Source organism: Lemur catta, chromosome 1 (assembly GCF_020740605.2).
Source record: "Lemur catta isolate mLemCat1 chromosome 1, mLemCat1.pri, whole genome shotgun sequence".
Taxonomy (NCBI): domain Eukaryota; kingdom Metazoa; phylum Chordata; class Mammalia; order Primates; family Lemuridae; genus Lemur; species Lemur catta.
In genome coordinates, this window is record NC_059128.1 from 174,623,203 (window position 1) to 174,695,291 (window position 72,089).

The following is a 72,089-nucleotide window of genomic DNA, read 5'->3' on the forward strand; positions in this document are numbered from 1 at the left end:
ACCATGTATCAGATGCTGTCCTAAGTACTTCCCTCACACTCCACCCCCACCAACCAACAGACAAAATTCTGCTTCTTCAGAACTGGCTCAAATGCTTTCTTCTCCGTGAAACCTCCCCCATCTCTTCTCCCCACTCCTACTCTCAGAATTAATTAATTATTTCAGAGTTCTCTCAGCTATTGATTCTTCCTTGCAGCATCAATTAAATTATGCATAATGTTAGCTTGTTTTTTCCTGGTCTCTCCCATTGCTCATTAAGTTTTAAATCATGTGAAGACAGTGCATTTTTATTTGTCTCCGTAAGCCTTATAACACTTTAGGCAGGCTTTTATATACAAAACGGGGCTCAAAAATATTTTGAATAAATAAATTAGAGAGAAAGGGCCATGAATGCCCTCTATCCCCACCTCAGTGCTCAGAGCCATCTTTTAAAACAAAAATATGACCGCTTCAACCCTGTTGAAAGCCAGTCTTCATCGTCAAGATAGAATTCTAACTCCTGAGCACAATGGTTAGCTCAGGGCCCTGTGTTAACTTGCTCCCATCCACCTGTCCAGCCATGACCCTTCCCACACCTGGTCTAATAAACTTCAACTGCTTATGATGTCCTGCACAGCTGGCTGCGTTGCTTCACTCCACAGGTTTTACTTCAACTACTCCCTCTGCCTGGAATGCCCTTTCCACTTTCCTTGCCTGACTCGGTTCAGGCATGACCTTCTCAAGCAAGCTTTCCTAACCCAGATCCTGATTAAGAACTTTTTAAAAAAAAGTACTAAGTACAGAAAAGTTTATGGTGCTTCCCCATTTATGTGACTAAAAAGGAAAACAATACTAAAGCGTAAAATGTAATTTTTAAAATGACACCAACATGTATGCTAGATTTAGAATGCCGTCTGTATTTTACGTCTTTCTCTCATTCACTGTCTCTCCACGTACCCATTTTGCAGACGCCCTAAACAGAGTGTCTATCAGATCACCCTCAGATTGGGTCAAATTCTCCTCTTCTCGGCCACAACCCTACGTCAACATTCACCATCTTAATATGAGCAGACCGCAAGTTTGTCTCTCCCACCGAGATGTGATCGCCTGACCAGCGGTCAGCTCCAAATGTATTTTCTGAGTTGAAATAAAAGCTCTTAATGGGATGGACAGTGCATTTCTTCTTTAAGGAGCGGTTCCCTTCTCGCCCAGGAACTACAACTGGCTCGTATCTATCAAGGGTTGACGCTGGGATAAGAAAGTGATATATCAGGACAGACAAGGAGATTCTCTAAATTCCCAGACCCAATAACGCGACCAGACACCAAGACTCCCACGAACTCTACTGGAACGCACTGGGCTGGAGAAGTTACTGACACCGGAAGTCACGTGGTGCTGTGTCGCCTGAACTCGCTATCTCGGAAGTCGACTCTTCGGCCTTGCAGGCGCCTCTGGCGGGCTTCGCAGAGATCAGCTCTTTCGGTGCTCGACTCGCCCGTGCTGCTGCCGTCGCCGAAGGAGGGGCAAAGCTCAAGATGGCGGACAAAACGCCAGGCGGATCTCAGAAGGCCAGTTCAAAGGTAATTTCTTAGAGGACTTCATAAGTCAGTGGGTCTATCACTGTAGTCTGGGGCCTACAGATGCTTCTGGCCTAGGAGAGGGGACTGGGGTTGGCGTCCGCCTTCTGGTCTCGACGGTAGGCCCGGGCGCCGCCGTACTGTGGTGCGCAGGTTGAGAGGCCTGGTAGCTCCCCTTAGTCCCAGCCTGGATTCGGCTCGAGACTGGCGTGCCCAGGAGGTGGTGGCCTGAGTATTTCTTCCCGCGCTTGACATTGGAGTGATCAGGAATTCGGATTGAGGTCCGAAGCCGTGAAAACGCGCCCCTGTTTCTCAATTTGCTGCGCTCTGAGGCCGCCGGGCAGAGTGCCTGGGAGAGGCGGGAATCGCTTCCTAGCGCTTAAGTGCTGCTTTTTTCTCAATTCTTTGGTTTCCAATCTCACTCATTTCCGCCCTCTCGGTTTCTTTCTTTCCCTCTTGGGACTAAATAACCCGTGGGGTCGCTAGCTGTGAGGCAAGGCCCATTAGTGGAAGGATGTGGGGTGGGCAGTGCAGAGGCGGGAGCAGCTCTCCTTTGCAGTGCTGCGTAGCCAAGGTTAATGCTACACACTTTACACGTGGTCTTTACCTCGTTTTAGGGGAAGTGAAAAACGAAGTGGTTCTCTTTGAGGGTCCAGGACTCCATGTTGAGTGTTCCGCTGAAAAGAGAACTTCCGTAGCTACCTAAGATTAGTAAATACCATCTGCGTTTACAGGGAACCGTATGCACGTATTGTGAAACCAGTGAGTTGTAGTAGTTTAGCGTTAGTAAGGTCGTGCTTATCATCGGGTCTTAGTTGCCATCTTGGGCGAGTTATTTAATCACTTACGACTTTGAGTTTCTCATTTCGAACACGATATTAAAAGTAGTAGGGACTACCAAGAGCTATTTGTTAAGCTTTTTGATGCTGATGCAAGAAGGTGTGTAACACTTACAGGTTCTGGGTACTTTTACATCTTAAAGTGTATGTGTGGGTATAAATCAGTTATTAGGAAGTGAAGTTTACGGTACAAGCGGAGAGCCTTGCGTTTCCAGTTTGTTACTGAGAAACATAACCCATTTTATACTTGCTTTCTAATAATCTGAATTTTTACGGCTTTTTGGTGAATGATGTTCACTAAATAGTTTGTAATTAGTAATGGCCTTACCAGACATAGTTTAGTTACGTAGAAACTGTGGTAGAGGGCCAGTTTTGACTGTTTTACATCATACCTTTACTCCACGTCAGTTTTCTCCCCATCCCAGGACATTTCCCCACTTCCTCTTCCTCTTGCGGAAGAGTGGAATAGGAAGATACCTCATTCTGCTCACTCTTCTTAACAGATTCGTGAGAAAAACAGCCCCTATTACTTTTAGGGAGCTATTACTGAAGCTGGCTACCCAAAATAATTTATATATAAGCCTCAAAGTATTATAGTATTTTAAGTATCCTCTATTTGAGGCCTTGGATACATTGAAAACATTTCAATGTATATGTTCAGGCTTCCTTCTAAAATAGTACTCAGATTGTGAACCTGTGACTGTTCCCTATAAGTAAATTATTGGATTTTCCATTTATATTGCTTTAGATTATCATCTGTTGATGCTACTAACAGATTTATTTACTGATGTCTGTAAAAGGAATCAAAATATCTTGACTAAAGCAGTACTGAAGTGATTTCTCCATTAATATGGAGGCTGCGTAATATAATGGGAAGATTATACATTTCGATAACAAGAGGTTTGTGTTCAAATCCTTGACTTGGTAATTATATTTTTGATAATATTAAGGCAAATTCCTTAAACTCTCAAGCCTCAGTTTTCTCATTTTTAATAAGGATATAATTCCTTTTTATAGGATTGATGTAAAGATTAAACGAGTTAATGTCTGTAAAGTACATAACCTTGGTTCCTTTCCCCTCTCCTTTTTTGTTCTTAGAAGAAATAAAAAGTACTTAGTTTTCAAAATGTCAGAATAAATTTTAATCTTGAGATTTGGAATCTAAGTCATCAGCTGTTGTAATGACTGCCCAGATTGCTGCTTTTTATTTCTAACACTTGTCCAGAATTTATTAGAGAAAGTGTAAGATCATTTTGGCTAATACTGCAGTACTTGGACTTTCTAGCCATTGATCTCTCTGGTTTGATTTCCCTTCCTCTGGAGAGAACAGATTAGTGGTTTATATTCTACAGTACAGATGAGCAGATATTTCTGTTTCATGATTCTTCTTTAGTAGTTAAATTCCCATTGATATGGATAGGGATGTTTATTAATCATACCTCTAGACATTGAGGAAAATGCTAATTTTAAAAGATAAAATATGACAAAATCATTAACATCTCTTAATTGTAAAATAGATTAAATTAGATAACCTCTGCAGTTCCCTTCTAGCTTTAAAATTACATTTTATGTATGTATAGTTAAATGAATTTATGCTTAGTTGTTCCTAGTAAGGAAAACCCCATGCCCTTTTATTTTCTGTGTAATTTTGCTCTACTTTGTATGGTAAAGCCTAGCAAATGTAGATATTCAGTAAATGTTTTAGAAGTGAGCTAAAATTTTCCTACGCATTTATTCCTATTTATCATTAGACTAAAATATTGCTTGGTGGGGGAGGGATGTTGATGCCATGTGGCTTTGATTTTGAGAGGAGAGACAGCCTATAATTGTTTGCTTATAAAGTTGTTAAACATTTTTCATTAGAATTTATAAAAATTTATTATTTTGACTTTAAGAATTGTTTGCTCAGCAAAATGAGGATGAGGAGAAGGTGGTATTTTCTTCTGTGTCTCCTGTGCTGTAATGTTGTTAATATAATAGTATTGTGTGCCCTTTATTTCACTCTCTAACCGTGCGTATACAAAAGTGGCAAAAAAGCAATATTGTCAAAAGTTGATTTAGAGAGGTGAGTGGATAAAATGGAAAATACTACTGGCTTCCCTAGACATCCAGTGCTGAATTGCTTTGGGAACTATTTTGATTGACTGACTTTGCTGAATAACAAAAAGTATCACTTTTAAGAAATAAGTAAAATGAGGATCTCTTCAAGGCTTGTGATGCTTAGGTATTTATTACAGCCAGATTTCATTTTTTGTGGTACCTAAAGATTTAAATTTGATAAACTACGATCAAAGCACAAACCTTGAAACTTAGGCTCTTTTTGGTTGCCAGTTTTACTTTAAACTGAGTCTTTTTTTTTTTTTTTTTTTTTGAGACAGAGTCTCACTCTGTTGCCCAGGCGAGAATGCCCTGGAGTCAGCCTAGCTCACAGTGTAACCTCAAATTCCTGGGCTTACGCGATCCTCCTGCCTCAGCCTCCCCGGTAGCTGGGACTACAGGCATGCACCACCATGCCCGGCTAATTTTTCTATATATATTTTTAGCTGTCCATACAATTTCTTACTATTTTTAGTAGAGATGGGGTCTCGCTCTTGCTCAGGCTGGTCTCAAACTCCTGAGCTCAAACAATCCTCTCACCTCGGCCTCCCAGAGTGCTAGGATTACAGGCGTGAGCCACCGCACCTGGCCCTAAACTGAGTCTTTATTATAATCTGGTTGAAAATTTATCTTAAAATATAAGGTGGTTAGTTTTTTGGGTGGAAGGTGGAAGGAACTATGAACTTGCGTTTTCTTGATTGATTCTTCTTAGAAACTTGAATCTACAGCATTGGTGCTGGAAAATGACTCTTGATGTGGTTAAAAAAATTCCTATCTTACTGGATTGAATAAATTGTTTTCTGTAAGTCTAGTTTTTGTTTTCTTTTGGTTTCTAATTCTGAAGCTTTGTTTTCCCTGGAAAGTAAATCTAAGAAAGATATCCATTTGCCTTATTGGCAAATGAGAGAAAGGCTCATCTGGTGTGTAAGAAGTTGAGGACACCTACCCCTCTACCCTTTTTTTTACAAAGAACATCATTTTTGAAATAAAAACAAAAACCTGCTACAAGATATTTAAATGAAAAATGATAATATTACAAATTACTTGCCTGTTACTCTTAGGAGTTTTAACATTTTATTCCACACCAGCCATAATTTGCAGAAAACAAGATATATTTGCCAATAGCACTTGAGGCTAATGGTACTGTTAGATATGTCTATTCCTGAGGAGTTAAATGTTTCACTAGGCCCTTCCTCACATAAACGCAGGATATTCATAGTGTACTTACAACTTTTCATACGGTATTGATAGTGTTGTGGATGTAATTTGAAAAGTCATTTTATGTTTTTTATTTAACTTACTATACATAGTGCTGTCTTAATCTTACAAAGTTTTTTTGAGAGGTGGAGACCTTTGTGGCTTAAACAGTGGTACTAAGCCAGGTAGCTGCTACTTGTTAATGAGTGGAGAGCATAGTATATTGACAATGTGAACTGTAATTTTGTTTGGTAGGTACTTGTTATGACAAGTTCAGTCAACAAGTATAAATGGAGGCTTTGTCATTTGCCAGGTCTTGTGCTTCATATTGAGGTAGAACATGTTAAATAAGACTTTACTCACGTTTGGGGTACATGCTATCTAGTAGAAGAGAGTAATCACATGTAATAGTGCATACAGGCAGAGCTATTAGAAGTATCTAAAAGTTCAAAGAAAGAAGTAACAACTGTTTGAATGGAGTGGAAGGTCTCAAGAGCATAGGAATTTGATTGAGTCCTTTGAACAATTAGAGATTTGAAAGGCAGAGATAGGAGTATAAAAATAGATGGGTGGATGAGGTGAAGAAAGTAAATTTCTGGGAAATGGATTGATAAATAGTCTGATTTAGCCAGTGCATAGGGCATTTGCATGGGGAGTAAAAGGAACTGAGACTGGAAGGGTAAATTCAAACTAAATTGTGGAAGGCTCTGAAGTTTGGGGAATAAAATTAGAGAGCCATAGAAAATTTGAGGCAAGAAAGTTATTTAGGAAATCTATTCCAGGGGCATAGTTTAAGGAAGAATTTGAGGGTGAGGAGGACCAGAGGTTATTGCAGTGGTGCTGTTAAATATTGAGGATTACTTAAAAAATCTCACCTCAGATCCTCTCCTGGGAAGCTTTCCCTAACAACCCACACGCACCACCTGCCTGATTAAGATTTGTCTGCCTTCTGTGCTCTTGTGACATATTCACATTGTTTTACTTGTCTCTTTATTAGCTCCTAGAGGCAGGAGCTATGTCTTATATTACCTTATATCTTTAATATAAGGCACAGCACCGGCCTAATTAGAGGTGCCCAGTAGAGAGTTGAATAAAGGGAATATCTGAACCACAATGATGTCTTTGGAAAGGAAAAGAAGGGTCCCCATGGAAGAACTGTTAGAGGTGAGATGAATAGGATTTGACTCAGTTGATTATGGGGGATAAGGAAGGAGTTCAAGACAACCCCGTTATAATGCTGCTGCTGGCTAACACTTAATGAGCAGTTACTAAGTACCAAACACTGTTCTAAGTACTTCACCTGTACTTGCCCTTCACAACAGTCCTATGAGGCAGGTGCTATTCAGCTTTACAGCTGAAGAAACTAGGCTCCAGATTACAAAGCTGGTAAGTACTAAAACCAGGAAGTCTCATTCCAGAACTTGTGCACTTAACATTTTACTACTTCCAGATTATGAGTGATTGAGTGTTATGATTCAGTGTCAGAAATAAGAAGGGCAAGAGGAGAAGCTAGTTTGGGAGAAATTTTACTTATGTTGGATTTCAGGAGCTTACATTCAGGTGAAGATGTCCAGGAGGCAGTTGGAGAACAGATTGAAATCCAGGAGATGACCAAGAATGCAGGTTAAGAACTGGAAATCATCGCAGTACAATATAGGTGTTGATATGCTTTCTGTGGGAGAGATTGTTAAACTTACGGAAATGAAAAATAGAGGGTGAGAAGAGAAAAGACATTTAGGAAACAGATATGGGAATGGAGCACTCTCTAGGCAGAATAGAGGTGTTGGACGAATGTTGTTGTGGATAGCTTGCTAATTTGGAAATTCAGATGTGGCGCTTTCACTTTTGAAGTAAAGTAGGAGCAGCCAGAAAAAAAATTAGTTTTGTTCAGAGCCAGGAAGATATAGGGCCATATGGTGTAGCATAGCTGACTTGACTTTATCCCCTTCGCAGCCATCAGAATGAGCCTTTTTCCTTTTGGATTTTCTAGCTGTCCTTTCCCACATCTGTAATACATGCCTTCTCTGCCCTAAGGTAAATTTCTCTTGTGCATGTTTCTTTATTGCCTCAAACTTCCCTTATTCTGCCTTTTCATTTCTTGCTTTTGGGTCTTTCATTTGGATGAGGAATTGTGCTGTAGACATCAGAAGATCTTTAAGCATCATTAGTTTGTGTTCTTCAGTTAAAAAAAAAAAAAAAAAACCCAAACTCAAGACAAATACTATAGTTGCGTTCCAGGTTAAGAGGAAAAGGCTCAGCTTCAGAAGTAAGGTAGTGGTCCCCAAGTTGGTTTTGGCACGAGGGACTGGTTTCATGGAAGATGATTTTTCCATGGGGTGGAGCAGAGCTCAAGTGGTGGAATACAGATGAAGCTTTGCTAGTTCACCCACCACTCACCGCCTGCCGTGCGCTCCCCTCCCCTTTCCTAAGTTTCATGGAAGACAATTTTTCCACGGATGCGGGATGGGGTGGGGAGCAGTGGAGCTCTGCGGCCTAGGGGTTGGGGACCACAGATGTAGTGTTATCTTTACTGTTTACTTTGACTACTAGCTTTAGAAGTTGGTTAGTCGTTTAAAAATCTTGTTAACTACTATTTGCATCTCTCCAATTATTCTTAAGCCTAAAAAAACTCCATTCTGAATGCTGTGTGTCAGTGGAAAATGTCTGGTTTGCAGTAAGTGTTAGGGACATCTTAGTTTAGTTGAAATCAGCTGATACATCTTCCTAAGCCCTGCTGTTACTGCTCGGTTTGCAAGTTCATCATATCGTGTTATTTGGAAAGCTGACAAAGTGCTACTTGTGAACTGATTACTTTTGTTTTAGAGATTATTTACCATTTTGGTGAATAATTATGCAAGTGAGATTGTTGAATATTAGATTACAGAGCTTCATCTTTAAATGACTTAGAGTCACAAGAGGTAACTGTGTGGACATAGGCAGAGTGTCTAGATTCTTGTAGCTTTTTTTTCTTTTTAAATCCTAGAAGTGATGATTTGGATGTGGTGGCATAGAAGATTAAAGAAAGGCTAACACTTTCTTAGCTACTCTTGTATGGTTATTCTTGGTGAACTTCAGAATTATTTTAGCAATTCCCTTGCCACCTTGCAAAGATTTCTCTTTGGCATTTTGAGTTGTTGAGTGGAATTGTATTAAATATTAAATTTGGGTATCACTGACATTATCTTAATATTGTTTTTCCATCCATTAATATGATGAATCTTTTCAAAATGTGACTTGAATAACTGAATTCTTCCCTAAAGTTTGTGTTTTATTCACAAAGTTGGTTTACATTCCTTAAATTGGTTTCCAGGTGTTTTATACTTTTTGTTGCTGTTATGATTAGGATATAATTTCTGTGACCTAGCAAGTTAATACCGGTATATTGGAAGGCAGTTGATTTTTTTTTTTTTTTTTTTTTTTCCACTCAGTTACTTGACCAAACTTTTCTTTTGTAAGAGTTGCTGTTTACTCTCTTGGATTTTCTAATTTCTGGCTATCTATAATTGGGTGCATTTCAGGATGTGTTTCAAAGTGCGTTTCACAAAGTTAAGTTTAAATATAAAAAAAAAATAAACCTTCCTCCATACCATCTTGACTTTTAAAAGAGATTAGCTAGGAGAAGAAAATGAATGAGGGGGACACAATAAAAATTGGGGACCGAAAAAAGAATGAGATGGGAACTCTCTCAGTGCTTAGTTGTCTTACTTATTTTTGCCTAGGTGAGGGCTCAGTACAGTGGAGTTCAGAGGAGTTAATTGATTCAGTGTAAAAAATCTGACCAACTGTTCTTAGCCTTATGTTTGGACAAGGTAAATAAAGCAGAACTGTATGGATCCATATTAATCTTCCTGTATTTGCTGTTTGCTGTGACATACAGATCTTAATTTTCTCTTAATTGATATATCTTGTGTGTATTTGAAATCTGGAACTGGGCGCTAGGGTCAGGTGAGACATTTGTGATCTCAAGAGTCTTGATTTCACTGTTAACCTTAAATATAAGTAAAAATAAGTAAAATCTCACTCCCCAATATTATTATTTAGTTAATAGCCTTGTAGCTTGTCTTCTTTGTCCTTAGATGCATAGTGAAAAAACAAATTATTGTGTATTAATACAAGATGCATAGTGATAAATTATTGTATACCATGTGTAATCTGAACTATAGATCAATTAAGAAAAAATAAGATGAAATTTTAACAGTTGACGTTGTTGGGAAGTACCATTATTTGAAGACTGAACTCGTTTTTGTGCCAACAGCAAGCCTGGGGCATGCTGAAGTAGAAACAGTCCCCTTAAAACAGGTTGTAAATGGTGGCCTATTGGAGATTTGATAATAGTGTTTTTTTCCTTGAACTATTTCTGCAGTAAAATTGTAGCTTTTAACAGACAGCAAGGTTTTATATGTGGATTTCTTTATGCGGCTTTGGGTAGTTGGAGAAAGGGGAGGTTTCTGTGCTGTGTACCAAGAAGTTGCTACTTGGGAAGTATTGTGTCAGTAAACAAGGTATGTATCATTAGGAAGAGCTTTTGCACAAAAATTCTGTTCTAAAAATGGTGGTTAGGTTTCCAGTCTATACTGTAGAAAGGTAACTATGCCTCAGATATATTCTATTAGCATTTATATCATATTTTTAGAAAAATGCATTTTGGATTTTAAACAAATTATTTATACATTTACTTTGAATTATAGTCTTAAGTCAGATTGCCCTTGTTTAGTTTTATTAGCTGAGAAGAAATTGCTAAAAATTAGGAAAGATTAAGTCTTTATAATGTGGGATGTACTGTTTTGTATAAGAATACATTTTTTGATCCTTTAAATATTGACTTTTATGTTTTATGCTTTCAGACGAGATCATCGGATGTTCATTCATCTGGATCTTCAGATGCACATGTGAGTATAAAAGGCAATTTTTATCTTTTTTTCTTTAAAATTTAATTTCTCTTTTTGTGTCCTATACGTATGATTTTACTTGATAAATAAATACAATTATATTGTATGTGTCTTTTCTTTTACCCTTTTTGCTAGGTGCCCTCATTTTTTTGTGTTCTGCTTATATAAGTTAGCCCTGTCAAACCATGTGAGAAACCTAGTGTATATAGTTTCTTATTTTTTTATTGTGCTTATAAAATTCTCTGTGTATTTATACAGTGACTATGGGGTTGCATTATACATACTCTTTTCTCACTGCACAGTATACCTGTTTGAAATCCCTGCAAATCAGCTGGCATTAGCTCTAATCTATTCTTACTAAAGGTATCATAATGTTCCATAGTGGGAAGGTACAATATTTATTAAGCTATTTCTCTGTTCATGGGCATATACTTTTTGTTTAAAGCTTTTGAGTAATGTTATGAATAATACTGCAACCAATATTCCTTTACATATGTTATTGTAGCAGTGTTTAAAGTGTGGTTCGCAGACCCCTGGGGGTCACTGAGAATCTTTCAGCGGGCCTGTGAGTTCAAATCTATTTTGTAATATTAATAATACTGAGGCATGATTTGCCTTTTTCACTGTTTTGACATTTACGCTAATGCAAATGCATTTGGAGGTGCAAAAGCAGTTGGTGGGTAAACCGTTTAGCTCTTACCAAGGCAATAACTCCAAAATGTACTAGTAGTCATTGTATTCTTACCCCTCAGGCACAGTAAAAATATTCTAGTTTCACTTAAGAATGTTCTTCATAAAGCAATAAAATTAATATTGTTAAGTGTTGACCTTTTGTACAGGTCTTTTTAATATTCTATCTGTGTGATGAAGAAGTACATGTAAGGCACTTCAGCTGACCAAACTGTGATGTTTGTCTTCAGGACGAGTACTTGTGTAGTTGTTTGAGTTTAGAACTGAAATTAGCTGGGTTTTTTTTTTTGCGAATACTGTTTTTATTGGGAATGACTGACAGACAAACTACAGTTAGACTTGGGTATTTGGCAGATGTTCTCTTTAAAAGGAAAGACATCTGTTACTTCAAGGAAAACAACTGACACCAATATAAAATTCAAACTTTCAAGTGTAAATTAGAATTATTGAAAACTTTCCTACTCTTAAGGACGTTTCTGATGAATCAGAAGTGATATTAAGGGGTGTGGTTTTTGATAGTGTATAATGAATTCTGTATTTGGCCTCATTATTTGTAGTTTTCAGTACTATATATGTGATTCTTATAAAAACTTGTTTAACTTTTCCTGAAGATGGATGCATCTGGACCCTCAGATAGTGACATGCCAAGTCGGACACGGCCTAAGAGCCCAAGAAAACATAGGAATGAAAGTGCCCGTGAAAGCCTTTGTGATTCTCCCCATCAGAATCTCTCAAAAGTGAGTACTGGTAAAGATAAGAAAAGATAGTTAATGATTTTAACTGTCCTTGATTGTATTTGGTGATTGCATGTCTTGGTTTTATACTTGTTACATTTTATTCTATTTAAAATAACATTCTTTTTGTATTTGGGGTAATGATAAGCTCAAGTTCATGGAGGGAAATATTTTTAGCTCATATGTGAGATTGTTTCATTAAAAGTTTTTACTTTTTTTTTTTTTTTTGAGACAGAGTCTCACTTTGTTGCCCGGGCTAGAGTGAGTGCTGTGGCATCAGCCTAGCTCACAGCAACCTCAAACTCCTGGGCTTAAGCGATCCTCCTGCCTCAACCTCCCGAGTAGCTGGGACTACAGGCATGCGCCACCATGCCCGGCTAATTTTTTCTATATATATATTTTTAGTTGTCCAGATAATTTATTTCTATTTTTTAGTAGAGACGTGGTCTCGCTCTTGCTCAGGCTGGTCTCGAGCTCTTGACCTGGAGCGATCCACCTGTCTCGGCCTCCCAGAGTGCTAGGATTACAGGCGTGAGCCACTGCGCCCGGCCATTTTACTTTTATTTTGAAAAACAAAGCGTTTTTGGATGCAAAATGGTTAACTGTCAGATTTATCTTTCCCCTCTTATATCAAACATTTACTGAATAAAGTGCCAAATACCAGATACTGGAAATATACAGATGATTAAAACATAGTTCTTGCTCTCAGAGTTTCAAGTATCACCCTGGGAAGCAAACAGGAGCAGATGCTATTCACTGTGGTAAGTGCAGTGCCCAGGGCAATACAGGAACAGAAGAGAAAGAGCTTCTTTACTTCTGGATCTACAAAATGCTCTCAGGCTTTTTAAGTCTTTTTTAGTCTTTTTTCTATGTCAAATAATTTTTTCTTACTGTGATTATATTTGGAAAATATAGCACAGTCATCACAACCATTATTAACCACTGATAACACATTCTTTATTTTTCTTGTTTAATATTTCCGAGCAAAAATATATGTAATATATTTTTACTTGGCTGAGATCCCTTTTATAGGAACGTATTTTAAAATATGTTGTTTTCAGTTCTGTGATTTTTTCATTTCAGCAAAAATTCTATAAACAAACTTTTTAATAGATGATTCATTATGTTATTCTGTTGAGTAAACACTCCATAATTTCCTTAATCATTTCTCCCTTAGGTGTCTAAATTTAGCTCTCAGGATATAAATAAAATTTGAGCATACAGATTTTGTCTTTCTTTAATTGAATTTTTATATAATTTTTACCACTAGTTTAAACTTCTGAATTTGAAACTAAAGACACTGAATGATGGCAAAACATTTTTCTTTCTATTTTGAGGGAAAAAAATTTATTTTGAAACTGTTTCTGAAACCCAGTATTGGCTTTTGGGTTATGTTTTTGGTTTTATTTTTCTCAAAGGGATTTTAATATAACCTTAAAATAGTTTGCAGTAGTGCTACTCTTACATTCTGCATCTTCCAAGGGCAAGCCTGTGTAATAACCAGGGAATTAATAAAGTTTAATTTTATAATTGGTTAACTTCTCATTTTAGTAGGAAAGAGAGAAACCTTCAGATCTCAATATTTTAGGCTATATGTAATAAACCTATGTTTTACATTTATGAATCAAATGAGTAACTGATGAAACAACTAATGGTCTACATACAGTTTATTCAGGATATATTTCAGAATGAAATTACTTCTAAGTTACATAAATGAAGACTTCATTAAAACACTATTTTCATATATTTAAAATCAATTGATGTAGTTTTACTTGAGCTGAAACCTAAAATACTGTAGGTGATATATTCCCAGCGAAGAAAATGAAATTATGTTCGTAAATATCAGTATCATTGATGAAGAATGAGGTAATGTACTAAATTATAAAAGGAAATTATGAGAGTTATAGTTACCTGCAGTGGAAGTTATAGATGATAAATTCCTGCCACTGGGCCATGGAAATATATGCCTCCCTCTCCCTGTTTGAGGATGTTTTCTGTCATTGCACCTTATGCATGGAAACATGGAGATGCTGTGTGTGTGTATGTATGTGTGTGTTCGTTCTAAGCCATGGTGTCTCTGTGTTCTAGTTGTACCTTTAAAAAAAAATGGCTTTTGCATGTTTTTTACCATGAGCTAGCAAATAAAGACATTGTTTAACGAATACTTACATCAGAGTAAGTGACCAGGGTAGTCACCTGATGTGTAGAGTAGCCCCAGCTTTTCTTTACAATGAAATTTTAAAAATAGTAATCTGTTCTTGAAGACTTACCAGTTTAGATATATTAAAGCTATAGATAGCATTAAGAATGTGTATGTAAAGGTATGCTTTTTATTTCTTTTCATAGCCTCTTCTAGAAAACAAACTTAAAGCATTCAGTATTGGAAAAATGAGTACAGCTAAGCGAACTTTAAGTAAGAAGGAACAAGAAGAATTAAAGAAAAAGGTAATGTTTAAAATGTATTTTGAATTGTCCTTGGAAATGAATGTCTAAGGAGCAGTAAGTGTATAGGCAGTAGAGAAATGTTTCCCAAAGATTTTTCACGTACAGGATATTCTCAGCTCCACCTCCAAGTCAGATCTATAACACAAGGTATATTCCAAGATGTCTAGCTTCTGTCCTTGTTCTTTCCATCCTGTTTCCATTTTTCTAATAATTTTGGTTATTTTCTTTTCTGTTTTTTTTTTGTACAAGAGTGTATATGTGTCTACACATATACTGTGCCTATGTTGTACTGTATATAGCATGCTATTGTTCATCTAATAATGCTGTCATTAGATGAATGATAGCATGCTATATACCATACACTTTTCTCCCTTGCTTTTTTAATGTAACATTGTATCTTGGAGATTATTTTAAGTATATAGAAATACTCCTTTTTTTTTTAATGGCTGTAGATATGCAATAGTTTATTCAACTAAAATCCTATTGAGGTCATTGGGGTTTTTGCCATTACAAATACTGCTGTTATGGATATAGTTTTATGGATATGTTTTTGAATTTTTTTGCTAGTATATCTTTGGGAGATATATATCTCTCCCAAATGTTTATCTGTGTGGTGGGGGTTTTTTTTTTGGAGACAGAGTCTTACTCTGTTGCCCAGGCTAGAGTACAGTGGCATCATCATAGCTCAGCTCAAACTCATGTGCTCAGGTGATCCTACTGCCTCAACTCCTGAGTAGCTGGGACTACAGGTAAATGAGCACATCCAGCTAATTTTTCTGTTTTTTTGTAGAGATGGGGTCTTGCTCAGGCTGGTCTTGAACTTCTGAGTTCAAGTGATCCTCCTGCCTTGGTCTGCTAGAGTGCTAGGATTACAGGCGGGAGCCACCATGTCCAGCGTGTGATATATTCTTATAAGTGAAATTACTGGGTTGAATGGCAAATGCACAAAGGTAGTTTTTCCATGTTTGTTATATTGTCAAATTGCTCTCTAGCTAAGGACATTTTGCATTCCACACAGCAGTGTATGAGTGATTGTTTCCCCATAGCGCTGCCAATAAAGGATGGTATTGAAGGAGTTTTGCCCATCTGCTAGGTGAAAAACGGTATCTCTGTGGTTTTAAATATGCATTTCTCTTATGAGTAAAGTTGACAGTTTTTCTTAAGTTTGTTTCTGTGAATTGTCTGCTCATATCTAAGCCATTTTTTCCTATGAGTTATATTAACACTTTGTTACACAAGGTACAGTTTTTTCCCCAGTTTGTCAGTTATCTTTTTATTTTGTTTCTGTTTTTTTTTCTCAAGCAAAAACTATTGTTATATAATCATATTCATCAATCTTTCCCTATGATTTCTGGTTTTTCCAACCACCAGCTTGTAAAGGAATTTTCTCATGTTTTCTTCTAGTATTTATATGGTTTCATTTTTAAGATCCAGTTCATTTGCTGTTTATTCTGGTGTATGGTGTAGAGAAGAGATTAATTTTTATCTTTTTTTGAATAATTATCTCAACATCATTTATAGAAAGTTAATCTAGTTCCCACTGATTTAATATACCCCTTTTATTGAATACTGAATTATCACATGCTATTGGGTTTTGTTTTTTTTTCCCTGTTATGTTCCATTAGCCTTTGTTTTCATACATGTTTTGGAAACATATAAAATATCTATAATTGAAAACATTAAGGTTCTTCTGAGCTTTTTTCCTTTAATGCCACCTGTCAGGAGTAGATGTTGCTGCTTCAACTTCTGTAATACTCATGTTTTCAGTGGTTTAAAAAGAAGTCTTTATATTCACTGAATTAAATTCTCATACCTTGAAAACTTCATAAACATTAATAGCATATGTTTTCATATAATGATTTGTCATACAGTTGGCTCTCAAATTGCCCCTAGACAAAATTACTTGGTAACCTATATTTAGTGGGTTCTTTTCTAGTTCTACAAATTGCTGGTAGAGAAGCAAAGCCTCTCTTAGTTTCAGTGTTAATCAGCATCTAATATCTGCTAAGGATTAGATGGTATTACTTATTAGGACTGCTTAACCTGGGAAGGGAAGAGTTTCATCTACATTATTCCTAGATGAATTTAACCCTGTATACATTAAAAAATTTTTATATTATGTGATATATTTTCATGTGTATTTAGGAGGATGAAAAGGCAGCTGCCGAGATTTATGAGGAATTTCTTGCTGCTTTTGAAGGAAGTGATGGTAATAAAGTTAAAACGTTTGTGCGAGGAGGTGTTGTTAATGCAGCTAAAGGTAGGTGTGAATATTATAGTCCTTGAGTAAACCCCATCTTGGTTGAATGACTGCAGGTAGATAATTATGGAAAGAAGTTTGGTTGCTTTTGAATTTCATATTTTCTTTCAATTAGCACCTTCTAGAGGTCATATAAATTAGCAAAATAAGTAAGTGTGAATTAATGATATTGAAGCCAGATAACTTTTAAACATATTTAGTCCCTTTGAAGTTTAAAGACAGCAGAGCACTTTGTAACAATTTTAATATATTTTATAGTTTTACTATAGAATGATTAAATTAGTGTTATTGAGGATAAAGTAGTAATAATTTGAATTTAATCTTCATACTAAAAGCATTTTACTAATTTTGCTTATGTTTAAATAAAAATAAATACAATCAAATAATATGAAGTTAGTTTTAAAACTTACTATTTTAAATTTCAGAAGAGCATGAAACAGATGAAAAAAGAGGTAAAATCTACAAGCCATCTTCAAGATTTGCAGATCAAAAAAATCCTCCAAATCAGTCTTCCAATGAAAGACCACCATCTCTTCTTGTGATAGAAACCAAAAAACCTGTAAGTCATACTTAAAAAATTGATCATTTATGTTCAGAGATGATACTGCTAATGATCCTTTTAGTACTTCCACTGTAAGCAGGACTTTGGTTTTTAATTTTTCATTTTTTAGGGGGTAGATATTGAGTTTTGATAACTTTCTAACCCAGTGATTTGCTTAGGTGAGAGATATTAAATTAGAGTGGGACATGTAGATAATACTCTTGTTATGCTTTTTAAGCAATGAACATTTGCTATTACTATGCTCGTAGTATATTGCAAGTCAAAAATGCACTATATTTTGGGTATAAATGTAAAACAATGGAGTTGTCTCTTTAAACAATTCCAAACTGAGATATTTAAATTATCAGCATGTGTAGTGTATGTTTCCAGAACATTTTTGAATTATGTTGGGACTTTTAGAAGGATTCCAAAAGCAGTTTTAAAAAAGATATTCCAAAGATGTTACTTATTGTTTCAGTAATTCATATTCTCCAAAGGTGATTGCTTTGAAGAGTACATAGTTTTGGTAGTTCTTTGTGACAGTTACTTTACATGGCGGTTCAGTTATTTTATGTTCATTAATTTTCCCCTCAGTATTCAGGCCTAAGTATTATATGCTTTTGAGGGGATAAAGTTACTGGCTCCTTTATTTTAAGACTACTGGTTGTCCTTTTAATTGTTTATTTGTATTAATAGTTTAATTGTTATTTTGGGAGAAGAGGACTGGAAGTCCAACGATAACAAGCATTCTTTTTTTTCAGTTTAAAGAATTAGAACGTATAATTGGCACTGAAATAATGATTTAAAAATGATCTTATTGAATCACTAGTTTTACTTAACCTTCTTTTGTTTGAAGTATAACTTGTTATATCCTTCATAGCCACTGAAGAAAGGGGAGAAAGAAAAGAAAAAAAGCAATTTGGAACTCTTCAAAGAAGAATTAAAACAGTAAGTTTTATAGTGTGGAGAATAACTACCATAGGGATATTGAGCTGATAAATACAGATGCAGGTATGAAGAGTATATTATACCAATTAGTTATTATTAACCAGCTTGCCATGAGGTTGTTTTAGATATTATAATGATATTTTGTGGGGCATGTTTGAAATTGAATTAGCATTTATCCCAGCATCTACGTTGTTTGCATTATGTAGATTCACTTCAATTGATGTATCTAATGTCCAGAGTCCTGTTTGCAGTGGAAACAGTGAGGGGCAGTCAAACTTAGCAAGAAACCACAAATTCACTGGTTTTTGTGTTGAATTTCCTCCTCACCTTAAAAGTGGGCTTTGTATTCTACTAGTATGATATAATTAGAAATTTGCTTGTGGTTCTGTTATAGCTGAGGGACTCTCTAATCTTGGTTATTAGTACTGGTGTTTAATTATAGATATTTCATATTATTTGAAGGTGGTACCTCAGTAAGCTCCAATCTTACTAAATGTGAACAAACAAATTTTGGCTAATTTTTAGCGGTTCTAAATGTTTTCAACAGAATTCAAGAAGAGCGTGATGAGAGACATAAAACAAAAGGCAGGTTAAGTCGATTTGAGCCTCCTCAGTCAGATTCTGATGGTCAGCGTCGTTCTAGTAAGTGGCATTTATTTTAATGTGTTTATTTCTGATTGATTACAGTAATCATCCCATACTGTATCATATCCTTGGGGCATATGTTCCAAGACCCTCAGTGGATGTTTGAAACTGGATAGTACTGAACCCTATGTATACTATGTTTTTCCCTATACATGCGATAAAGTTTAATTTATAATTAGGTAAAGTAAGATTAATAATAATAAGATAGAGCAGCTATAATAATATACTGTAATAAAAGCTGTGTGGATGTGATCTCTTTCTTTCTCTCAAAATATACTGTATGTACCACGGGCAACAGAAACTGTAGAAAGCAAAGCCGCCGATAAAGGGGGACTGCTATATTCTCAAAACTAAAAGTTATTTTCTTTTCTCCCTTTTAAGTGGACGCGCCTTCAAGAAGAAATAGATCATCTGGTGGTAATACAGTTTTTTGCTTTTTTTAATCATTAAGAAATTGTCCAAACTTTATATTTTGGAGATTATAATTTTTTTTGTTCTTTTTGCCCTAGTTCTTGATGATTATGCTCCTGGCTCACATGATGTAGGAGATCCAAGCACTACTAATTTATACCTTGGAAACATTAATCCACAGGTAATATTGGTAAAGTACAATGCATGTTGCCTCATATGCTTTATGCTTTTGGAAGAAAGCTACTTTGTCAGTTAATAAAAAAATCATCAAGATTCTGAAGTTGGCAAACCTGATGGAATTAGATAGTCTCTAAAATTATCTTATAAACTTGAGACTGACTCGTATGGCAAAAATTATCTTGCTACAGATTCTTAAGAGCTTGTCTCCTCTTCAAGTAGCTGGACCGTAATCTGAATTTTAAAAATGTTTTACTAGGTGCCGTTTTTGCTGTTTATCAAATCAGGGTATGGTCAGTGACGGATGATCTTTTGAGACTACCCACTTTTGATGCATAACTTGTTTCCTTATGGAGTCCCTTTTTCTTTTTTCTCCTCAGACTAGTATTTGTGCTTTTGTTTTTTGTATTTTAATTCTTTTCCTGATTGAGTGCAGTTAATTATGTTATGGGGGATGTAGTGATTGTTACACATACCCTTTTTAAAAATCATATATATTTTGGGCCTTATTGCATATTTACTGTTTACTATTTTCTCAGCTCTTAATTACATTGGTAGTTGGAAAGAGAAAAGATTATTATATCTTTTTTTCTTTCATTATCAACAATTATTTCCTCCTTAACTTAAATATGCTAAACACTCTTGCCTGAAAAATGCTGCTAAATGCCCAAACACTATTGCTGTTGAACAGCTTCTTTAGATTCCAGAACCTTAAAACAGGAAGAGGGGAAGTAAAAGTGTGTTTTGATTTCTCCAGCCTCCCCACCCTGGCATCTTATTTAAGTAAAACAGAATGTTTCTGGTATGAAAAGATTTATGAGTGTCCCATGAGGGCAGGATTTTACCTGTGGAGAATTCCTAGTACTTGAATGGAAAATTTAATGTTAATATATTGTTTTTCATTTTGGAAAAACTACTTTGTTTTCTGGTGCATTGAATTATTTTTCTTTTCCTATTTGTGCATACTAAAAACTCCTATGGCTTTTAACAGATGAATGAAGAAATGCTGTGCCAAGAATTTGGAAGATTTGGACCATTAGCCAGTGTGAAAATTATGTGGCCTAGAACTGATGAAGAAAGAGCAAGAGAGAGAAATTGTGGCTTTGTGGCCTTTATGAATAGAAGAGATGCTGAAAGAGCTTTAAAAAATTTAAATGGTAAGGAAGATTTTTTTATTCATTTATAGAATTTAGATATTTCTTTGGTTCAGCAAAGTATTTATAAAAACTTCAGGAAGGAAATGGACCTGAAATGGAGAGGTTAATAATGAAAGTTAATTCGTATCACCAGAGATATTTTCTTTTTAAAGTTACCAAAGTGACCTTTCTTTTCTTTCTTGTAGGAAAAATGATTATGTCTTTTGAAATGAAGTTAGGTTGGGGTAAAGCTGTACCTATTCCTCCACATCCAATATATATTCCGCCTTCTATGATGGAACATACACTTCCCCCGCCTCCATCCGGACTGCCTTTTAATGCGCAGCCTAGAGAGCGGTTAAAAAACCCCAATGCTCCCATGTTACCGCCACCTAAAAACAAGGAGGATTTTGAGAAGGTAATTAAAAAAATGTACATAGGACCGCATCTAATTTGTAAATACTAAATCTGTGGTAGTATTTCTTTTCAACAATTTTATAGAGAATGTGTGTGTAATTCTGTTTGACAACTCTTAAAAGAAATAAGTAGATGTGTTCCCTGCCTTAGCCCATGGAAAACCCTGTATTGTAATACTAGGTCATATTTTTATTTGTGGCTACCATTCCTTTTTTGATCACTTGTTAAGTTTTTTTTTCCTTTGTCCAGTGTTGTATCCAGGTTTGCTTAAGTACAGTATCTAAATTTACTTTGTTCTGAGAAAGTGATAACTTTGTATTTGGTTAAGTGACATTTCAATTAGAAAGAGCTCCTCAGTAGTTAAATTGTTTGGATGGCAGCTAGCTAATTTAGTTCTCAAAGTCTGAGGTATTAGAATATTTGAGAGCACGTGTGGTTTTTAAAAACAGTTAACAAGGCCGGGCGCGGTGGCTCACGCCTGTAATCCTAGCACCCTGGGAGGCCGAGGTGGGAGGATCACTTGAGCTCAGGAGTTTGAGACCAGCCTGAGCAAGAGCGAGACCCCGTCTCTACTAAAAACAGAAAAATTAGCCGGGCGTTGTGGCGTGCGCCTGTAGTCCCAGCTACTCGGGAGGCTGAGGCAGGAGAATCGCTTGAGCCTAGGAGTTTGAGATTGCAGTGAGCTGTGATGTTGCCACTGCACTCTAGCTGGGGTGACAGAGTGAGACTCTGTCTCCAAAAAATATATATATAAAAATGGTTAACTAATCTAGTAAAAGCAAAGGGTGAGTATTTTCTGTTTAATAAACATAAGACCAACTTAATTTCAAGTTATAAGAATTTGTTGGTTCTATTATGAATTAATGACACTTAAAATGACAGGGCTGGTTTTAAAGGCTTGGGAACAAAGTAGCGAACTGTATGGTCAGAGGCAAACAGTTAATTATTTCACAAATTAAAATCTTTATCTGATAATTCTCAGTGTAGTACCTATTTCAGTGCATTGATGTGCATTCTGGCAGGAATGTTCTGATTCTTTGCATTTAGTGAACATTTATTGTTCACTGAACACATCCATTTGCATTTATGTAATTGCTTAGTGTATAATTACTTCAAATGCAGTGATTGCCTGCAAAACTTGTGATTAGATGTGTAGTATTTTCAATGCATATGTATATTTTTGCTTGTTACTTGTTAACAATACTCACATATTCTATGTTTATTATCTGATGTGACTTCATATACAGACTCTGTCGCAAGCCATAGTCAAAGTGGTTATCCCAACAGAAAGGTACATGTTTTTCTTTATTATTACTGATCTAAATATAGACAATATCCCCTTCTGAATTAAAAAAAAAATGGTGTTGAGGAAAAGGTAATATCTTGACTGAGCAATGGTTCCTTCCCAGTACTTTTTGGGGGGGATATGTGAAATTTAACTAACTTTAGTATACTTTGCAATGTTGTGTCATTATCGTTTTCATTTTTATTGTTATCAATGAAGGGAATTTTGATAGCTTGAGTAGTTAGAATGTATTTATTAGCTTTAATTTGGAGTTGTTGGTTTAGACTATTGTCATGGGAAAATAGTTGTCTTAAAACGTATCTTAAATTTTACATAATGCTATAGTTTGACCCAATCTGTTGTTATTTTTTTCTTGTTTTCTGAATTATCTACATTTAATATATAACCTTGGTTTGAGTTTTCCTTACTGAAGGTGTAGCTTGGTTTTTTTTTTCCAATTGATGTTAAGAAGAAATTGCTATTATTTTCATGAACACTGGAGTCCATACTAGACATTTTTTTCATGGATAACAAAGGTATTTGGAATTCTTTTATTTTTCTTTCTTCCTTTTTTTTTCTTTTTCAACATACTGTTAAAACAGAAGAATTCATGCTCTAGGTGTGCTCTTGCTCAGTCAAGCTAAGCCTTTTCCCAAACACAGGAACACAACACTGGTTGAATAATAAATGAACACAAAAGAATACCAAATTCTCTTTGACATTGGCCTTGGTGAGCAACACCAGCTGAACTGTCTGCGGCAGCGGGGGACCAGGAAAACATCATGGGATGGATTGGGAAAGTATACAGTTTTTGACCAGACATTGGTACGATCAACTCCAATAAATGTGGTTTTATTATAACTGAGAGACAATTTTTTGTTTTTTTTTTTTTTTGTTGTTGTTGCCCAGAATAAGATAATTACCATTTTAAAATAAAATAATGCACTTTAAGTATATCATCTTTTTGTACTACACTGCTTTGTTCTGATAGAAAAGTCACCATTTTTTAAAAAATAAGACATTAAACACACTGCCCTTAAGGAAGAAGAGTGTGATTACAATTCTTTAATAATCTTGAAGTCAAGTTAGTAACAACTAATTGTCAGATTTTGATTTTAAATAATCACATGAAACATTTAAAAAATTCTTTTAAAGTTCCAATTTTCTAAAAATAGATTTTATCAGTTACAAGCCTGTTTAAAACTATAGTGTTTTTTTCCTCCACTGATAAAGCATTCACAGGGAAGTATTTCTGTAGCATTCAAAAAGCATATATCTAGTAGTAGCTTTACATGTGGCTCAGCTTATTTCTAAACAAAATTTTGAGTATACATTTTGCCGAAAAGTCTTAACTCACCATCAGAATGAATCCTTTGGCTATAAACTTGTTAAACCATTTTTCATCTATCTTAAATAGTGAAGTCAAGTTGGTTTTGACTTAATTCACACAAGTTTATGATGGATAGCATTTGTCCACCTAGTAATTAGTCTAACATATTATGATACATAAAATTTCCCTTAGCTTTAATTTGGCTTATACTAGTGGGAGTTTTGGAACTGAATCATAACTTTATGTTATCTCCCTTCAAAATAATGTCATTAACTATATAGATGCTGAGAATACATTCTTATTTGGATATCAAGGACTGCATATGTGCAGAGTAATTAATACTTCTGTGAAAGAAAAACAGTTTTTAAAAATTAAGTGATGTTTTTGGTTTTGTTTTAATAATTTGAGGTTGAATTAGTTTTAAATGTATAGTTTCCCCTTTGTAAAGATTTAAACTGTAATTTAATTTTCTGACCTCTTTTAGCCTTAAATTAATTTTTTTCACTATGTAGAAATTTTAGTGTACACTTAAGTAGGTTTGTTTGAAAACTGTGAGAAAGTAATTATAGTCACAATGAGGTAGATTATTTTACTGTTTATGTACTCTGAAATAGGGCGTTATAGAGCCAAAAAAGTCTGTTTTGTTCTATAACTATATATTTATTTATATTCTAGCAGTTATATGAACGTAATTTGAGCTGGGAATGCTAAAGGTGTAATTTGGTGTATGCCTTGTACCAAGAGCCAATATCCTTTTGCTTTTCCCAATTGTTATTTGCCAACTCTGTATGCCAGGGGACCGGTGAAGTGAGAAATCCAAAGCAGCTTGTAAATAAGCTGAACCATTTTGCCTGACACTATAATCAATGTCTAAAATTGTGTTTGGAGTCTAATAAAGGGATCATATGATTTTAGGACCCAGCTTAAGACTAAAAGCTTTCTGTGAGTCCTATCAATGAAATGACTGGACTAAAAAGTTAATGCACATATGCTTATTTTTGGCTAAGATATTGGAAAATAGTCATAGAAAATGGGAAAGGCATCTTACCATGTCCCCCATTGTAGAATATTTTGGAAAGAGTAGGACTCCATTCACTTAAGGCTTTGGCAATATAATTTCTTCATTGATTCATAATATATAGGTAGAATTATCCATGTCATGAATTGTGAACTAGTTTAAAGTGTGGTCCAAAGGGATGTTGCCTCATTAAAGGTCAGATTCAATAAAAACTCCATCTGGTATATGTGTATCAGAAAAGCACAGGAGTTGGATGGATTTTTTATTAAATCAAGCCTTAAACTTGTTAAATAGTTTTGCATTTTTATAAATTATAGTCATGATTATAACATTTTAGTACCACCACAAAAGTGTTTGGTTTAGGAATATTTTATTTTAAAACTGAGATAGTGTGTAAGTTTTTAGATGGCTGTAATAACTTGCAAGCTCTAAGTTACTGATTTTATATATTTACAGCTTTCCAGTTAGTTGTGATTTATAATTAATGTTTTGCTTTTGGAAAATAAAATTAAATGGCATTTAGAAAATTAAGTCTTTATTATTGTGAGGCTGTGTTGTGGTTTCCCACCCTCCCTTCACCTTTCCTTCCCTTCCCACTCCCCTTCCCCCACTGCCCTACTCCCTTGTAATGCACAAGGCATTAACATATGCTCCAGGTTGCTTTTTTGGTATTAAATTCGGTATTAGCAGAATAATCTTTTTCTGCACAATTATAGTAGTTTAGGTCAAGTGTAGTTTTATATAGTGGTAGGTCTGAATCCATTTTCTTTAACTGTGTTGTTGTTGTAGGAATTTGCTCGCCCTGATACATCGAATGATAGAGTTTGTTGTACGTGAAGGGCCAATGTTTGAAGCTATGATTATGAACAGAGAAATCAACAATCCTATGTTCAGGTGTGCATTTTTAAAAATTGTGATGAAATACATGTAACAAAATTTGCCATTTTAACCATTTTTAATTGTACAGTTCAGTAGCATTAAGTACATTTACATTGTTGTGCAGCCATTCCCACCATCCATCTTCAGAACTTTCTTCATCTTCTGAAACTGAAACTCTGTACCCATTAAATAATAACTCTCCATTGCCCTGGTCCCCCAGTTCCTGGCAACTACCATTATACTTTCTGTTGCTATGAATTTGATTATTCTGGATACCTCATACGAATAGAATCTTTGTCCTTTTGTGACTGGCTTATTTCACTTAGCATAATGTCCTAAAGGTTCATCCATGTTGTAGCATGTGTGAGAATTTCCCTCTTTTTAAAGGCTGAGTGGTATTCCATTGTCTGTATTTACCCTGCTTTGTTTATCTTCAGGTGTGCATTTTAAAACACTTTTAATTTTGGGGGGGAATTAAAAATATTTCCAGGGATAAGGTTCTAAAGGATTAGTTTTACAATGGGATGAGAAGACAGTTTTAGTCATGGTAGAGTAGTAGAATGTACTTAGGTCAGTCTTGTATCAGATTTTGATTTAGTTAACTAAATAGCATTGTTTTTAGCATTCTCTAGGAGGAAAATACTTTTCATTATGCTTTTCAATGAAAACTGTAATGAATCTTTCATAAGTGAGATTATAGTCAAACAAACGAATTTTAAAGGAAATTGTTTTACTAATTTAAAACTCTGAAGTGGTGTAAAATCACGCTTTTGTAATTATGCATTGGGAAAACCTCTCCATTGCCAGCCACAGTATCTGATATATGAGTGTTCAATAAAAATGATCCTAAGACTCAGCAAGATGCATGCCCTCTGAGTATTAATGTCAGTCACTAAGGCAGTCTAGGGCAGGGCAAAGAAGGGGATAGGTAGCGAACAGGTGGCCGTGGGTGAGGATTTCTTTTCAGGGGTCTTTGCTTTCATTTTATTAAATAGGCAGATAATATTTCTCATTTATGTTTAATTGAAGATAGCTCTTTACTAAAGAATATGAAATTTAATGTTTTTTGTTTGTTTAGGTTCTTATTTGAAAACCAGACACCAGCCCATGTTTACTATAGGTGGAAGCTTTATTCTATTCTGCAGGCAAGTAGAAGCAATTACTTTGTTAATTTTGACTCTGAGTTAATTAGACCTTTCTAATAACTTTCTCATTGTTTATTAGGGAGATTCTCCAACTAAGTGGCGGACAGAAGATTTTCGTATGTTCAAAAATGGATCTTTTTGGAGGCCACCACCATTAAATCCATACCTGCATGGGATGTCAGAAGAGCAAGAAACAGAAGCTTTTGTAGAGGAGCCTAGTAAAAAGGGAGCACTTAAGGAAGAGTAAGACATTTTTCCTTTCTATTATATATTCAGAAAAGTTGCCTTAATGGTTGCTTTAATTAATGGTCTTAACTAAGATGTTAACCCTAATATAAAGTGTTTTTTATTTTTATTTGTGAGTGTTTAAAATAGTAACATCTTTCATCAGATGCTTTACAGTTGTAAACATTTTGGCAGATGACAAGTGTGTGTCCTATTGACCTTGACCTCTTCCTATTGATAAAATTAGTGATGATCTTTTAAACATGGTTGACTTCTTTCTCTAATGTTGGAATACTTCAGATTCTTACAGAAATTATTTGGGGACTGTTAGCATTCTTGCTTCTCTGAATGCAGCATAAACAGGAAAAATGATTGGATGGCTGGTGGGATCAAACGTTGACTATGCAAAGCCTCTGCGTAGAATTTGCAGTGAGCTGTGAAATGGCCACCATGGAAGCATATGCTGATATTAGTGCTCACTTAGCACTGATACAGTGCAGTTAGCATGGTTTAAGAAACAGAAACTTATTAAATGTTTAGAAAACATTCTGTATACCTCATGGGGAAAAAATTGGCTAAAAGAATTTTTAGAATGTGGAATTACACAGGCATTTTATTGCGCTTATTGCACTTCACTGACATTTCATTTTTTACAAATTGAAGGTTTGTGGCAACCCTATCTTGATTAAGTTGCTTGGTGCCATTTTTCCAACAACATGTAATCACTGTGTCCCATTTCAGTAATTCTCACAGTACTTCTTTTCATTATTATTATATATCTGTTATGATGATCTGTGATCAGTGATCTTTGATATTACTATTGTAATTGTTTTGGGGTACTACGTCCTGTAAGATGGTGAACTTACTAAATGTTTGTGTTCTCACTGCTCCACCAACCTGCTGTTTCCCCATCTCTCTCTCTTTCTTCGGACTTCCCTATTCGCTGACACAATATTGAAATTAGGCCAATTAATATTAACATAACCCTACAATGGCCTCTGTCTGTTCAAGTGAAAGGAAGAGCTGCACGTGTCACCTTAAATCAGAAGCCAGAAATGAATACGCTTAGGAAGGTGTGTCGAAAGCTGAGACAGGCCAAAAGCTACGTCTCTTGAGCCAACCAGTTAGCCAACTTGTTAATGCAAAGGAAAAGTTCTTGAAGGAGATGAAAAGTGCTACTCAGTGAACACGAATAATAAGAAAGTGAAACATGTAATCCTAGCTACTCAAGAGCCTGAGGTGGGAGAATTGCTTGAGGCCAGGAGTTCGAGACCAGCCTGGGCAACAGAGAGAGAGAGAGAGAGAGAGAGAGAGAGAGAGACAGACCACGTCTCTTAAATAAAAACAACAACAAAAAAAACCATGCAAGCGAAACAGCCTTATTGCTGATATAGAGACAGTTTTAGTGGTCTGGATAGAAGATCAAACCAGCCACAACATTCCCTTAAGTCAGCATAATCTAGAGCAAGGCCCTAACTCTATTCAATTTTCTGAAGCTAAGAGAGGTGAGTGAGGAAGCTGCAGAAGAAGTTTGAAGCAGCAAAGGTTTGGTTCATGAGGTTTGAGGAAAGAAGTCATCTCTGTAACATAAAAAGTTCAAGATAAGGCCGGGCGCGGTGGCTCACGCCTGTAATCCTAGCACTCTGGGAGGCCGAGGTGGGTGGATCACTCGAGGTCAGGAGTTCAAGACCAGCCTCAGCAAGAGTGAGACCCCCATCTCTACTAAAAATAGAAAGAAATTATCTGATCAACTAAAATATATATATAGAAAAAATTAGCCGGGCATGGTGGTGCATGCCTGTAGTCCCAGCTACCGGGGAGGCTGAGGCAGTAGGATCGCTTAAGCCCAGGAGTTTGAGGTTGCTGTGAGCTAGGCTAACGCCACCGCACTCACTCTAGCCCAGGGAACACAGCGAGACTCTGTCTCCAGAAAAAAAAAGGTTCAAGATAAAGTAGCAACTGCTGATGCAGAAGCTGTAGCACATTATTCAGAAAATCTTGCTAAGGTCATTGATGGAAGGTGGCTACAGTAAACAACAGGTTTTCAGTGTGGACGAAACAGCCTTCTATTGGAAGAAGATGCAATCTAGGACTTTCAGAGGTGGAGAGGATAAGTCAATGCCTGGCTTCAAAGGACAGGCTGACTGTCTTGATAGGGGTTAATGCAGCTGGTGACTTTTACCATTCTGAAAATCCTAGGGCCTTTAAGAATCATTCTGCATTGACCACCTGTGCTCTTTGTAAATGGAACAATAAAGCCTGCATGACAGCACATGTATGTACAGCATAGGTTACTGAATTTTTTTTTTTTTTTTTTTTTGTGACAAAGTCTTGCTCTGTTGCCCTAGGTAGAGTGCCATGGTGTCATCATAGCTCACTGCAATGTCAAACTCCTGGGCTCAAGCGATCCTCTTGCCTTAGCCTCCTGAGTAGCTGGGACTACAGGTGCATGCCATGACGCCTGGCTAATTTTTCAATTTTTAGTAGAGATGGGGTCTCACTCTTGTTCAGGCTGGTCTCAAACTTCTGAGCTCATGCAGTTCTCCCACCTCAGCCTCCCAAAGTTTATAGGCAAGTTTATAGGCATGAGCCACCACGCTCAGCCATTTACTGACTATTTTAAGCCCACTCTTAAGACCTGCTGCTCAGAAAAAAAGTGCTTTCAAATACTACTGCTCATTGACTATGTAGTCATCCAGATCTCTGATGGAGGTGTACAAGGAGATTAATGTTATTCATGCCTTTAAGAAATTGCTATAGCTACTCTAACCTTCAGCAACTACCACCCTGATGAGTCAGCAACCATCAACATCTGAAACAAGACCCTCCCCAGCAAAAAAGATTAAGACTTGCTGAAGGCTCAAATGATAGTTAGCATTTTTTTAACAATAAAGTATTTTAAAAATAAGATATATATATTGCTCTTGTACGATATATATATTGCTCTTGTACACTTAATAGATTACAATATAGTATAAATATAACTTTTATATGCACTGGGAAACCAAAAAATTTGTGTGGCTCACTGTATTACAATATTTACTTTATTGGGATGGTCTGGAACCAAACTTGGAGTCCAAGATATGTGTGTGTTACTTCACTTCGGGTATGTTACTTCACTGGGTAGTTTTTAAATTGTAATACTTGTTGATGTATTGTTTAGGAGAAAATTTGCTAATGTAACATGATAGTGTTTAGGAGAAAATTTGCTAATGTAACATGATAGTATTTGAGTGTATTTGATTCTGAAGATGTATGTTCATTGTTACTTTAGCCCAGGGACCCAGAAACTTAGCCCACAGGCTAACTGGCTGCCTTCTCCTTTGGTAAAATTTTATTGGAACACAACCAGTCTCATTCTTTCATGTTGTCTGTGGCTGCTTTGGTGCTATAGCAACATAGGAACTGACAGAGATCGTGTGGCCTGCAAATCCTAAAATATTTAGTCTTATCCTTTACAGGAAAAGTTAGCCTGTCCTAATCGCATACAGAAGTGCTAAAGTAGTAGACTTCTTTCAAAGAAGGGGAGTAAAGAACATGAAGCTTGTTCAGGATAATAGGACTGGGGCACTCCTAACAACTCTTGAAAAAATGCCCATAATTTAAAATTTACTTAATTTGTAAGCTGAAAAAAATCACTGAAATTATTAGTTTCAGGAAAAGTATTCTTTCTTAAATAAATTCTTTAAAAAATTTTAACAAATATGGGGAACTTAACACAAATCAGACTTAATACAGTCTTCAGAATTATTTTATCTGAATAGGTTTTAAAGAAATTCATGAGCAAAAACTACAATGGCATTTGAAATTTGTATCTGTAAATATAAGTTTAAAAATTTTATATTCAGACAGAGGGATAAATTAGAAGAAATCTTGCGGGGATTAACTCCAAGGAAAAATGACATTGGAGATGCAATGGTTTTCTGTCTTAATAACGCTGAAGCTGCTGAAGAAATAGTGGACTGCATTACTGAGTCACTGTCCATCTTGAAGACACCCCTTCCTAAAAAGGTATGAGAATGACTTCTCTTTGTGGACATTTAATTAAGAAAACGGGTGGTAATAGTTTTCTTCTTTTTGGACTGCCTTTGGTTTCCTTTTTGCCATAAAGAGCTTGTCTGACAAAATCTTTCCCATGTAGTCTGTTACTTTTGCCTGGAAAACTTATGTTCATTGACACGTTATCAACAAGTTGAAATGTAGATGAGTTTTAACGAATTTTATCTCTGTCAAAGTCATGGTTGTGGTGATGGTGAATTTCATATAACTCTTCTAATTAGTAGTATGGTTATTAAATTATAGCTAAGCATTAGCCTTATACTACTGATTATAAGAAACAACAATGCAGAACTTTTTTAGATGTATTATTGGCTACTAGTTTTTATTTTTAATCCATTTTGTGTTATCTTTTGGTATTATAGATTGCCAGATTATATTTGGTTTCTGATGTTTTATACAACTCTTCAGCCAAAGTTGCCAATGCTTCATATTATAGAAAATTGTAAGTATAATGATGTAAAGTGATATTGCTGAAATAAAATATTTAAGCATAAGGAGTTCAGAGAAGTGGATTGTTTTGTTAACACTTTACAGTAATAAGCAATAAAGTCAGCTCTCTGTGTCTGTGGCTTCTGCATTTGTGGATTCAACCAACCACAGAATGAAAATACTTGAAAAAAAATTGTGTCTGTACCGAACATGTATGGACTTCCCTTGTCATTTTCTAAACAATACAGTATAATTACTTAGCATTTGCATTGTATTAGGTATTGTAAGTATCTAGAGGTGATTTAAAGTATATGGGAGAATGTGCATAGGTTGTATGCAAATATTATGCCATTTTGTATCAGGGACTTGAGCATCTGCAGATTGTGGTATTTGTGGGAGGTCCTGGAACCAATCCCCCATGGGTACTGAGGAAAGAGTATTTGGAAATTTGAATTTCTTCATGATTTGTAGAATGTTTTTAAGAATTGACTTGTGTTCATAGAACAAACCCACTCTAAGCCAAATTATGAATATTTTGGAAAGTTGTCACTCATTTCATATCAGTTTCTTAATTATTGACATTAGAACAAATAGCCAGAGTTAAAAATAACTTTATTGCATATTTAGCTACTTGTGTAATAAATAAACTGAAACAATACATATAATGGCAAACATAATACAAGAGACCAAAGATCCAACATTAACTGTTTATAGAATCTGTATTCTCCTCTGATCATCATTGTATTGATTGTGGTTCAGTGTTTTCTAAGGTGGTAGGAAATTATGTTGCCAGATTGTAATTAATACATAATTCTTCGTCAGTTCCCTGCAGTTCCCTTTCTGTGTTTATTTTATAAATTAGTCTCAGGGAAGCTTTTCCCTAGGAACTGATGTTGAAAGGAAGTTTAGAGATGTGGGGTCTACTATTAGTTTTTTTCCCTTGGACAAGTTGCTTAACTTTTTTAAGTTTCCTATTTTATAAAATAAATTGGACTAGATGGTTCAGAGTATCCTAGATCCTTACCTGTAAAGGGAACTAATACTTAAGACGCTTAGGGAATTTGCAGGAGAAAAATTCAGAATAAGAAGAGTTAAAGTAATTCAGTTATGGTTTTAAGAGTTTAAACATCTAGTTCTTGCTTTTTAAATAATTGATTAATTTGTTTATAAGTATTTTAAGTCTGGGTGTGGGGGACGGGTTTCATTGCTTAGCTGAAGGGGATACGGATTGTAAAACAAATTCTATTTTAAAGAATATATTGTTTGAATTTTAGTTTTGAAACAAAGTTATGTCAGATATCTTCAGACCTCAATGCTACCTATCGTACAATTCAAGGCCATTTACAATCTGAAAACTTTAAGGTACGTATGTTGTTTTACTGTTTTTGCCCTAGTGTTTTAAACAGGTGGAAGGGCATTGGAGGTCTGGAAAAGTACATAAGATATAAATTAAAAACTTGGATGTTATAGAAATTACTGTTTTAAAATTCTGTCATTTTTATTTTCATTATCAAAAAATGGACTTTTAAAATATATTAACTAGTGTTTTTTAAGTGTTAATTATTTAAATATTTTAGTCCAGGTATGGTGGCTCACTCCTGTTATTCTAGCATTTTGGGAGGCCAAGGTGGGAGGATGGCTTGAGGCCAGGAGTTTGAGACCAGCCTGGGCAACATAGCAAGACCTCGTCTCTATCAAAAAAAAAAAAAAAAATAGAAAAATTAGCTGGGTGTGGTGGGGCACTGTAGTCCCAGGTACTCAGGAGGCTGAGACAGGGTGATTACTTGAGCCCACGAGTTTGAGGTTGCAATGAATTATGATAATGCCATTGTACTCTAGCCGGAGTAACAGAACTAGTATTTTTTTTTATAGTCTTTTTTCACAAAACACATTCAGAAAATCACTTGTTTTGTAATGGTATTATTATATTTGGCTGGATTAAGAAACATACATTTTAGTCATTCATGTTTAGAAAGTATATTCAGTTATTAATTTTTTATAACCTCTTAAGCTGTAGACCAATGTTAAGGAAAGCCAAACAGGCCAGGTGTAGTTGCTCATGCCTGTGTGGCAGTACTATGGGAAGTTGAGGCAAGAGGACTGCTTGAGGCCAGGAGTTGGCGACTAGCATGGGCAAGATAGCAAGTCCCTATCTCTACAAAAAGTTAGCTGGGCATGGTGGCATGCTCCTGTAGTCCTGTAGTCCTGATTACTTGGGAGACTGAGGTGGAAGGATTGCTTGAACCCAAGAGTTGCTTGAGCCTGGGAGTTCCAGGCTTCAGTGAGCTATGATTGTGCCACTGTACTCTAGCATGGGTGACAGAGTAATACCCTGTCTCTTACCAAACAAAAAAAGCCAAACAGAATACCTTAGAATTGTTAGAATTGAATGAGTAAATTTACTTTTATGGGAAGAAGATTTTGTTAAGAAAGAAATTGAAAAAAAAAGTAATAGATTTAGGGGGTACAGATTTGAGTTTTGCTACATGTATATATTGTATAGTGGTGGAGTCTGGTGTGTGCCCATCATTCAAATAGTGTACATTGTACCTGATAGGTAATTTTTTATGCCTCACCCCCCATCCCCCACATTCCTTTTGAGTCTCCAGTATCCATTATGCCACTTTGACCATGGATAGCCATAGCTTAGCTCCCACTTGTAAGCAAGAACATAAGAAAACTTTCTAGCTTGGGAAAATGTCCAGTGACCCCACCATTGGGGGATTCAGACAACTCCATTTCTAAAGTTTTGATCTTAAATTTTGACCATAAGTTAGAACTTGTAGAAAAATTTAGGGATGAGTCAGAGAAAATGTTAGCCAGAATTGTGAAGTACTTCATTGGACCATATAAGGGATTCAGTTAAAAACTTGGCTACTTTGATTTTCAGTTTTCGTTAGTTTCTATGTGAGGTTTCCCAGAATGTGGCTCAACTGCAGTACTAACAGTATGGGAGTTGACCTGAGATGGTAAAGAAAAAATAGTTTCTTTTTCACTGTATTTATTTTTAGGGTTATCATTTTTTTCTTTTTAATTGGAAAGTGACATTGATTTTTTAACAAAATATAGTAATGATGTATAGTTATTTTCTTTAAAGTTTTTAAAGAATGTCACTTCAACAGAAAATTTAGCAAATCTTGATGGTCATTCTCATGAATTGAAGTTGGAGATATACAGCCCTAAATAATAATTCATCATCTGTTTCCTATTTATTTAGCAACGGGTAATGACCTGCTTCAGAGCATGGGAAGATTGGGCAATTTATCCAGAACCATTTTTGATCAAACTACAAAATATTTTCTTAGGACTTGTAAATATTATTGAAGAAAAAGAAACAGAGGTAGGCACTCAGTGTATTTGTCTGATTGTTTATGAAATTTGTTTCTGGGGCAGAGGGAGCTGTGGAGGTGTGTGATATGCTACATAAGTGAGTAACATTTCTTTGTGAAAAATACCCACTGTTTACCACTAACTGGTGAATTTTTATTGTTGGAATTGTTGGAGCCCAAGGGGTCAAAATTAGATATAATAGGAGTTCTTTGTCTCGTGTCCTTATGTGAAAATTAGTGGGTTGTTTTTATTTGATAAGAAGACTTATGATATATTAGCAGAAATGAACAAGTAACAGAGCAGTATATGTAGCATGACTTCATTTTGTTAAAGGTAGCTGTATAAGTAAACACGTACGCGAAAAGATGCAGCACTATGGTAGCAGATACTATTCATCACCATTCTGTTACTTTTTACCTCCTAGGTAATTATTGAATCCTTCATCTTCATTTCTGCCATCCTAATCAAGCTATCATGTTTTCACTTACACTGCTGCAATAGCCTACTAATTGGCCTTACTGCTCTAACCGACATGGTCCTTGTTTCCATTTCTTAAACGTATAGTGTTTCTACCTCATGTTGGCGTTTATACATGTTCTTCCCTCTTTCTGGAGCTTCCCTTTACCTGAGATCTCAACATAGGGGTAACTTCAGAGAGTCCTCTCTGACCTCTTTAAGTAAAAGTTACTTATTACACGTTCTAACAGTGTGGTATATCTCTTTGTTGTAGCACTTATCATAGTTGCAGTTATATGTATATTGTTATGATTATCTGATTTCCCGGCTTCCCCCTTATGATGTCTTTACATTGTACCTGGGAATGTGGGTATCCAGCTAAGTTGGCTCGTACTGGATTGCAAATTAATAGCAGTATGACTTTAGCAAGGAAAGGAAAATGTTACAGTAGAAATATTTCCATAGGATGTACCAGATGACCTTGATGGTGCCCCTATCGAGGAAGAGCTCGATGGTGCACCTCTAGAAGATGTAGATGGAATTCCTATTGATGCTACTCCCATTGATGATCTTGATGGAGTCCCTATAAAAAGTCTTGATGATGATCTTGATGGAGTGCCTTGTAAGTTCGTATTTCAAATTTCAAACTGATTAAATCTTTCTAATAAGTTTCATTACCAAAATGCTTTGATTTCCATACATGGAAAAAGGTTGTTGTTTCTCATTAAGGTGTCAAGTTATTAACTTTTTTGTTTTATTTCTGACTTTTAAAAATTTAAATACCCAGTAATACGTTTGACTGGGCCAAGAAAAAGGCTCTTTTTCCTGGTCAAATTTCTTTGTGGGGACAGGCAGCCTCCTATAATACTAGCAAGTTTCTCTTTTTGTCTGGTGAGGAAATTATAGGCAAAAATCTTATGTTCACTTATATTCATAATACTAGGTACCTGGTCTTATCAGTTCTGTTTTTACTGTTAGTTTAACTAACTTAACAGGTTCGATTTTCCTAGCTGCCTAAAATAATTTTGGAAATAGGAAGTATACACAGATCTTCAGTACATTTTAATTATATGTTAAAATATTGAATAGTGTATGAATTTTGTGGTTTAGACAATAATTAGATAATGGTGTTAAAGATTTGTTTTACTTCTCAACATCTTCATTTGCTTAGAATATTACTAACCTGCATTTTCTGAATTGATGCATGTACTGTTTAAAAATCAGACCTCAGATATAGAGAATTGGATTAGATATAATCCTTATTCTTAATACTATCATTATTTGTCAGTGTGTAGCCTTATTTTGCTTTGCTTTTTAATAATACAGTGACTACCCATGAGCCCATTAATTTGGGTTATCTCCTAGTAGTTAGGGTTAATGGCTCGTCTTTCCCCAATAGTGGATGCAACTGAAGACTCAAAGAAGAATGAGCCTATATTTAAAGTTGCCCCGTCAAAATGGGAAGCTGTAGATGAATCTGAATTGGAAGCACAAGGTGAGTAAAAGTTCAATAAATATTGAGCCTCAAAAAATTAAGTGCTTATAAATTAATCATTGGTGTGTTTGTGTGTATGTTGTTATATTTTATGTCTAGTGTAAGTTTTCATTGTGGTTTGTGTTGCTATTATGATTTTCTTAGGTCTTTCAGTTTGGAAGCTTTGAGAGTAATCAGAGAAATCACTGAAAACCTTTTAGGCTGAGGCATTTTAGTAGAAAATGTAGACGGGACCCTGTAGCTATTTAGAAATCTACTTAGAGGTCAGTTTCAGAGAAACGAAGCTTTGACCCTCCCATAATGCTAGACTTATTAGATGCAGTTTAGGCCTGCCTTTCAGACTTACTTGGACCTGTATCCTAGTGCTTATAACATGTAATTGTTAATATTTGTAGGTTCTAATGAAATAAATCTTACCATCCAACACAGAAATAAGGATGACAACATTATTTGTTACTGCATGAATTTGAGTAAAATTATAGTGTAGGTGTGAGGAAAAAGAGATTTAGCACATATAAATGGCTATTTAAAGAATAGATAAGCATAGATAAAAACTTCTGTAATATAAACTTTTCAGTTCTAAAGCTTGGCTTCTACTGTGCTACTGCAAAAATGTTAATTTACCTTATGGAATTACATCCTCTTTTTCCTTCCATTCAGCTGTAACAACTTCTAAATGGGAGTTATTTGACCAGCATGAAGAATCAGAAGAAGAAGAAAATCAAAAGTAAGAATCTAAGTTTCGAATATTCTCAGTTTCTTGTTCATATACACTCCTGTTTTCATTAAGAGGTATGGTTGGAATAATAGTGAAGAGGGAAACTTCACTGTTAAAAAACTTGGGAGAGGATCATTTTTAGTTGTCCATTGGTTTTCCAGTGAATAAAGAGCTTTTGGTTTCTGGTCTTGATGCATCTGGTTTCACTTTCCTTTTGAGTTTATTTGTTATGCTAGGTTATACATTCTCACTGTGTGGTTACTAACTGATCAGATGCATTTGTTTCAAATCTTTGCTATCAAATATTGTTTTGGGCTTCAGCAAAAGTGATTTTTAAAATGTGAGTAGGAAAGATTATGCTCCTTTTCTTTTGGATTGTACATTCCTAAGAAAAGTATTGCATTATGACCATTCTGTTATTTAAATGTAAATACTTCAGAAGAACTAAGAATGAATAAAAGGGGGTGGGGAAAGCCATTTCCTTTGAAGTATAGAGAAATTATTTATAAATTTGATTTTTGCTGTCTGGTAATCACCCCAAAATTGTTTTTGTATTTGACACTGTGTGATTGTAGGAATCTCTGTTCCCAAATTCTCCTGCAGGTTGGTATTGGTAGTTTTTAGGATGTGCTTGACATTTTTTTTAAATCATTGAAAAGGAAGTTGATTTTTTTCAGTTAGGAAGAAATGGCATCAGGAACACAAAGCACAAGTTTCTGTTTTTTTTAAAAATCTCTATGTTCTTTTATTGTTCTCAGATAGAAGGAAGAGAGAACAAAGGGAAAGTCCTTTGTGTCCTAGCTAGCACAATATGGGCATTTGTGTAGATTCAGTAAATGGGCCTTTGGATTGTTAGTGAAATGTGATCCATCAGCAGTTTGTAGAAACAGTTTCATAAGATGATAAAAACTTGTCCACACCAGAAATGTTGGTGTGATCAGAATAAGTCAGCAGTAATTATGACAAAATATTTACAAAGTATAGTGTGGCTTGCTAATGGAAGGAGCTGTCTTAAGCTGTTTAGGTATACAAGAATTGGGAACAGTTTAGTTTTTGCTTTAAAACAATGGTTTTCTCAACCCTTTTTATGTCCACGATCCTATCATTAGTAACATCTTACCATTTTAGATTCACTGTTTTAAGAATATATGTACTCATAAAATAATTTAAGGAGAAGGAAGGGTCAAAAAGCAAAGAAAGAAAGAACTCAAATATATTTCACTGTTGGTTTTATTTCTAAAGGCTTAAGGTTTTTTTGGCATAAAACTTATTTGTGTTAATGTTTGGAATACGAGTACATTTTAGCATTGATGTTGGAATAACCATATGTTAATAGAAACATGGATCACTAGAAGTATAATTTATATTTTTTGGCTTTTCTTAGGAACTCCAGATAAATCGTGATAATGTAAATAATTATGAAAGTACAAAGCAAGAGAAAAAAACTTTCACTACAACTTTCTTATCCTTGAAATTTTCTTGTGCCTCACTACTACTCTCTAGTGGCTGAATCCAAAATGCCATTTTACTTAAGGCTGCTTTTTGTAACTAGTAATTATTGCATTTGTGGCAGAAATGTTATTTAAGAAAAATATAGCACTACTAATGCTTTGGAGAAAAGTTACAAAAAATAATTTCATTTGTAATGAATTCTGTATAGTTTTAGTCTTGAATTTCCACTTCCACAAGAGGAAGCTGTGATGAGATTTGAACCTAGAACTGGTGACTAAGAGCTAATGCCGAAATCCATTAAAACAAACTGCTCAGGCTTGAAAAGTTACAATAACAATTGTAAAGTGTGTATGTATTTTAAGTCATTGAAGTATTATAGCTATTTTAAAAGTCTTAAATAATATGGTTAATGTTTAATGTCTGTTTATCTAGATCTTTTCTATGTATGTATAAACGTGCATGGCTATTTAAATATAATGATATAGTACTGTACAAACCACTCTGTGGCCCATGTTTTTCACTCATGTCATGGGTATTCCATGTCAGTCCATATATTTACGTGTTCTATATTCATCTGTGATTGAATAAAAGCATTCAGGTAAACATACAAGGATGTTTACCAAGAAATGTTTGAAATTGCAAAAAAGGGAAAAATTTTAAATATCAGGCTAGAATTGGTTAAGTAATTTCCATTGCATAGATACCACATATCATAAAAAAGTGAATTCTTGTGTTTTAAAAAATTAACTAAAAACTGCATTTAGGAAGTTTCTGAAAAATTAATGAGAAGTACTAAGTTTAAAGTTTGATTATTTCCAAAAAGAATATGGTTTTTTTAATGGTTGGTTTTGACCCTTACCTGAGTATTGTATTGAGTTATACCTGTGTGTGATATAAATGATTTGGGGGGGCTCTGAGTATGAAGTTTATAAAATATTTTAGTAATGTTCTGGAAGGGACCTTTGGATGAGAAATTAAACAGTAGCAGAGTCATCGTCTCAGTGCCATATCTTTTCTGATTCTGAATTGCCAGCACTTTTCTTTTTATCTGTCTGGCTTAAATTTTTCTCATTCAGTGTGTGAGTCTTATTACATGAGGCTTTAATTAAATTTTGTTTTGAAAGATTTTGTTTATAACTATTTTTACATTATTAGGAATAATTTTAAATGTATACTAAAAGACTCTGCTTGCTATAGAACGAATGCATTTAGTGCCCATGTACCAATGTAGGAGGGCTTACCATGTTCAAATATTAAAGGCAAAATGGCATTTGTTCTAGGCTATGACAGTAATGTTATTATCACAATTTATATTATTTGTAAGGAATTGTCGATATATGCATAAACATTCTGAGCTTGTTAGTATATGGATGTCTTGTTTTGCCTGGATTTATTTGGCAATAACATACAGACACACAAAACCCAGTCTCAGAATACGAAATTTTTTTTTTAAAAAAAGCCATTCTTTCTTTGTGCTTTAAGAACATTTTGTTAATCCTGTTCTAGCACTGATGCTTGTCTGTCTTTTTCCACTAGATTGCTTCTGGAAGGATAGGAGAATTTTTTTTCTTTGTATCCTAAGTGACTTACCCATGGTAGTCACTCAGGTTTTCATTTTCTTCTTGTCTGACCCAGAAGCAGTACAGCTTTCAGAGTTAGCCATAAGTACTGACTTTTGCTAATATTTAAAATTTATACAGTGCTTTATTCTTAGGGTTATGTGCTCATCAGGTAAGGTCTTTACATGCTGTATTGTTTAATAGTAATTCTATGACTCAAACTCATGTATTTTCTGGATTATAGGCTCTGATGAAGGAAGGGTACACATTTGGCTTTTAAAACAAAGCTTCATGAATTCACTCTGAACTAACGTTTGCAGAAACCATTGATTATTCATTTCATTTAACTGCTTCAAGGAAAGTTTGTTGCAGAATGAAAGGCGCATATAACATTAACATAAGCAGAATTTATTTATTTATTTATTTATTTATTTATTTATTTTTCAGTGAGCATTTAGAACCAAAGTAGAATTTATTAAAGTATGATTATGTTGAAGCTCATACCTTTTCTGTGGAGGAAACAAGAGTTTCATATAATTGTCTATAAAATATTATTTGATCAAATATTTTGCAAAAATTATCTTAGGGATGAATTATCCTCTTATGTTTTACTCTTAATAACATTACTTAAGCTCTAACACTGAAAAACAGAAATACCTAGATTGTAAAGTGTAATACTTTTTTTGCTGCCTTTATATGCAATGTATTATGCTTATTTCTTTTTCTTTTTTCTGAACAAATATTTATTTATTTATTTTTTCTTTTTCTTCTTCTTTTTTCTATTATGCTTATTTCTAAAGTCAAGAAGAAGAAAGTGAAGATGAAGAAGATACTCAGAGTTCCAAATCTGAAGAACATCATCTGTACTCTAATCCAATCAAAGAAGAAATGACTGAGTCCAAGTTCTCTAAGTACTCTGAAATGAGTGAGGAAAAACGAGCTAAACTTCGTGAAATTGAGGTTAGTACTGCAATGAGTTTAAACTACACTGGCGTTTCACTTTGTCCACCAAACTAAGCTCCCTCTTGGCATCATAGCTTGGTACATGCTGTTCTCTCTCTGCTTTGAAATCTTCGTACCCAGCGATTCTTTAGGCGTCTTAGTTTAAGCCTCCCTTCTTTCACAGTAGCCTTTTCTTACTCTTCTGGACTTGCTTGTTTCACCCTTTTTGTATCTCTGTGATTTTGTATGTATTGTGGTGTGTGTGTATGTATATATGTTTTATTTGCTTACTTGTTTAATGTCTGTGTTCCCAACTAGGCTGCAGTTTCCATGAGGGGTAAGGACCATGTTTGATTTCTGTTCATCATTGTATCTTTAGTACTTAACACATAGGAGATCCTCTGAAGAAACAGATTCTAATGAATATGAATAGATAATATGTATATAAGAGTGTATATACATATGTAATATGTATATGTAATGTGGGAAATCTATTACATTGTGAGTATACATAGTATGTGACTAGGAAAGTAAAATATTTTCTACTGCAGTCCCAGCACTTTAGGATGCTGAGGCAGAAGAATCATTTGAGGTCAGGAGTTTGAGACCAGCCTGGGCAACATAGTGAGACCCTGTCTCTCCACAAAATAAAATGTAAAAGTTAGCTGTGGTGGTGTGTGCCTGTCATCCCAGTGATTGGGGAGGCTGAGGCAGGAGGATTGCTTAAGCCTAGAAGTTTGAGGCTGCAGTGAGCTATGATTTCACCTCTGTGCTCTAGCCTGGGTGACAGTGAGACCCCATCTCTTAAAAAAAAAAATTCTGGCATGTTCAAGTTATGTTTACATTTTATTATAGTAGTTTCATTTTAAATGTCTATACCTTTAATGATGAGAGGGAGAGTAGACATTGGGTAGGTCTTAACATTAAAAGGGAGGAGTCATGTACAGGAGAGCCCAGACTATCACAGGCAGACTTTTTCCTCTCTTTTTTTCATCCCCTCTCCTTTTTTAATGCCTTATGTTTTATCAAGGGCACTCAGGCATATCAGAGAGAGAAAGGTTTCATAATGCCCCAAAGTGGTGAAACATTCCAGTAAATGCTAGCAATAGTATAGCAGTCAGTCTGGAATCTAAAAAGAATGCATGAGAATGAATTTTAATACTCTGTCTTTTCATTTAAAAGTACTTTTGGGTACCTAATGTGTGTCAGTACTGTTCTTACTAATTTGTGATATCTGCTGCATTAATTACCTCATTTCCATTTCGCTGCGTAGTCACTGTTGAGCAAGTACACGTTCTTGCCTACTTCTTTCTCAGGTATCACCAAATTGAAAAGAAAATAGAGGAAACATTTTGTTTTAACTCTATGCAGAATCACCATGGTGTCAATTATAAGTGGAGATAAGGGATTTTTAGATTTAATAAGTTGCTTCATTTTTCTTGGGGTATATTCATATACATTTTTAGTAGGATTTTTAGGGGAGTAAGATGTGTATCAGTGAACGCATTCACCTGTGGGCCTTTTCAGCCTGCTTGCACATGCCCCCTTTTCACTTCTCCCATCTTACTAAGAAGCTTTTGCTTTCAGAGCTTTGAAACTTTTGGAGTGGAAATAAAGACTGAGTTCAGTAAAAATGTATTTTCTTGTTAATTGAAGCTGCCCCCTTACAAATGCCAAAACAGACTGTTTAATCCTTTTAAAATGTTCTGTCTCCTTATTAACTTAAAGAAATCATATAATTTAGTTTTTTGTTAACTTGGGTGGTTTTTATGAATATTATCATTTCCACACTGTGTATTCATACACGAGTGCCTGTGCACACACACGCACACACACACACACACACACCTTATATGTATACATTTCCATACTTCATGTGATCTTTTATAATCTGGCCTCTCCCTACTTTGTTATATATTCACTGATTGTTTTTCTGGCTCTCATAGTGACTGGCCCTCACAACTTGTCCTTCTGGGATTTGGACCATGAACTAAATCTTAATTTTGAAATGTAGATCTTGGCTTCATCCTAGAATTATCTAAAGATTTAGTGATATGGAAAACTTCCACAACTGGTGGTGAATTTAGACTAGAACTGAGGGCTCATGAGCTTCATTCCGGTACTTTTCCTGTTTTTCTTTTCTGCCCCTAAATTTTAATATTAGTTTCTGGATTGAGAGTCCAGTAAGAATTAATCCTTTTATTGGAGAACCATTGAATAAAGAATAAAGTTCTAAATTAGTTTTATTGTATAGTATATACGTTATAATTTTGCTTTTTGCTATTCCCTTCCCCAAATGTGTCCTAATAAAGGTACCTATAGCTGAACATTTTAGCATGGGATTGAACATTTTAGCATGGGATTAATGAAAACCAAATGATTTATGTTATAAAATATTAACATTTCTCTGTAAAAACACAAAAAGCCTGCAGCCGTATGATATTGTGGTGTTGATCAGAAATACTTAATCTTTCAGATACCACTTAGAGCAGCGCCTAGGCTAGTGTTATCTTTTCCTATTCTACTGTTATCCCCATTTCTACCAGCAGGGATTGGAGGGGTAGAATAGTGGGTGGGGAGTCAAGTGGTGGGTCTTCTGTGTTGTTGGAGGAGAAAGGTCTGCCCTGGTCCCTGAGGAATGAGTGAGCAGTGTGGGAAGCTGATACCTGGTCATTGTCCCAAGGCAACAGGGGGATGGATCGCTGACAAGCCATTGCATAGACCACTTCTTTTTGTGTTGAGATCCTTGGTCATCTTTTTTCTGGATGTCTTCTACTTGTGCTTAAGCCTGAGTTAGACCATATCAGCAGAAACTATATATAGTATTTTATGATGATTTTTAAAAGGATTCTCTAGGAATGCCTCCTTTCCCCTAAGTAACATTCAGGTCTGTTGTTTGACTCTTGGAAACGTAACTCTTAAACTGATCTATTACAAATACATTCTATGGAAGGGTCACTTAGGTCATGGGAGACTTCACACAGTGGTGAACTTGTCTGTTTATGTCTCTGGCCCCCATACTTTCTCAACCTCCATCTTATTATGTTTTAAAATGTAATCATAAAACATGGAAAAAAATGCAGACTTTTTAAGAGACAGTTCGCTGCAGCTTCAAACTCTTGGGCTCAAGCAATCCTCTTGTTTCAGCCTCCTGAGTAGCTGGGATTATGGGCATGTGCCACCATGCCCGGCTAATATATTCAGTTTTTGTAGAGAGGGGGCCTCACTATTTTGCCCAGGCTGATCTCGAACTCCTGGCTTCAAGTGATCGTCCTGCTGTGGCCTCCCAAAGTTACAGGCATGAGCCACATCTCCCAGCCTTAACAGTTTTGAAAAAAGGGGAGGAGGGAGCCTCAAAGCTCTGATTATAAAAGACCCTGAGCACAGAAGTGAAAATAGAAAAAGGACAAAAATCAGAGAACTTAAAAGAAACATTCAGTAAGTCAAAAACAATGGAAATACCATTTTGAATGGGGGAAAATGTTTTTGTAGTTTCTGTTCTGTTGGAAAGCTTCCTTTATAGTGAAGGGGAAAAAAAGCTTTAACAAATGAGGTCTTATTTTTGAAGTAGAAGTAAAATGCTACAGGAACATTTAGTCCACTTAAAGGACATATCAATGTCTGAATAAAATAGGATAAGGTGTTAGCATATGCAATAATTTCATTAGACAATAATGTTTTCCCCCTCTCTTCAAGTGGAACAAGATAGGACAGGCTTGGGAGTGCATCTCAATGATACCATCCAGGATCCATGTGCTTTCCACCTCTGCTTCTAGCATTTTCCAAGACCTCATTCTTTCTACCTTATTTGCCCTCCCCTAGTTCAATAAAAAGGTATTCTTGGCTTTGTAAATTTCTTGGATAAGTTAAGTTCCTTTAAGCTTCCAAATAGTTTTTATTGTAACCATTTTGTGAAATCTTCATTTTTAAGTTCAATATAAATCATGAATTTATTTTTTACCTTTTTTTTTTTTTTTTTTTTGAGATTGAGTCTTGCTTTGTTGCCCTGGCTAGAGTGAGTGCTGTGGCGTCAGCCTAGCTCACAGCAACCTCAAACTCCTGGGCTTCAGCAATCCTACTGCCTCAGCTTCCCGGGTAGCTGGGACTACAGGCATGTGCCACCATGCCCGGCTAATTTTTTCTATATATATTTTAGTTGGCCAGATAATTTCTTTCTATTTTTTTAGTAGAGACGGGGTCTCGCTCTTGCTCAGGCTGGTCTCGAACTCCTGACCTTGAGCAATCCACCCACCTCGGCCTCCCAGAGTGCTAGGATTACAGGCGTGAGCCACTGCACCCCGCCCCATTTTTTTATATAATGGTATATAATATAACTCCCTGTAACTGATTATTTCTATTTTTTGTATATGCTTTCAGATTTTTATCCATTGCATGCGAGCACACAAACACTCGTATGTATGTATGTGTGTGTGTGTGTGTGTGTGTGTGTGTGTGTGTGTATATGTTAGCCACAAATCTCTTGTTAAACATGTAGACGGTCTACTTTTACAAGCAATGCTATAGTGAATATCTTGTAGTCTTGTGTACTTATGGGCATTCTAAAAGATAATTTGTAAAAGTTGGAAGTTTTTCTGGTCTTTTTAAAATCAGTATTCTCATTGTCTTAAAAAAGTACATTTCTAACACAGTTTAACCTTTTCTTTGTGTTTTGATGTCCGGTTATTGCACTATGCTGTAAATAGAAACCTTCATACTATGCAGGTCTGTGTTTGGTTCTACACAGCTGAACCACAGTGCCGTCGCCTTTTTTTTTTTCAGTCTGTTTATCTGTGTTCTGTTGGTTGTCATATCTTGCTGGCAGTATGCTTACCTTTAGCAACTTTGCCTTGCATTTCTAATTTGAGGAGCCAGATAACAAATTCATTATAATTGTATTGTGAGAGAATAAGTAGGTTCTTACAGGCATGAGGCACAGTTTATGGTTTTTGATTTCTCTGGTGGCTGTGCAGAGAGCATGTGGGCTCATGGTCAGTAGTTGAATTTTGCATAGTTGGGCTTGCTTGACAAATGGCCTTCAGATGAGTTGGTATTTTGATTGAGAACTAATCAGTTACCATATTGCTGTAGAAAAAGAGCAAAGTAGTGCTTGGGAAGCTATAGTGACAAAAATACTTATTTTTAAAATGCTTTATTTCGCAGCTCAAAGTTATGAAGTTTCAGGATGAATTGGAATCGGGAAAAAGACCTAAAAAACCAGGCCAAAGTTTTCAGGAACAAGTAGAACACTACAGAGATAAACTTCTTCAACGAGTAAGGAATAAGTATACTCAATAATATATATTTTCCAAAGTTATTTATTTATTTGACTTCTTAGAATATTGGTATACTTAAAGTCTATTTAAAATTATATCCTTTGGTGTGTAAATGTTGAATACTGGGATACAATTAGAAATATTTGAAACTTGATGTTTTAAAACCATTTCAACTTGGAAAAGGAGTCTTAAGGCAACAGCACACTTATTTTATTCTGTATACTACTTGTGGACTAGAAAATTAATCCTGCTAAGAGCATGCTTTCAAAACTAGAAGACCCTTCAGGAGGGAGTCACATTTGTGACCGTGAGACACCAACAACACTTGAGAAGTGGCACAAAGATGGAAACAGGCTTTGGGAAGTTTTGGTATTGAGAAGTTAATTTAGGACTCACTTCCCATGTTTTCAAGGAGGGACAGCAAGTGGTAGAATACCTCACTGGTGAATGCTGAGCATTTGAGGGACTTCATGTTCTCATACATAACAAAATATATAGGAATATACAGAGAATTTGAGAACCAGGAGCTCCACACAGTGATTGTTGAAGGAATCCAGGAATTTTTTTTGGTGGGGGGACTCCTATTAATTTTAACCTGTGTCTTGACTGTCATTGCAAAAAAAAAAAAATTTAGATTTTATAGAAGGAGAAGGAAAAGCTATAGAAGGGAGCTTATAATCACTACAAAACTTAATGAGCGGAACTGGTGATGAGCAGTCTGGTAAAGCAACTGTGGTGCTGCACAGACCTGTGGAATCCTGGTGCTGCTCTCTACTGTGTACCCTAGGCAAGTCACTGCAGTCCGCTTTTTCTCTGAGGAACTGGGTTGATGCTGTGGAACTGGGTTGATGTTTCCAATTTTGTAATATGAGTTAGATAATAGCTACTGTTATTACTGTTACTCTTTATTATCGAATTAGAATGTTTAAAATGTTTTAAGTATTTTAGCTATAGTATATATAGTTCCTGTAAAATAGGCACTTCAATCAGAAAATCATTTTCATTATCAATCAGGAAAATGCAACTACATGTCATCAGAGGAAGTCAGTCTCCTTGGCACCACTTTTTAAATTTATACTCTATCTGTTATATTTGGAAAAATGATAAATGAGAGTTTAAAAAATAAGCTACTTATCTATACCCTATGGGTCGCTTTGGAGATGGTGGCAAGGAGATGATCTGGTCTGTGTGGGAGATTACACCTTGAGATGTTCACTGGTCCTGATGGGTAGCAAGCTCAAAATGGATAATACATGTATTACCACTTTAGTCTCCTTGCATTCTATGATTATAATTGGAGAGAAGGATGTGTTTCCTCAAGGTACATGCCAGGGGTCAGAAGAATATGGTTCTTGCCTGATTTTGTAAATAAAGTTTTATTAGAACACAGTGGTACCTATTCACTTATGTGTTTATGGTGGCTTTCACGCTGCAGTGGCAGAGTTGAGTAGTTGTGACAGAAATTGTATGTAGCCCACAAAGCAGAAAATATCTGCTACCTGGCTCTATACAAAAAACATTTGCCAATATCTGGTATAGGTTTTCTTTAACCTTTTAAAAAATTAGAAGGGTCAACTATCAGATAGCTTTCTTAATAAATGCAAGTCATAGGAAAATTACTAAGTTGGTCTTGTGGGTTCATTGTTTATAGCTACTCCTTTAATTATACTGTTACCAACAGAAATCAGAGTTTCAAGTGAGAAGTGGCAGTTGTAGCATCTGAAAATAAGGGAATGTTACTGTTCTGATATATGTAATTGTATAGTTATGTAGTCAATTTGTATTTTTTATCAATCAGAACTTAAAATATCCAATACAGTTGGTACTTGTTCCTTACTAGTAAAATTTTGATGGGAGATTATTGTCAATAGCCGTTTTCTCTTTCGAGCCTGTTGTTTTGGTAAGAGCTCTTTTGATTAAATCAACTTGCCATACAGTTAGAAGAATCACTTTTTACCAATTATTTTATTGTAATCTGTGATGGAAAGGTCAGTGCATTATTAGCTTTTTCTAATTTAGGGGGAAAGCTAGGACTCTAGAGCTTGGGCTGAGATCCTGACTTTCCTGTGTGACCATGGATGTGGTTCTTAATCTGAGTCTCAATTTTCATCTCCAGAATGAGGATAATAGTACTTTTCCTAGGAGTGTTTTAAAGAATTACATGAAATGCTCTGTGGAAGGTTTAGTACATTGTTTGGCCTGTGGTAAGCACGGAGTAAATGTTTATAGCTTCCATTGCTAGTAGTATTTATTCAGTATAAGAAGAAGAAATGAATAGTTTTCCTGGAAGGGTAGTGTTTTATTTTTATTTTTAAAAAACGATATTGTACCTTAAATAGTGATTTAAAAAATTATTTCTCAGAAGAGAAACTATTGTTACAGAAATGAGATTAACCCAGATTGCTATTTTTAAACAGTCAAATGTTTTCTTTAAAAAAATAACAGGAGAAAGAGAAAGAATTAGAAAGAGAACGAGAAAGAGACAAGAAGGATAAAGAAAAATTGGAATCTCGATCCAAAGACAAGAAGGAAAAAGATGAGTGTACTCCAACAAGGAAAGAAAGGTATAACGTTTCTCATTTTTAATGCATATAACTGATTTTAAGATTTGGAATGGTGTTTCATTTTATATTTTCATCACTGATGCCAACAAACTGGAAGTGTTTTTTCATGATAAACATGTTGGCTCCTACCTGAAGGAGGCAGAATTGGCTGAGAAATGGGGCATTTAGTTGGTACTTGGCTTAGTTAACTGGGACATCATCCTTTTACATGGTTCATATGGTATCCTTAGTCTCAGTTCCATGCAAGAATTCAATTACAGTATTAGGTATCAACCTGAGGCTTAAATAACAAAACAGCTTGCTAGATCTTCATGTTGCCTCCAATATAAGTATTTTTTCCAGTCTCTATGTGCTGAGGGTGCTACTTGTAAACTTGAGTTTCAGTCTTGTCTTGCAAGGAGATTGTATACATAGGCCATATGGACTTGCCCCTCACCTTAAGTCTTCATTCTAATCAAAAGCATTTCTCTTTCAGTTTTTATTTCTTTCACAGTTCCTAAATCTCTGATTTAGTAAAGAAAATTTCTTCGGTTAACAGAACTGAGGATTTCCTAATACAAAAACCAAGTGATTGCAAATACAAAAATTCTGGCTTAGTCACTCTACAGTAGTTACAAATAATGAAGTCATACCAATTGGTTAAATAAAAAGTCTGTCACTTTTTTGTCTTTTATTATTATTTTGACATAATTTCAGATTTGTAGAAAAGTTGCAAAAATGGTATAAAGAGTTCCTAGGTACCCCATCACTCACATTACTCAAATGTTAAAATACAGCATTTCTACTTTTGCCTTACTCTTTCTCTTCCGTCCCACCTCCAGCTGGTTAAGAATAATTTGCCAACACAATACCCCATTCTCTTACCCACATTTATTTAACCATAATAAAAGTATCAGTTCAGGAAGTTAAAATTTTTTTTTAAACCACTTCAGTCTAATTCAGAGACCTTAATTAAATTTTGCCTATTGTTCCAACAATCTCTCTTATAACAAAAGAAAATCTGGTTTATCCAAATTCAGTTGTCTCTTGATCAACTTGTCTTTGACTTGTTTGTTCTTGGTATAAAGAATATTGAATATTATTAGAAAATAACAATACGTCTAGTGAGATTAAGTTAGAGTAAACTGGTAGGAATTATTAGCTAATTTAGTGAAGGAAAATGAATACCTGATCCTTTGCTCACTTATGGAATGTTTTGGGGGCTTTGTTCCATAGGAAAAGGCGACACAGTACATCCCCCAGTCCATCTCGCAGTAGCAGTGGTAGACGAGTGAAATCCCCATCACCAAAATCGGAGCGATCAGAGCGTTCAGAAAGATCTCATAAAGAGAGCTCACGGTCCAGGTCATCTCACAAAGATTCTCCTAGAGATGTTAGCAAAAAAGCCAAAAGGTAAATGCAAGTCATTTTTGGTAATATTTCAAATACCAGTTTCCTTGTCATTTCACCAGCTTTTGAAATAATTTGGTTGGCATACTTTTTAAAAAAGGATTTTAGAAAACCGAAGAGATGCACTTTCATTTTAGATTATTCTTCGTCACCTCCCTATCCCAGTCTCTTTTGTGACTAAAGTACAAGAAGGTGTCCAACAAGTAAAGACCAGCCAATTTTCCTGTGGAAGAGGGGTAGTTGCTTTACTTTTCATTCTTTTCTTTAGTTTCTATAGAATAATTTTTGCCAAAGCTTAAAGAAAAACACATTTTCCCCCCATAGTAATAGTATTTAGCAAGTTCTTGGGTAGAGATTTGTGTAAATACACACCATAAATACTAGTTCTTCAGTATGTAACTTAGTATTTTATATACTTTTTTCCTTTTTGTTACAGAAAAGTGGTTCGGAAGTGTTTTATTTATTTGGTGTTATATAGAGGAATTTTCTTTAGAGCTAAAACTGCTTTATATGCTAGCACTTTATTATTGTAACTATTTTTAGTAAAATCTTTATAAAATACATAGCTCTTCTTTTCTAACTGACACTTGCATATATATATGTGTGTATGTATATGTACATGTATATTTATTTGTTTTGGTAATCTTAGTGAACAGCACTTACAAAATTATGCTGTCTTACATGATGTCCTTGAATGATATTGTAGTAATTGATGCTTTTTCCCTCAAGATGATAGGCTGCAAAGCTGTTTTGTTTTTTAAATTTTGTGAATGATCTTAGATGCAATTTTGAACTTTATCTTGTAGATTAGAGGTTTAAATTTTGGGGATAACAGTCACTTGGGAGCTTGTTAAAAATGCAAATATTCAGTCCCTACCTCTAGCGATTTTGATTCAGTAGCAGTGGTAAGGCTGAGAAATCTGTCATTTTAAACAAGTGCTCTACTGATGATCAGTGATGCAGTGCATAGTAAGTACAGAATAAATCCTTGTATGTTTATGTGTATAATAGGCAGAGAATAAGTTTGAGAAGTTTACAGTTTTGTTTATTTCAGTGACTTTCATTGTGCTCTATTAAAGATCATTTTAGATAATTTAAGGATAATCAGTTTTGATCACATAAGTACTTTGATAAATTGGGGTTTTTTGTTTGTTTTCTCAGATCTCCATCTGGTTCAAGGACACCTAAAAGATCTAGGAGGTCACGGTCTAGATCCCCTAAAAAATCAGGGAAGAAATCGAGATCTCAGTCCCGATCTCCACACAGGTCTCATAAAAAATCAAAGAAAAACAAACACTGACATAAATTTTTAAGATTCTGTCATTTATTGGAAATGCGATTTTGTTTTGTGCCTGAACAGTCTGTTTTTTAAAAAACAAAAACAAAAATCAAATGAAAGGCATTCCTGGGGTTTTTTGTTTGTTTGTTTGTGAATGCATGTGTAAACTCATGAGTAACGGCATCTGTAGATCTGTCATTGTTTTATATTGTGTAAATTACTTTTGTTGTGGCTGTTCCTCAAGGTGAAATTTTTATTGTGCTAATGAATTTCATCAGAAATGTGTATAATGGATCTGCTGGCAGTAGTAGTATTTTGTTTTAGGATGTTGTGACTTAGCAAAAATAATACAGATGTCTTCCCCCCTTTTGTAGCTTTGACAATTTCAATTAGATTTCAAATAAAATCTGAACAGAAAACTATAATGTTGTTTTTTTGCCCCATTGGTGATATCAAGTCCCTTTTGGTCCTACTGAGTTGAGTTTGGCACTGCTGTTGTGTTTCTTACACCTAATGCACTTTATAAGCTCTCATGTTCAAATAGCTAAAGTTTTATATTTACTGAGATGACTATCCAAATTAAGGAACATCAGACTCCTACTTGGTAGGTTTACTAACCAATTTCTTCAGTAACATTCTCTTGGATAATACTAATACCCAGAGATCAAAAAACTAGGTGGATATGGCATGGTGTTTTATTAATGGAATGCCTGGCTAAAACATTTTTTCTTTTTTCAGAGACGTGATATGATTTCAATATGCCCAACCCATGTTCTGAGCAACTACTTATTTTTGGGAGAAAATTAAATCTCCATCTTTTGAGTTCATCTTTTATCATGAAAGAAGTTTATTTATAAAAGAAATTTTCTAATAATGTTTGGCCATAGAATTCCTTTGTATGATAGTTGCCCTTTTATAAAGTCTGCTGTAGGCTATCTTTCAAACACTGGTATCAGAATATTTCTACAAGTTTCTGTTTAAAACAGCTTAGTTTTTTTTTTAATAGATTTGGTTTTAGTTATAGCTTTAAGTAAAATTTAAAAATATTTTTCAAGAAACTTAACATCCAGTGGTTTGTAAATTTAAGATGCAAAAAGTTGATTTAAACCATTTGCAGAGTTGAACTCGAGAATAAAATTCCATAGTATGAGGAGGAAATATGAAAACTTGTATAATGTTGATCGTAATATTGCTATAAATATAATAAAGGGTTATGTAGACTTGAACTGACACTATTGTGAATCTTGTTTTCAGTTTTTTATTTAGGCACTTTATACAGTGGTTTCATGGGGTTTCCCCCCCGAAAGAGAAAGTAGAAAACTATTCTGATAATGGATTGTTTTGATTTAGCTTGCTTTTTAAAAAATATCCTTTCAATTTGTTTTACTTAATCTTGCCTAGTCACAAAATGTGCTGTACTCATGATTTGGGGAGTAGCTATATTAGCTGAGCAGTGAGGCATGCTATTTCCAAACTGGGCAAATCTATAATAACTTTGAAATTGAGCCAATCAGATTATTTTACTTAATGGTTCTAATCAGCATGCAAATATTGCTTGAAAGTTATTCCTTTATCATTCACTGTTCTGTCCATTTTGTTAATTCCTAAAACTTGCTTGGAAGAATTAAAAGTAAACATTTGGTGCTGATAATTAAAAACCTATAAATATAGCCATTTAAAAAGTAACATGTTTTTCTCCCCTGATCATTGCTTGGGAGAATGGAATTTTATATAATCTACCTTTCTTTGCAAAAATAACAGTATTGTTGAGTTGCTGGAGATTTTGGTACTCCGTCATTCACTGGTATCTAGTATAGGCTTCGAAATAATTGGTCAAGTAATGATTTTTCTAGTCAAGTTGCAAGGGATCTCTCTTTTACAAAATATCCTAAAGAAACAGGATTGAGTAGAAAATGTTAGGTCAGTTTCAGGTACTTACAGGTAGTATTTTTCCTATTGCAGTGGAATTTAGCAGTTCTCTGTCTAGATCCAGATACAACTATCATAGTTTATCTTACAGTGGGTAAAACTGGCCTCCTTTTGGGTGGGTAGGGATTGCTAATAAAATGTATACTGTGATGTTTGTTAATGTGTGTATTAGATTGCATTGGATTTCTTTTTCTTGAATTACAAATGGTATTGTTAGCTTATTTCCAGTTGTACTTTATGAGAAAATGTCTAGAGTAAGCCTATTTAATTTCCCATGGATTCTATGAAAGTTTAATGGGATCAGAAATTAGTGACTTATTAAGGGGAAAGACATTCTACCATATTTTTATAATAGCTTATTATTCATCTGTTTCTTATCTAAAGAACATGCTTAAGTTCTTTAAGATACTTAGCAAAATTTCTGTAGGTCGACTAAAATGTTCATGCCCATGGTCTTTGAGTTAACGGAAAGACTGTGTTCCAGCTATGTAATAGTTCTGTCCTTTACCACAGCTACGTGTAAGAGAAAATCCTCTGTTGTCTACTCTTACAAAGGGCATGGTTTAAGCTCTTTACCCTCCACCCTAACATTTATACACAGGGATTCCTTACCAGGTTAATGGCATTTAACTCTCCTCTCTTCTACAGTTGAGAGAAAATAAGAGTTGGTTTCTTTCTTGCCAAAGAGAGACCCGTGATAGAAAAGGATCATGTTGGTAAATCTTGGACGTTGTGGTTTCTTATTACTGATAGGAAGCATATGAGAATTTCTGAGCTATAACATGTTGAAAAGTTACTGAATAAAGAACTAACAACAAAAAAGCCCTGATCCAGAAGAATGCTTTTGTTTGGCTTAGAATGTTTTTTGGCTTTTCTGCTAAAGTTGGCAGAAATTACTATACACTGACCTGATTTTTCTTTATTGCAGACCATTCTATGGGCTTACCCTGAGACTTTTATCCCAATTAAAAAATCTTGGAGGAAATACTTGATTATGACTTACGTATTTTCCACCTAACCTTTAATATTCTTGAGTACTTGAAAATATTTTTAAGAAATTTTAATCATTATCAAATTTAGGTTTATTAGAGATATTCTGTACTCATTTGTCTCCATGGTTGCATAGGTTCTAACAAATTATATGGCCACGATAATAGTTTATTATTATTATTATTCAGAATAAGAGCAAATAAGTCTGTATTGCCAGAGTGATTTAAACTGTTCTGGTGACCACAACAGTGTGATTTCTGAAGGAAAGTTGTTTTTAAAAATACATAGTACCACTGAAAAAAATTTTTTTTTTTTTTTTTTTTTTTTTGGTTTTCCTCTTCTATTACATATCATTGGAAAGCCTAGTTACAGTAAATTCAGTGCAGATACTAGTGAAAATCATAAGTTGAAGGAAATGTGGCTGTAAAAACTCACATTTACAAAGTGGTTGGCCTCTTCATTTTTCACATGCATGTTTTAGAATAGATGTTGGGGAGTGGTTAATTCATTATCCTTTTGGCTTTTTAAGTTTTTGTTGTCAACTTTCTAGGATTTAGATAATATACAAATGCAAATCCCAGGGCAAGTGCTGTGATGATAGACTAAAAGGTGGGAATGTGCTGCTGTTCAGAGTGAGCCTTGTTCCATTGTTGAAAATTCAATGCCTCAGTGTTTTTTCAGTACCACCTCATAGAGCTTCAATGTAAATGGATTATATGTATAATTGGTAATTTGTATAGTTTTGTAGATCTATAGATATAATGCCCTCATTCATTTTCACATGTAATTGTGCTTGGAGTATTTGTTTTATCCTTTTACTTCAACAGGCTCTTGTATATCTCTGGTTTTTGAAATATCAGGAAATACACTTTGTCAGAAATGAGAATAATATAGTTGAAATCAGCTCAGCTGAAATATTCTACAGCAAGACAATTTCTTTTGGGTGAACTGACTCCATAATTTATAGTTAACTCTATGTTAGGATTAGGTTCATTGTGGAGCTGCTTTCCAGATCAGACTGTCACTTTATAGTTTTTCTACATAAAGATTATATAGTTGCAAACAAAGGTTGTGGAATTTCCCTTTTGTTGTTGTTTTTTTGACTTTTAATTACCTTAATAAAAGTACGTTGTTTTCATAGCAAACTTAGACTGTTCATGTAATTTTCTCCATATAGTTTTTCTAATGCAAACCCAGTAAACCATTCTAGTTTTCAGCAGCTTTCTCCAAAGCGGAATAAGTGATGTGCCACATTTATCAGTTGTAGCTAAAATGTTACTATGTTTTACATGTTTAAACTGTAATCAAATATTTTCATGATAGAAGATTCTCTTGATTAGGAAATTTCATTTCCTTACTAGTTCCCTTTTTTAAAAAAGTTATTTTGTTTCTTTCATTGAGGACAATTTCAAACATTTACAAAAGTAGAATAGTATAACAAACATCCATATACCCATCAGCCTGCAAATATCAACTTAGTATGTATCTCTAAATGTTTTTAAAACATAGCCACAGTATCATTATCACATTAATAAATAAATCATCGGGTCCTTTGAAAAAAGATTTAGTTGTAGTAAAATGCTCATAACAAAATTTACCATCTTAATCATTTCAGTGGTGTTAGGTGTATTCACATTGTTGTACAACCAATCTCCAGAATTTTTTGTCTGGCAAAATTGAAATTCTGTACCACTTCTTCCTTCACTCTTCTCTCCCACCTCTCACAAATACCCTTCTATTTTTGTTTCTGTTTGACTACTCTAGATACCTCATATAAGTGAAATCATACAGTATTTGTCTTTTTGTGACTGTCTTATTTCACTTAGCATAATGTCCTCGAGGTTCATCCATGTTATAGCATGTATATTGGTTGCTTTTTAAAGCCCACTTTTTCTTTGAAGTTGCTGTATTGTGGAATTTGAAAAGGATTTCCCCTAAAAGGTTTATAGGCACTTTCTCTTTTTAGTAAAAACTTCAAAAGAAAATATGTAATACCAAGTATATATGCCAACTACAACACACCACTTTATTAAAATTTTTTACCATTTTCACAACTTGTGCTCTGTGTTTTCTTGAATGGTTATGTATGATGTATTTCACATCACTTCATAGCATGGGGTTTTGAAGCAAACTGATTTTAAAGTTGTGGATTATTATTTGTGACCATACTTGAATACTTTTTTAGCTTTATTTATTGCCCAATGAAAAGGAAACTAAAATTTTGACATATAAACTTAACTGTTTTGATTAGATTTTCATTTTGCCACAAAGAAAAATAACTTTCTGATTTTCTTAAAGTTATTTTTCTCTATCCTTAGAAAACACAGAGTATCAAACTTTTAGAATAAAGAACTTAGTTTTTGATTTTTAAATGAGATGTGACATGGCATAGTGGTGGAAGAAGAGGAAAAGCCTGGCCATGAGGTCATGTTTGGATTTCTCCTCTACTAGCTGTGTGATCTTTTGGAGTCTTATTTTCTCACCTATAAAATGGGGATATTAACCTTGAGTGATTATTGAAAGGATGAAATCACATGTAAATCGCCAGCACACAGTTGTCATACAGTGGTACTTAAACAATATTCCTAAAAACTAATGGTGGGAGCATCTTATAACTAAAACAAGATAAAGAATAACACTACAATTCCATAGCACTAATAGCTTCAAAAGATTTTTTTATATTTAATTTGTATTTGGTTAATAGATTTTGTAAACTTAACACTTGGAGAAATGTTGGCATGTTTATTGCCTACTGAATACCACTTCATAATCTGCTTTCCTGGTCTTTTAGATGACATTTAATCTTTCAAAAAAACATTAAGCAAATTTTTAAGAATATTTTTTATTGTCATTTATTATTGTGGAATTCCACTAACCAAAATTCATGAAAGGAGGAACCCTATAAAGGAAAGTCTAAGTGTACACAGCTGAAACAGGGTATATGAGGACAAAGCCTGGAGAATAGCAAAAAATACAATGAAGAGCTAGATTCTTTGTCCAAGTTCAGAGCAAAAAAATCTATACAAATTACCAGAACTGAGCATCAACATGGAATTTTCACAAAATGGATGGATAGAGAACCGTATCCTTCAAGAAAATGAAAAAGGTTAGTAATGTGAATGTAATTGAACTCTTATATTTTGTGTATATTTGCAACTTATAGTTTATATTTTCAGGTTATGCAGGAATAAGAAATGTACCCTAAAACTACTTTTAGAATAGAGAGCTGAAACTGTATAGAATTTGAAAAGGAAATTACGCTTTGATTTCTATTCAGAAATAACTGCTTTGTAGTAATGTCCTTAGGACATATGTAAAGCTCTTTGGAGTTCTTGCAGCTGCACAAACGTGAATCTGGAAGAGTAAAACTTTGATTAAAAACACTATTTGGGTCCTCTATATAGCTGAAACATTGAATTTGAAAAGAATACGCACCTTGCTATATAGACTGGCTACGTACACAGCGAGATATCCGTATTACATGAAGTAGTAATAGTAGGTGATTTTTCTTGTTTCAGCATATTTTATTGCACTGTGCAATAGCTATAGGATGTGAGCAGTTTATTAAGAGCATTTAGGAAAATGCTTTTCGGATGGCTTTTGGCCATGCTAGCATTTTAATAAAGGATCTGTCATATTCCTCACTTTGGGGAAAGTAAATAGTCTAATTCAGACCTCTCACAGGCTGCAGAGAGGTATTGAAACCAAAAAGTGTCCTAAGGATATTTTATGTTCTATAATCGCAATAACAGTTAGCTAAGGTAAACTTAAACTCTAAATTTCAAGATCACATACTATGTGTAGCTTACACATTTCGTAGGATGCTTATCCTCAACTTTTGATACATCCTATTTTAAGGATGTCTTCTCCCCAGAAAAATCTGCAGCATGTCTAACTCTGTGCCAAATACTATATATGTGCAAGTGCCATAAAGCAGAAATATCACTATCAAGTATTTCTGAAGAGACATCTACATCTAAAAATACTGGTTTAATTCTGAATTGATTGCCCTGAAAGCATGTTTAATTTGACTAAAATAGCAGGTATGTTAGGGAAAGTCCTTAAGCAAGGAATGGTCTTTTTACTTGTTTGTTCCCATGACTGATATGAAACTTGTCAAAACTTCTCAGAATGTTCTTTATTTGCATGTGTTCTGTAATAGAACCAGGTATTATTATTATTATTATTATCATATAACAAAGTCTTAAGCCAGGCATGGTGGCTCATGCCTGTAATCCCAGTTGTATGGGAGGCAAAGGCGGGAGGGTCAGTTGAGGCCAGAAGTTCAAGAACCAGCCTGGGCTATATAGTGAGACCTCATCTCTAAACAAAAAAAAAGAAACCATAACTATGTATGAAGAGTGAGAGAAAGGTTTGGTGTTCAGGTAAAAAATTGCTGTCTATTTCAGAGTCTAATACCGTTCATAAGTTGCAATCCAGCTGTCTACATCTGTTTAGTGTATTTCTAGAATAGCTTATCTTAAAATATTTTTAATGATCAACAATCATGGCATATATACTGATACTGTCCTACCCAGTGAAGAGTTCAGATGATTCTCTTCAATTCCAGAGCCTATCACAGTGAAATTCAAAGTACTTAACTACACAAATCACCACCTCATAGCTTTCCTTATACCTTATATGTCCTTATATAACTTGGATTATAGGAAAAAAGCTTTCAAGCTGTTTTTAGTGCCTGAGTATACTAATACCTACCCCTCTTTATCCCACACTTTGGCCTTTTGTCAGTTTATCTTGATGTGTCCTTTTATAGCACCCACTGGGGATCCAAGGACCCTGGAGAGGGCCTTGCAAAGCTCCTTGGGATTGTATGGAAGATGGTTTACCTCTGTTGAAACAGATCATTTTGAGGAGAACAGAGGAGGGTGTAATGCACTTTTGAAGAAAATAGAGGACTTGCCGACCTCTTTTGATTGCCTTGCAGTACTTTCTTTCTCTGCAACTTTTAGTTCTTTCCTTGCAGACTTTTGCAGACAAGGTAAATACGATAAATTGCCTGGTCTTGGCTAAGATGGTATTTCTAACTGATTAATTTGTGCAGATACTTATCTTTGACCAAAACACTGCCCAATGCAAGAAGAAGGCTGGGGCAAGGATATGAAATATTAGATATAATCACTTCATAATCTCATGTATGAATGAATCTAGTTGTCAAACCTCAGGACCTTTGAGCTCTTTGGATATTTTGTGTGGAATATGATTTCTGTAGATGAATTTCTGATCTTGATCATCTTTAATGAATCTAGAATAGCTCCTACAGGGCTTGATGAGACAGTTCACAGGAGCTGAGTGGCTCCTTGAAAACCTAGCTCTTTGTATTGTGTTGCCCAGCAGAACGTGACCACCCATCCAACATAATACCTAGACTCCAGAGACCCAAAGACTCCCTTCAGCCTTCAACCTGTTGCAAATCCTGGGTTCCAATCACTTCTCACCACATGGCCTTGGTCAAGATGTTTAACTGAGACATTTTGAGCCCGTTTCCCCATCTGCAGCATGAGTGTGCCATCTACTTTATGGCATTCATCAACAAGTTGAGTGTCTACTGTGCAGCAGACAGTTCTAGGCACTGGGGATATATGCAGATGAATAAGACAAGGTCCTTACTGTTATGGAACTTACAGCCAAATGGGAGGATCCAGACAAAAAATTGAACAAGATATTTTAGATGGTAAAATGTACAGAAAAACAAAAACAAACAAACAAAAAAACTGGTGCTATAGAAAGTGCATGAGGGGTATCTTTTTAAGGTAAAGGAGAGCCTCAGAATGGTGGTAAGCTCTGAGTCGAGAGTTGGGTAATAAGGGCCAGCTGGCTACGTTAGATAGGGCATTGAGTGTTTCAGGCCAAGGGAGCTGGAAGTAAGCGTGTTTTAAAGGGGGGAAATATTGGTGTGTTGAAAAGTGGAAAGCAGTCAGTGTGCCTGAGGGCAGTGAGGAAAGGAGGGTGGGGCATGAGATGAGGTTTGGTAGAGCTTGACAGTTGTAACCAAGAAAGTGACCTAATGTGCTTTCAAAAGATAACTGGCAGCTGTGCATAGAATGGGAGAGGGGCAAGCGGAGAAGCAGGGAAACCCGTTAGGAGGTTCTCAGCTGTGAAGATTAAATGGGATCATATGAGTAATGTATCCAGTACTGCCCCAAACACATAACAACTGTAATAAATGATTCAATTTCTCCTTTCATCATTTCCTTGGCTCTTGTAATTTCTTTCCCTGAAATAGAGGCTAAGATTAACTTGACTTGACCTGTCTTATAGAGAAATCCAACCAGGAGATGATCAGGACATGGCAATCCCATTGCTCTCAGGCTGGTATATGAGGAAATTACAAATTGTGTAGGCTACACAAGCATTCTTTTGTATCTTTAGTTCACTGCCATCCACTGCTGCAACTACCTGTTGCACAGTTGAGTGTTAGTAGGTGTTACTTTGAAAAAGGAGTTGTGTGGTCAACTAAGTTGAGAAATATAACTAGGCTAGATAGGCTTCTTGACAGCAGCAGTACTTCTCAGAACCTTAAGTATGTAGTATGTATTCCCGGGCAGGAAACATTATGTGTTTTCTAAACGTAACTGATCTCAAGGTTAAAGTGCCACCAAAATCCTTTGGAAAACACTTTGGAGCTGTGATTGGAACAGTTTATTTTTTCATAGTCTGATCTAATTAATGGATTGGTTAGGTGTATCAAGTGTACGAACAAGAGAGACCATCACTAGCTAAGAAAGAGATAAGGAATTCAGTGGAAGCCTATGGGGGCTCAGGGAACTGACAGTGCATCTGGAAAGACAGATATGGGAATCACAGGACAGGAGATGGTGGCAAGATGAGGAAGCCAGAGTCAGGGGGCAGTCTGGCCAGGCCCCACCTGCCGTCAGGCTGTCCTGCTGCTGGAGGTTCAGATTCCAGGAAGGGGGCACCTGATGAACCTAGCTTTTTATGTTATAACCTTGTAGAAAATATAACTTTAATGTCTCCCTATGATCACTTACTGTAGTTTACTTTGTCTAGACCCTGCTGTTGGAAACTTGGCTTGTTTTTATTTTTTTCTAGTCTAAATAATGCTGTGATGGATATCACTATACATAGTATTTTTGTTTTTGTTCATTTTTAAAATTTTGGGTTATTCTCAGATATGGAATTATAGGGACAAAGAATATAAGCATTTTCAAACTCACATGATGCATGTTATTTTTTCCCAAAAATGCACCATTTTAAACTTCCTCTAATGTTGGAGAATGGGTATTTCACCACACCTTTGCCAGCATTGGGGAATTTGGGGCATACTGTTTTAAAAAGTAATTCAAATTAGATGAAATTACTTGCTCCTAGCTGGGGAGATTTCTGGAATCTATAAAACAGGAAGATTTTGGCAGGCTGTATAGATGAGTGAAGTAACTGGCCTAGTCATCTGAAGAAATTTGTGGGTCTAAAGCAATCCTACTTGCATAAGCCACACTGAGTGGCAGCCATGTCCCAAGATCCACACTGATTTCCTCTGACAGCTGAGGCAGATGGCCAGACTCCCAGTATGAATCTATTGTAATTTGATATTTTTAAAAAAATAAAATACCTAGGAATATATTTAACCAAGGAGGGGAAAGACCTCTCTACAGGGAGAACTCTGAAACATTGAGGAAGGAAATCACAGAGGATGTAAACAAATGGAAAAACATATGCTTGTGGATCAGCAGAATCAACACTGTTAAAATGTCTATACTACCCAAAATGATCTACAGATTGAATGCAATCCCCATTAAAATACCAACATCATTTTTTGCATATCTAGAAAAAGCAATTCTATGCTTTGTATGGAACCAGAAAAGACCCTGAATAGCCAAAACAATCTTAAGCAAAAAAAAAAAAAAAAGGAAATCAGGAGGCATCACTTTACCAGACTTCAAGCTATACTAAAAGGCTATAGTAACCAAAACTGCATGGTACTGGCACAAGAACAGAGACATAGACCAATGGATCAATAGAGAACCCAGATTTAAAACCATGCTCATATTGCCATCTCATCTTTGGCAAAGTAGACAAAACCATACAATGGAGAAAAGAATCCTTATTCAATAAATGGTTCTGGGGAAATGGGTAGCCACATGTAGAGGACTGAAACAGGATCCGCTCCACTCACAAAAATTAACTCAATGATTCGTAACAGACTTAAACCAAAGGCATGAAACTATAAGAATTCTAGAAGAAGAGGTTGGAAAAACTGTCATAGATACTGGCCTAGGCAAACAATTTATGAAGAGACCCCAAAGGCAATCACAGCAACAACAAAAATAAATAAATGGGACCTGACTAAATTAAAAAGCTTCTGCACAGCCAAGAAAACAATCACTAGAGCAAATAGACAAGCTACAGAATGGAAGAAAATATTTGCATGCTGTATATCCGATAAAGGGCTAATAACCAGAATCTACAAAGAACTCAAGCAAATCAGCAAGAAAATATCAAACAACCCATTAAAAAGTGGGCAAAAGATATGAACAGAAGCTTTTCAAAAGAAAATAGACTAATGGCCAACAAACATATGAAAAAATGGTCAACATCTCTAATCATCAGGGAAATGCAAACCAAAACCACAATGAGATACCACTTAACTCCAGTGAGAATGGCTTTTATCAAAAAGTCCCAGAACAACAGATGCTGGAATGGATGTGGAGAGAAAGGAACACTTATACACTGTTGGTGGGACTGCAAACTAGTTCAACCTCTATGGAAAGTACTATGAAGATACCTCAAAGAATGAAAAGTAGACCTACCATTTGATCCAGCAATCCCACTACTGGATATTTACCCAAAGGGAAAAAAGACATTCTATAAAAAAGACACTTGCATCTGAATGTTTATTGGAGCACAATTCACAATCCCAAAGTGTGGTAACAGCTCAAGTGGATTAATAAAATATGGTGTATGTATACCATGGAGTACTACTCAGCCATAAAAAAATGGTGAACTAATATTTTTTATAACAACCTGGATGGAACTGGAGACCATCCTTCAAAGTGAAGTATCGCAAGAATGGAAAAACAAACACCATATGTACTCACCATTAAATTGGAACGAAATGATCAATGCTTATGTGTACATATGGTAGTAAAATTCAGTGGAAACCAAGCAGGTGGGAGACAGAAGGAGAGGTTGGGTAAATTCATACCTAATGGGTGGAATGCACACTATCTGGGTGATGGACACACTTATAACTTTGACTCAAACTACAAAAGCAATTTATGTAACCAAAATGTTTGTACCCCCGTAATATTCTGAAATTTAAATAAATAAATAATAAAAAGTTCACCTGGAACAGGAAAAGAAAAAACTCACTATACTGTTTTTAGAAGAGAGAAATTGTATAATTTAAATGTAAATCTATGGGTGACTTCGGTGCTTTCAATTTTTATGTGTAATTTTGCCAGGTTAGATTTTTTTTTTGTGTGCATAAATGTACAAGTGTGGGTGTGTGTTGTAGGATGAGGATTGGGGTAGAAAGGAAGACAGTTTTGATAATTTTTTTTTTTTTTTTAAGACAGGCTTTGTTGCCTGGGCTAGAGTGGCATCATAGCTCATTGCAACATTAAACTCCTGGTCTCAAGTGATTGTCCTGCCTCAGCCTCCCTAGTAGCCAGGACTATAAGCACATGCCACCATGTCTGGCTAATTTTTTAATTTTTTTTGTAAAGTTGGGGGTCTTGCTATGTTGCCCAGGCTGGTCTTGAACTCCTGGTCTCAAATCATCCTCCTGCCTCGGCCTCCCAAAGTATTAGGATTACAGGTGTGAGCCACTGTGCCCAGCCAGATTTTTAAAAATCAAGCCAAGCAATGCTATGTCTTCCTCCAGGCAAGAGACCACCTAGACAAGTTTCCATTTTTCTACTATATATTGGTGTATAGTTAGGGGGAACATTCTCCTCCCAAATGACTCGAGATGGAATGCCGTGGGATCCCTTTGCACTGGAAATTTAATCAGAAACTGGACCTCGAAGTTCTTATCCTCCAAATCTTGTGTTTGATTAATCTAAAGAGTAGCAATATCGAATGTCAAAATAAATGTGGCCGGGTGGGAGAGTGAACCATATCTCCCCTAAGCTTCCTACCTCCATCATCATGAGTGAGGAGACACCTACAGCTTCTGGGCCAGGGAGGAACCAGATCTTTTGGCGTGTATTTGTCACTTTCAGGGGTCACATTAGGAGTGAATCTCCCTTAAGCCTCTTCTCCCATCACCAAAGGTCAAGAAGAGGTCATGACATTAAATAGTAGTCAGGAGAAAACCACAGACACCCAACTTGCCCTCCTCCTCTTTCCCTCCTCACAGCTTCTCATAACCTTTCCTACCATTATTTTCCTACAATCCACCAAGACCAAATTTTCCCAGTCCTTTATCCCAGGTTATGTCAGTTATCATGGCAGAAGCCCAGACCCATAGGTTAATCCTCGCCTCTGACGTTCCTATACTCTACTGTGTCCAGGATTCTCAGTCTGACATAGCAAAGTCCCCTATATCCTCACCCTTCTTTCTAGTGGAAAGGATACCATCCAAACATGCACAAAAATAGAAAGAATAGTATAATGAACCCCACCCACCACCCCACCCAATGTTTATTTTCTGTAAATCAGTAATCTAGAGGTTTGAAGAGATTTAGGTTAAAAAATTTGGGCAAGACTGTTTCACAGGAGGTGCTGTGCACTTTCTTCAGGGGCACATAGTGTTTGCTTGTGTCTCTTTTGTGACATTAGCAACTGTTGATGCAGCTGTTAATGCTGTGTTCACCAATTCATTCGGGGCGCAATTGGTGATATCCTAAATTTATCATTTCTTTTTCACTTATTAGTTGAGATCATACAGAGAACTCTTCCCTCATCTACTATTTGCTCACTCTACAGCACATTTCATATAGGAAAGGGAGTCTAAATGTTTGATTCTTTCCCCTTAGTTTCCAGTTTTCAAAGTCACTTTGATGGTGGGATATCACTACCTTCAAAGTAACCACTGAAGTTTTATTATTGTTTTAGTATTATTATAACCTCATGGATATATATATATATATATATATATATATATATATATATATATATATATTTTTTTTTTTTTTTTTGAGACAGGGTCTGGCTCTGTTGCCCTGGTCAGAGTGCAGTGGCATCATCATAGCTCACGGCAACCTCAAACTCCTGGGCTCAAGTGATCCTCCTGCCTCAGTCTCCTGAGTAGCGGGGACTACAGGTGCACACCACCATACCCAGCTAATTTTTCTATTTTTTGTAGAGATGGGATCTTGCTCTTGCTCAGGCTGTTCTTGAACTCCAGAGCTCAAGTGATTCTCCCGCCTTGGCCTCCCAGAGTGCTAGGATTACAGGCGTGAGCCACCACGCCTGGCCTGGATTTTAATATATTTGGTGTGCTTTAATCCACTGCAGTTCTTATCATTAAAATTCCTCTCTTTGGCCAGTGGGAGCCTCTTCCAGTTGGCTCCCAAGTCCTTTTTTTTTATTTCAAAATATTATGGGGGTACAAATGTTTTTGGTTACATGGATTGCTTTTGTAATGCATGAGTCAGGGCTATAAGTGTGCCCATCACCCAGGTAGTGTTCATTGTACCCGTTAGGTAGGTTTTTGCCCATCCCCTCCACCCCCACCCCCTGCTTCATTTCCACTGAGTTTTACTTCCCTCTGTGCACATGTGTACTCATTGTTTAGTTCCAGTTAATACTGAGTACATGTGGTGTTTGTTTTTCCATTCTTTAGATAGTCCACTAAGGATAGTGGTCTCCAGTTCCATTCACATTGTTGCAAAAGGCTTTAATTCATCCTTTTTTATGGCTGAGTAGTACTCCATGGTATACATATACCATATTTTGTTAATCCACTCATGAATTGCATTCTGAGTCCTTTTGACACATGGCATTACTCTTTCATAGCTTCCTTATTTTCTGAAATGACAAATTCTCCAGGCTCACCTTGTACATTTTTTTAATCCAGACCTAAAATAGCCATTTCTCCGAGGAGCTTTAGTTGACCTCATATTATTATAAGACTCTTCAGGTAATTCTGATATATGGCCAAGTTTGGGAACTGCTGGGTATCTGAAGTTACTTCTAACTCCAAAACACTGTTTTTTTTTTTTCTTTCTGCCAATTAAAGTAGCAAAAATATATTTGAAATGATTGTTAAACATTTATATGAAATAAACATTTCAACTACATATTCTTTTCCTTTGCTCATTGTACTTTAAATTGGTGCAACCTTTAAAATGCAGTTTGACCAAATGTATCATACATTAAATATTTTTATACATTTTTGACCCAGAAATATCATTTTTGGAACTCTGGTCTAAGGAAATAATTTTAAAACTAGAGAAAAAGATGCATGCATCAGAGCTTATTTGCAAACTGTAAAAAATTAAACATAGCTCAAACATCCAAAAAGAAGGGAGCAGTTTGGTAGATTGCCGACAATTTACTGGAAAGAATATTATGACGCCATTAAAGGATGCCTGGGAGGACTATGCAGCCAGATGCAAAACGGTATTTATTACATTATGTTAAAATATGCACATGAAAAAAGTTTAGAATGGAATGTATCAAAATGATAGCAGTAGGTTAGTTGACTTTACAGATGATTTCTCCTTACCCTCCCTCCTTTTCCAAAATTTTTTCAAAATTTACTTAAAACATGTATTTTAAAATTCTGTAAGTCTGTAATATTACTTGATTGACTGACTTGCAGTCCTTTGTCATTTAGAAAGAACAGGGGTTAGGGAACGGGGCACAGAGCATAAGGCAGAGCCCAAACTTTGGGGCATTCCCTGGGGGGTAATGGGGCTGGAGTGGAGTCTGAGGCGCTGGGCTGAGAGGGACCAGCGGGGGTGACGGTGGATGTGACTGGGCCGCCCCTTCAGTTTTACCCGAGCTCGTAAACACTTCCACTACAAGCATGGGTGCAGAATCTCTCAAAGTCCCTTAGTCTCCCCTGTTGGACACGTCAGGCATTCCGTCACTGGGGAGTACTGTGGATTAGCTTTCCCAACAAGGACAACTACAAATGTGACTTGATGGCCGGATGGTTGTCCAGCCTGGCATGCTAAGGAATTTGGTAACCACGGGAATCAATAAAAATTTATCTCGACTTGTACTTTTAGTGATTTAGACGTTGAACAGGTTCCTTTGGGTTGTGTTTGTCCGCATGGGAAGCTTCTTTTCGCCACTCCCCCCACCACACACACATCTGGAAGCCCCTCGCCCGCCTTCCCCCTCTCGACAGAGGTGGTGCCTGAGGTGACGCTGAGGGGGAGGAAGGGGGAAGCCCTACTTCGGGCCCCTTTGACCCACACCTCCTGGTCTACTCAAGGGCATTTGTCACCTCAGCGTCTCACCCTCACCGGAGAGACGGCGGTGCGAGAGGGGTAAGGATGGAAAGGGAGACAGGAGCCACATTACAGAGGATTTGGAATGCCGGGCTGAGAATTCTGCACTTTCTTCTGTAAGAACCACAGGGGTTTTCGAGCAAAGGAGTGATGTGATCTGACATATAATTTAGGAGAGCCACTCTGGCAGCTGAGTGGGAGAGACAATGGCACGAGGTGAACCCGTGTGAGGGCCACCAGAGCAAGGCCCGGTGAAAGATGGGATGAGTTCACCCACTGAGGAAAAGACTGGGATTATTTACCAAAATCTGTTGCCTTTTCCTCCTTGGCACAGAGCTGGATCCCTTGCATTAGTCCTATGGCTGCTGTAACAAAGTTCCACAAACTTAGCGGCTTAAAACAGCACTAATTTGTTTTCTCACGGCTCTGGATGGAAGCAGTGTAAAATTCAGGTGTTGGCGGGGCCCATTCTTTCTGAGGGCTTCAAGGGAGAATCCATTTCTTTGTCTTTCCCAGCTTCTCGAGGCCACTCACATTCCCTGGCTCGGGGCTCCTCCCTCCATTGTCATCTCCTTTTTCTTTGGCCCTCTTGCCTCTCCTTTATTAGGACCCTGTGATCACATTGGGCCCACCCGAATAGTTTAGGATAATCTCGTATCAAGATTCTTAATTTTAATCACATCTGCAAAGTCCCTTTTGGCACTTAAGGTAACATATTCACAAGGGGATTAGGACCTGGACATCTGTCGGGCCATTATTCCGTCTACCACACCACTGTTCCCAGTGGCCGGAGGAATGTTGATTTTCCACCCCTCTTTTCCAGGCCTGGCCCATAAAACCTCCCTTGTAGTCCTTGGTGGTCTTTCCCTTTCTCTGTGCTGAGGACCCATGGGTGGAGGGGGTGGGGGAAAGCCAAAAGGTGGAGGCACTTGGGACCCTGGATGACCAGGCAGGAGCTGCCTGCCACGGAGGGACATCCACGTTGGGCCCAGTTAAGTGAGCAATAAACCTGTGTTAAGCCACTGTTCAGTCAAGATACGACTTGGAGTATACCTTAGGACGCCTTTAATTTTGAGGTGTCGAGTGGGCATCCCGTTTCATAACCAAAATCCCAGTGTGAAAATAAGGATACATCTATTACCTCAGAGTGAAAAAATACATTGGGCGATAGATCGAAAAGAAATTTCATAAATGCTTCTTCTATCTTTTTAGTAGATTTTCACAGGAGCCCATTTCTGGGGAGAATGACATATTTAGATGCAGCACATCTGGCCGTGGTCAGGCTTCGATCGGGTACCTGCGAGGCTTCACGGCAGGGAGGGTGGATGGTGATCGGGCTGAAGGAACAACAGTGTGAAAAGCGAGGGGCGGAGGGCACAGGGCCAGGGTGTGGAGCAGCCCTCACTAGTCATCAAGGTTTCTGGGCAAAAACAGTTTTGGTTATGATCTTAAGTATTTTTTTAGTTTTATACATATTCAGAAATAATAAGAGAAGTAATATGAATTTTAAAATTTAGAGTGTACAAACTGTAAAGTGAAAATTCCTCGTGGTAATGGCTAACAATTTCTTCGTTAGGTTTCCTGAATTTTTTTCTATTCATGCACATACACACACACATTTTCAACTTGCTTTTTATGTTTATTGTATCTTGGACATACTGCTGTCTCATTCTGTTGATAGACATTTAAGTTGTTTCCATTTTTTTTTTAATCACAAACATCGTATCAGTACATAGGCTCTGAGCACTGTGAGAGCCTTCAAGAAATCTATCCATTGAAGGATAAATCCCTTGGAGTGGAATTGCTATATCAAAGAGTAGGAATATTTTACAATTTTGACTGATATTTAATTTTCCCTCCAAAGATATTATACCCAGACCCCACCTGTGAGGGGCAGCAGTTGTAGAGTCAAGGAGGTGGGGCGCGGTGCAGAGGATGGACTCTGTGGTGAAGCATGAAGGAGATAGGAGGAGGCCTGGGGCCCCTCCCAGAGGTTTGGACTCCTGAGGGGGGGGCTTTCAGTGTACCCAGCTGGGGTCTGAGGGCCAGGGGCCCAAGGAGCAGCTGGATTGGGGTGTCAGTAAGACTCTATGTTTATTGGCTCCGTTAGAGTGTCCTAAAACAGCGACCCATCTTGGAACCCCCATGGTTCTAGAGTGTGGTTCCCAGACCAGCAGCATCAGTATCCCCAGGACCCGGTTAGAAATGCAGATTCTCAGGCCCCTCAGGCCTACAGAACCAGAAATTCTGGTGCTGTCTAGCAATCTGTGTTTCAACAAGCAAGCCCCCCAGATGATTCTGATATGTGCTCAAGTTTGAGAGTCACTGTCTAGACCAATCCCAAATCCTGAGGGGACCCCTAAGGGTTGGTTTCCAGAAGAGCAACAACCTTCTAGCCGCTCAAGGACAGAAGTGAGCCCTGCAAGGAGAGATTTAGGAGCCTGACTTTCCTCCTGCTCAGGCCAGGGCTTCTCCTCCTGTTTCAGCCCGAAGGAAAAGCACTGGACCATTACAGGTCTCCTGGGGAGGTTCACTCGCTTTTTCTCCCTCTCCATCATGAACATAATCTATTAGGCTAATAAAATGCCACACAGGCCTTATTTCTGTGGGTCCCCTGGTAGATCCAAGATATAGTCTATAATAAGTTCTCCCCGCATAGGGGGATAAAGGAAAGTTATGCGAAGATGAATATCCTAAAAGACTTATTAATGACATGAATTCTGTTTTCAAGAAGCTAAAAGCCACCGTGTTAGCTAATAGCTTTATGATCATATTTTAGACTCATGGAAGTTACACACATCTAAGGTAAATATCTTTGTCAGGAAAGGGGCCTCTTGGGATTTGCAGAATATGAGAATATTAGAATTGGAAAGGGCAGCTGGAGATGGTAATAAAGTTGTGTCTCATCTAGGAATAATATTGAAAAATGCTAACACAAATTGTTGAAACTCTCTGAAGACTGAGTTCCTTGTGCTGCAGCCCAGTAGAAGGGGCAGGATGCACTGTATAGAATGGAAGGTACAGAGACACGAGGGGCATGGTGGGTGAGTCAAGGTCTGCACCAACCCCCCTCCACATCCCACTGGCCAGGGAGAGCAGATGCCATTTGAACTTGCAGTGGCTGAAGCCCCGGGGGCTACACACATTTTGAAACTGTGCAAAGGAAGTACCCATCTCTGGTTGAGTGGAGGCCCTTCATTGTGCCCTGAGTGAGAGGCATGGCAGGCTGGAGGTGCCAACATCCCCTACCCTTGGAGCTGGGGCACCCCAGAGCCCTGCACAGGCCTGAGGCTACCCTGAGGGAACCATTTTCCACTGGACACTTCTGTGCTGCAGGAACTGGACCCCATGCACTGGACCCCATGCACCGTCTGCCTTCCTCGTAATTCTACAAGGACTGCGCGAGGTCCACCTTTGGGTACCGGGGTCATCCCTCCACGAGTGTGGAGGACAGACAAACTCAGTCTGCAGTTTTGGACAAGCTGTCCTTTCCCTGCTCTCTGGGTCCCATGAGAGGTGCCTAGTTCATGGAGATAACAAAGGGTCTGCAGGTCTCCCTCACGTACGCCCAGATTTTGACATTCCCTTGGTAGCACTTTCCCCTAAAAGGAATCTCTGGGTTTTCCATAGGCTGGCTGGCCGCAGGCACATGTGTGCCTTTGGAGACATGTGAGTGCAGGTGGGTGCCACATTGATTCACAGGATTTTCTCTCTAAGCTTCAGGTGTGAAAAAAAGATGGGTTCCGAGTATCATAACTGATGAAAAAGGCTCGGCGGATAGAATTGACTTTCCAAGTCATCAACACCAGCAGGACAATGTTAACTTGGCCGAGCAGCTTGTTGAGTCTAAGGCCCGGAGCCTTGTGGCTCTTTTTCTTCCCCGTGGTGTTGGCCCTGGGGCAATCTTGTTGGTCTTCCTCAACATTTTTACAGTGAAGGGACACGGTGCTGTAATGAAAGTGTGTGATATTCT

General features: G+C 36.3%; 1 protein-coding gene across 5 annotated transcripts; it reads left to right on the top strand.

Annotated features, from left to right (window-relative positions):
• The first annotated feature begins 1,417 nt into the window (after positions 1-1,417).
• Positions 1,418-53,039, top strand: LOC123630136 (U2 snRNP associated SURP domain containing). Of its 5 annotated transcripts, none has more exons than XM_045539397.1 (28): positions 1,418-1,559; positions 10,534-10,578; positions 11,880-12,005; positions 14,349-14,447; positions 16,593-16,707; positions 17,133-17,266; positions 18,129-18,196; positions 18,744-18,838; positions 19,223-19,258; positions 19,351-19,433; positions 20,421-20,586; positions 20,772-20,983; positions 22,230-22,273; positions 25,405-25,509; positions 26,573-26,639; positions 26,719-26,882; positions 30,713-30,875; positions 31,286-31,365; positions 32,627-32,714; positions 34,570-34,692; positions 35,604-35,760; positions 36,538-36,633; positions 37,294-37,360; positions 41,163-41,322; positions 46,465-46,575; positions 49,023-49,141; positions 50,357-50,533; positions 51,692-53,039. In XM_045539397.1, exons 1-28 carry the CDS (start codon positions 1,515-1,517, stop codon positions 51,828-51,830), a joined length of 3,084 nt encoding a protein of 1,027 aa, XP_045395353.1. In that variant the 5' UTR covers positions 1,418-1,514; the 3' UTR covers positions 51,831-53,039. The 5 variants fall into 5 exon arrangements, with proteins under 5 accessions (XP_045395353.1, XP_045395354.1, XP_045395355.1 ...); XM_045539398.1 differs by having other exon boundaries at positions 1,455-1,559; positions 19,223-19,255; XM_045539399.1 differs by lacking the exon at positions 50,357-50,533 and having other exon boundaries at positions 1,459-1,559.
• Positions 53,040-72,089: the final 19,050 nt, after the last annotated feature.

Excerpts from the sequence above, each read along its gene's own strand:
- LOC123630136 (XM_045539397.1), top strand. The coding sequence starts at position 1,515 with ATGGCGGACAAAACGCCAGGCGGATCTCAGAAGGCCAGTTCAAAG. Across the intron at positions 34,693-35,603 it reads TTGAAGAAAAAGAAACAGAG|GATGTACCAGATGACCTTGA; the intron begins GTAGGCACTCAG and ends ATATTTCCATAG. Across the intron at positions 41,323-46,464 it reads CTAAACTTCGTGAAATTGAG|CTCAAAGTTATGAAGTTTCA; the intron begins GTTAGTACTGCA and ends TTTATTTCGCAG.